This window comes from Apium graveolens, chromosome 5 (genome assembly GCF_009905375.1).
Source record: "Apium graveolens cultivar Ventura chromosome 5, ASM990537v1, whole genome shotgun sequence".
Classification (NCBI taxonomy): Eukaryota; Viridiplantae; Streptophyta; class Magnoliopsida; order Apiales; family Apiaceae; genus Apium; species Apium graveolens.
Window position 1 is genome coordinate 37,686,198 of NC_133651.1, and position 72,089 is coordinate 37,758,286.

Sequence of the window (72,089 nt, forward strand, 5' to 3'; positions counted from 1 at the left end):
TGCTTGCACCCAATCAGCATCTTGAAGAGCTTCTTCCACTTTCTTTGGCTCAGTCTGAGAGAGAAAAGAATTGTAAAGACATTCATTTGAAGTACCTGTTCTAGTTCTGACACCTGCATCAGGATTTCCAATTATCAAATCAGGTGTATGTGATTTTGTCCACTTCCTTGCAGATGGAAGGTTTTCTCTAGAACTGGATGCTCCCCCATGATCCATGCTATTTTCATTTTCATTTTCATTTTCTGATGCTCCCCCTGAAACTATGCTCTCTGAGTTGGATTCTTCAGTATTTAGATTTTCAGCACTATCAGAACTTGGCTTATCAGAACTTGACGAATCAGAACTTGAAGAGCCAGATGCATGTTCTGATGTTTCTTGAGATGTGGTAGGATCTTTAACTGTATGTATGTTAACAGATAGGCTCTGATACCAATTGTTAGCTCACACACACACTGTAGAGGGGGTGAATACAGTGTATAGTACACTCAAATCGAACTTTAAGAACTTAAGTAACAGAAAACAAACTTTATTGAAACAATAAACTCTGTTACAGTATGGAACTGTTACCTCTCAGTGATGAACAAATATCACGAGAGCTGCTAGGGTTACAATGAATAATCTTCTCTAATGATGATAACACTTATAGTGTAAACCCTATGTCTGTGTTTATATACTACACAGTTACAAGATAATCGCTAATTGATATGGAATATAATTCTGCTTCCTAAAATATATCAATCAGATATCTTTTCTTCCAAGTATTCCATTCTTTACAGAATTCCTTCTTCATGCATATCTCTTCTTATGTTTATCTTGATCTTCTTTCCTTTAATCAGCTACTGTCCTTATCTGATTGTCCTTCAGCACTTAAGTTCTGATATTTATCTTCTGATGATTATCTCCTGATAACATAAGTACTGATATCCTTAAGTCCTGACTTCCAGTATAAGTACTGATCAATAGTTAAGTACTGATTTATCCTGTTCAAGTAAGATCTGAAAGCTAAACATAAAACATATTAGCCATGACATTATCAAATATATCTAACACCCTAAGTCCTAAGCTGATGTCAGCATGACGTCAGCACTGGCTGACCGTTGACCCGAGCGCGTGTGCCCCACGCGCGCATGTCAGACGCGCGCTCTTCTCCCCTTGTTCTGACAGTTGGCGCCGCCGTTGCTTTATCTGACAATCTCTTTTCCCGTGCACCATTATAGTGCTTCTCTTTGCAAAACACAGCAGCATAAACATATATATATATATATACTATACAGATTATATATATATATATATATTTAATTACGAATTTTAATTAATACAACTTCACAAATTCATAAAAATTAATCCATACATCATAAAATTATGAAAAAAATACTCAGACGATCTACAACACTTGTAGAACCCTGATCTACAGTCAAAATAATTTTGAGAAACAATTTCTAATCAGTCATAATTAATCCATGATATAACTTGTAAAAATCATAATTAATTCATACAAGCACATAAAATTCTGAAATTTTTATCACAGATCTATGTGCATACAACCTATGCTCTGATACCATCGTAGAATTTTATCTATCACGGAAGCATGGTAAAACAATTGTACACATATAAAATCCATATAATATGCATACAGATCGTAAATAAAATCGAGGGATCGATTTCTAACCTTTAAAAGCGATCCAAGAACAACGAGCGAAGATCCTTAGCAGCTGCTCCTCAAGTGTGAAGCACTCCACCGGTATCCACCAAGAAAACGATGTAATAAAGGAGGAGGAGGTGGAGAGAATTAGGGTTTTTTTTAATCTTTGGGTTGAGGCAAAAATAGGGTTTATAATGGTATATTTATAGGCATAATTTTCAGTTGAAAATTTCTCATAAAATGTTATTATTATTAACCCTTTATTATTCTCACTAATAATTAAAACACCTTTTAATTATTAATTCTTTTTCCAAACACTTTAGAAATAATTCTCTCTCTTGATTTAATTTCCAAAAATTAAATTCTTAATTAATAATATTAAGAAATTTTCTTAATTAATTTATAATCAATTAAATCTCATTTAATCAATTATTAAATTTTCCAATTAATTATTTATTTCATAAATAAATAATTATCAGCCATTATTAATTAATTCCTCCACCATTAAATCATTCTCTTTTATGGTGTGACCCTGTAGGTTCAATATTAAGCCGGTAGTAGAAATAAATAATAATAAAACTATTTTATCATTATTTATATAAATTCTCTAATTCATTAAATATGATTAATTAATTAATCATATTTATTCTACATCGTGATGGATACTTCTCAACATATCGCGACTATCCGGATAACACGAATTCACTGCTTAGAATACCAAGAACCTATTCAGTGAGTAGTTATCGTACAATCAATTCCTTCTACCCTGCAATGTCATGATGAAATACAAGGCATGGAACTTGTGTCAAGCCTATCTTATTTAATCACTTGCTTTCCCATTCACTATACTTAGTTCTATTTAATGTAAATTAGAAACCCCTTTCTAATTTCATTCACTCTGGCCAGAGATTCCTGAACTAGCATAAGTGGATCAGTATTGAACATTATTTTCCTTCACTGGAAGGGGTAGATCCTTTATTGATCATACACTATCTTCGTGTACAAATTCCTATACCCAGTAGAGCCCTTATAATTGTCCCTGGAGACTAAGAACTAAACCAAAGCATAGTTCAGTGTACACAAGATGACTATGATGACCTCAAGTTTAAGGATACTTGTACAACTATCACTATGTGAACAACTGCTGACACGTGAGTGAACTCCATCAGTTGTTCAGCTGTGTGAGTCATGTTCAGTGAACTTATTCTATAATAAGCACCTACATACTAGCTATAGTATCACCACATAAATGTCTATGAGAACAGACATCCTTCATAATGAAGCAAGCATAGTATGTACCGATCTTTGCGGATTATTAATTACCAGTTAGTAATCATACGACCATGAACTATTTGAGTTTAGAGTTATCATTTTTTAGGTCTCATTATTATGATCTCATCACAATCCATAAAAAGCTTTACTCTAAACTGTGGTATATCTTATTTAAACACTTAAAATAGATAGAGCCCGCAATAAAAAGAAAACAAGTCTTTTATTAATATCAATGAAATCAAAACAAATTACATAAAAGTTATTCCTAAATCCTCATACATGATTGGACTTAGGACATATCTCTTTCAACTATAAACCCTATATTATCTTCATTTTAGAAACCGCTTGTCTTCTTATCATATGTATCCATTTTCCATCTCTTTTTTTCTCACTTTCTGGCTTCTCTCTCAATTAAAGGTTGTTTGACTTAATTTCTATCGATCTGCATACATGTCGAAGCCATGATTTTCTTATTAAACAAATGATGAATCGAAGATGTGGTTTGTATATATATATAGTATGAATGTTTGTATGTATATGTCTGTGCAAATTTTTGACTTTATTCCCGTCTCATATTCTTTAAGAGAGATTGTAGATTATAGATATTCTTGAAGTTTTTTCACTATGGCTTGGATTGGGTTAAAATGACCCGTTTGTAATTCGTGTCGGACCAGGTCAGAATCGGGTAAAGCATGCATTCACATGTCAGGTTCGGATTTAATTATTTCAACCCGTTTCGGGTCGTGTCGAATTCGGGTAGATCAAAAAATTAGATCGGGTACGGTCAACCCGACACGAACCCGACCCATTACCCGAAATTGCCACCTTTAGTGACAAAGTAGAAAATATTCCAGAGTCGTTAAGGTCATTAATGTCTGAATTCAAATAGCGAGATTTTGAAAAAAAAATGTGGAGGAGTTGTTGTGCAAGGGACATATCCAGGAGAGTTTGAGTCTGTGTGATGTACCTGCTTTGCGAACACCAAAGAAAGATGGAACTTGGAGGATGTGTGTGGATAGTCGTACTATCAACAAAATTATGGTGGGATATAAATTTCCAATTCCAAAGCTTGATGATATGTTTGACAGATTACATGGGTCTAAATGGTTTTAAGCTGGATTTGAAGAATGTGTACCATCAGATTCAAATCAGGTCGGGAGATGAATGATTGACTGCATTCAAAACAAAAGAAGGCTGATTTGAGTGGTTGGTATCTTGGTGATGCCTTTTGGACTTTCTAATACGCCGAGCATCTTTATGCGGCTAATGCATCAGGTACTAAAACCCTTTATTGATAAATTTATGGTTGTTTACTTTGACGAAATTTTGATCTATAGTCAGACAGAAGAGGAGCACATCTCCCATTTGCGAGAAGTTTTAACAACATTACGGGAATACAAGTTGTATGTTAATCTTAAAAAATGTAGTTTCATGACCAGCAAATTGTTTTTTGGGATATATTTTTGGTGCTGAAGGAATTTAGGTAGATGATGCCAAAATAAAAGTATTGGCCTACTCCTAGAACACTTTCAGAGATTCGTAGTTTTCATGGGCTTGAAACTTTCTATAGGTGTTATATCAAAGATTTTAGCACTATAGCGTTACCTATTACGGAATGTATGCATAAAAGAAAGTTTATTTGGCGTGATGAGGCCGATAAGAGCTTCACTATATTAAAGCAAAAATCGTGTACTACACATGTTTTAGTTTTAACCAATTTTGAAAAGGTGTTCGAGGTTGATTATGATGCTAGTGGTATGGGGATTGGTGTTGTTTTATCTCAGGAACACAAGCCAATATGTTACTTTAGTGTGAAGCTCAGTGACGCGAGGCAACATAGAGTACCTATAATAAAGAATTTTATTCAGTTGTGCGAGCTGTGAAAGTATGGGAGCATTATCTTGTGGGTAAAGAATTTATTATTTATTCTGATCACGAGGCTTTAAAGTATTTGAACAGCCAAAAACTTATTAGTAAAGATGTGCATAGGAGGTGGTGCCATTTTTTTGCAGAAATTTTCTTTCCGTCTATAACATAAGTCTGAGGTTCAAAATATTGTAGCTAATGCCCTAAGTCATCGAGCAAGTTTGTTAGTCACATTGCGACAATAAATTATTGGGTTTGAAGTTTTAAAAGATTGTTATGTTGGTGGACTTCGTAAATATTTGGGAGAGTTGTATTACTTGGCACCCTTCACATGATTTTTATGTTCATGATGGGTTTTTAATGCATGCCAATCAATTTTGTCTTTCTCGGACATCATTACGAGAAAAGTTCATTCAGGATTTGCATGGTGGAAGGCTTGCTGGCCATCTTGAAAGGGATAAAACTGTCGCGACAATTTGTGAACGTTTCTTTTGGCCACATTTACTTTAAGATATAACAAGGTATATGCAAAATTGTTATGTTTGTCAAACTTCCAAAGGGAAGTCTCAAAATACAAGACTTTATATGCCTTTACCTGTTTCTGAAAATATATGGGAGGATTTGTCTATAAATTTTGTGTTGGGTTTGCCTCTAACACAAATAGGGATGGATTCCGTATTTGTTTTCGTTGACAAGTTTTCAAAGATGGATCATTTTATACCTTGTAAAAAGACTTCTGATGCAATGGCAGTGGCTAAACTATTTTTCAAAAAAAGTGGTTCGCCTTCATGGTGTGCCTAAAACTATTACAACTGATAAGGACAGTAAATTTCTCGGACATTTTTGGCAAACATTATGAAAGTTGTTTGATTTCTCATTACAACATAGTAGCACTGCTCATCCACAAACGGATGGTCAGATAGAAATTGTCAACTGCACTTTAGGAAATTTAATATGTTGCTCACCAACTTGATCATAAATCTTTTAGCAAATTCTAGAGCACTCACGTCAGTAGGATATAACGTTGTCTCAAGCGGTGTTCTCCTATAATAATGTCGTTCATAGTGCCACGGGAAGGTCACCCTTCTCCATTGTCTACACAAAGTCTTCTAAGCATACTTTGGACTTAATACAATTGCCAAATGGGGTGTATAACAATGTAGAAGTATCTAATATGGCAAAACAGGTTGTGGAAGTTCACCAAGAGGTCATAAAAAAGTTAGAGGAAATTAATCATAAATACAAGAAGGCAGCGGACAAACATAGACGTCATCAGATTTTCTCTGAGGGTGACTTGGTTATGGTGTTTTTGAGGCGAAAGAGGTCTCCGGTAAGAGCGTACAATTACGTGCAACCAAATTCTTCTAATTAGCCAATGTGTCTGAAGTTTGAGGAAAATTTGAGGTCAAGTTCTTCGCAAGTGGAAGAGAATGATAGGTAATCTTGTAGAAAATTTCAAGGTCTTGGACCATATTACAAGGGCTTGAATTGGAGTTGTAGACTTGGAGTGGAGTTGCAGAATATTTCAAGGTCTTGAATTAGGCATGACGAAAAATTAGATTATTTATAATTATTTTGACTTTATAAGTTAGTTTTAGTTCAGTTTAAATATTTTTAAGGCTTTTAAAAGCCCACTTAAGATAATAAGGTTTGTAAAACATTTAAAAACATAATATATTGGTTTGCAATTAGGATTCATATACCTAAATTATTTGTGAACGCTTCACGCTGTGTCATTCAGATATGAAAAAGCGCATGACTTTAAAGTTTAAACATGTAAGACTTATTATCGTTTTTATTTTCTTTTGAAATTAACCTGTGAAACATATTAAAATTCGTGTGAAATATCAAAAATACCTAAAATTAATGAAGCAATTGCCCTACTGATTGGCGGGATATTCCGTCCAAAATACTTACGATACACGCATTTGAAAGATGCGTATAGTTTTTAAAAATTATTAAAGAGTACGCATGTTAAACATGCGTATGCACTTTTGTTATTAGTGGAATACGCAAGCGTATTCCAATAAAAAAAATAAAAGTGAATACGCATGGTCAACATGTATATTCTTTATTTATTTTTAAAAATCTCGAATATGCGTATTTCACTAAAAAAATAAAAGTGAATATAAATGAACATGAGTATTATTTGATAATTTTTAAAAACTCGAATACACATATCTTCAATGCATAATGTTGGCTTGATTTGACGAAGAGGAATTGCAACTGAGTTAAGAAACTCATCAAGAGAGTCACAAATTGCGTGGTGTAAGAAGTCCTTGACATACACTCCATCAAACACTTCTTTTTCCAGGTTCACAAAGGTTTTGCAAAAAAGTTTACCATACTTCTTCAAACTTCCATCTTCAAGGAGACGTATGGTTGGTTTGCTAAGCAACCCCCCGCCATCAAAAGCATAATTCTCGTAAATTTTTCTTTTTCCTTTATCAACCACTGGCACGTTGGTGATAGAAGCAGCATATGGGACAATGGTCAGAGGATTTTTCATCCTAACTTGGTTCTGCACTACTTGCAAATGTGGATCCAACTAGATAATCCCATCCATGCCAACTTCCTCATCACCCATGTCCTCTAGATCTTCATCAAACGTTTACATACCCTCTACATCAAAAATATTCATATCCTTTTCTGTACCCGTGGAGAGGGGTAGCGAAGCATCAATGACCTCCCCACTTAAGCCATTTAAAAGCTCACTTAAGATAATAGGTTTGTAAGACATATATAAACATGCCTTATCATATTATTAAAGGGATTCTGAACTTTTAAAAATATAATATATAGGTTTGCAATTAGGATTTATCTATCCTAACTTATTTTTGGACATTTCACGCTGTGTAATTCGGATATGAAAAAACGCATGACTTTAAAGTTTAAATATGTAAGACTTATTATGGTTTTTATTTTCTTTTCAAATTAATGTGTGAAACATATTAATATTTGGGTGAAAAATCCAAATACCTATAATTGAGGAAGCAAATGTCCAAACTGATTGGCGAATGTTCCCCCCAAAATATTTATGGTACCTGCATTTGAAAAATGCGTATAATTTTTAAAAATTATTAAAGAATAAGCATGTTCAATGTGTGTATTCTTAATTTATTTTAAAAAACTCGTACATGTGTATTTCACTAAAAAAATAAATAAAAGTGAATACACATGATCATGATCATGATCATGCGTATTCTATAATATTTTTAAAAACTTGAATACATATATTTTAAATGTGTACTTTATGAGTATTTCGGACAGTACTCACGCATGTGAGTATTTTGGGATGTTGAAATTTAAAAGTGATTGTATTTCAGGCATTCTTTCTTAAAATTCTACGTAAGGGCCAAAAAATATATTGCACAAAAAAATTATTTTCTGAAATTTAATCAGATTTGCTCGGTGAAGCATAAAAGTACTAAAAGCCCAATTCTTCAAACATTCTAGTTGGGCTTAGAACACAATTAATCATTATTTAAATTTTGAACTGGGATACGATTGGCCCATAATTTAATTCCAAATCCATGATCCCACAATGTAAACAAGCCCATAATAAATTTCTGCAAAATCACTCACTCGTGAGGTCTTCTTATCTTTTGTTCCAGACATCACAAATGTCATCTCTCAACCCTCCAATTAGCTGATTTAACACCAGGTATTAACTTGCTACTCTTGAATATATACACACATCTCTCTGTATCTATTTGCTTAAAAGTTCTTGATTTTGTTTAGTTTACTTGAATTTTGATGTTAGTTTATGAAAAAGTAAAGAATGGCATGTTTACCCATTGTTTTTAATGACGGGTTCTTGATTTCTCAACGAAAATCTAAAGTTGGTAGTGTAAAAATTGAATCTTTGGTTAAAAATAGAAGCGTTTCTTGTTCTTTTTCGAATTCTTGCTGTAATATCGGTTCTTTTCCTATATTGGGATTGTACAATTGTTCGAGAACAAGGCGAAAATTGGTGTCGAGTACTAGGATTAAGTCCGTTTCGAATGAGAGGGAGAATGTGAAACTGAAACCACATTTAGGAAATAGAGTTAATGGTGGGTTGAGGAGGAGATTTTCGTTAAGACTGCGTCCAAGATTGAGGTTATTGTCGAGGAGATTGAGAATGGGGACGGTTAAGTGTTTGTTGGATAGAGTTAGTATGTATGTGCGGAAGAATTTGAAAAGAGTGACGCTTTCTGTTGCGGTTACTGTTGTGTTGGGATTGTGTTTTTTGTTTCTGAAATTGACCGCGGTTCCTTCACCAAAAATGGTTCCGTATTCGGACTTGATTATGAGTTTGCGGAGTGGGTCGGTCATGGGGGTTTTATTTGAGGAGGGATCACGTCGGATATACTACAATACTGACGTGAGTGTTGAGAATACTGAACAAGTTGAAGGTGAATCGAGATTGATGAATGCCGAAGATAGTAAAGCTGATTATAGGGTTAAAGAGAGTAAAGCTGATAATGGGGTTAAGGAAAGTGATTATGTGAGCAGTAGTATAAGTAAACAGCCACATTTGTTGAAAAAGTTGACGAAGGCCAAACCTTCAGCACCAGAGTGGCAGTACTCAACTAGGAAGATAGATCATGATGAGAGCTATCTTCTTAGTTTAATGAGAGATAGTGGAACTATGTACTCGTCAGCTCCTCAGTCAGTTCTTGCATCAATACGGAGTATCCTACTCACCATTTTGACTCTTTGGATTCCTCTGACTCCTTTGATGTGGATTCTTTACCGTCAGCTTTCTGCTAGTAATAGCCCAGCAAAGAAAAAACGACCGAGCAATCAAGTGGTTAGCTTTGAGGATGTGGCGGGAGTTGATGCTGCAAAAGTAGAGCTCATGGAGGTAAGAACTATCATAACGTAACTACTGTAAGATGATTTGTTATGGCCTATGGGTTTTTTTCCCTTTAAGACTATGATCCCCTATTACTTATTTCTTTTACCTTGTTTAAAATAGTAGTAGATAGTATCATCTTTATCAAAACATAATCATCCTTTCCTGCACTTAATATTTCCTAATGCCCTAAAAAGCACAAAATGAACAAAAGAACAAGCATATATGTAATTATATATTCGTAGATCCCTGAGACATTCTTACCCCACTCCTGCAGTAGGATGATGTACTGCTACTTCATATGAAAAAAAAAGCACGAAATAGTATGCAATGCCATATAAACTCGTATCTGTTTAACTACTTGCCTATTATGGAATTTCGAGTACTGATTATTCGTAAAAAAATTTACACCTCATGACATTATTAGTGCCTGAAAAAGCATTTCCCTCTTATGGAACTTAAATGTACAAATAAGCTCTTGTAGAACTTAGAAAATACAAATCTGTCGACAAACTCCAAATAGTTTTGGAATTTAATTAGGCTTAATCTTATTGAATAATATCTTAGTTCACTAATATCTGTTTGACACTTCGGGGATTTAGTATTGGTTTTAATTTCTATTGCAATGAATGCCGTTCATTTTTTTCGGGTAATATCTAGTATATTTATAATTTATTGAATTAAAAAAACTGACGTTAAAAGTGCATTAACTCAGTATATGCTTGACGTCATATCAAACAGTCTGATGAGCTGATTTCATGGTTAAATAATACAGAATTTTTAATCATGTGGAAATGCTTTTTTTCTGAATTCTTAGTGGGTACATATTAAGAAATTATGGCAAGGAATGAATAATGAATAATATGGTTGGTAAACTGATTGATACTTACTGCTAACTGTCAAAAGATTAGCGTGGCGATCTTGAGTGGTGATGATTTTTGTGCACTTGTATCTTTTTTGCTACTTCCAAGCTATGAATGTGCTTTTTAATCTCTCTTGAAAAGGTGCTCATGCATTTTATTTTTGTAGATAGTTTTGTGTTTGCAAGGTTCTATAGACTACACCAGACTAGGAGCAAAATTACCAAGAGGAGTGCTTCTAGTGGGTCCCCCAGGAACAGGGAAAACATTATTAGCACGTGCTGTGGCAGGAGAAGCTGGAGTACCATTTTTTACTGTGTCTGCCAGTGAATTTGTCGAAATGTTTGTTGGAAGAGGAGCAGCCCGTATCAGAGACCTTTTTAGTGTTGCAAGGAAGAGTTCACCATCAATAATTTTCATTGATGAGCTTGATGCTGTTGGGGGCAGGCGTGGAAGAAGTTTTAATGATGAAAGGGACCAAACATTGAACCAAGTAACTGCACATCACAATTTCTGTATAATTTCAGAAAATTCAACATGACTGTTTGTGTGGTATCATTATATATTAAACTTGTGAAATAAACATTCTATATTAAACTCGTGAAACTAAACATGTTTCACGGAACGGGGATTGTAGAGGGCCTCTACACATGCACTTGACCCATAAATAGCTTTAGTTCTTTTTCTGTAAATTTGTTTCAACCATTAATCATGTCCAACCATCACCTCTCTTCCATCTTATGCTGCCCTTCTGTCTCTAAGGTTGAGACTGTGTAATACTGCAAACCAAGTTTTTTTGGTTTGCGAAAAGAGGACGATAACAGTTGTCGATCTTCTGACTTGACCATTCAACAGCCCTCGTCATCTGCCGGTCTCCATTCGTTCCCCCTCTCGCAATAACTACAAATTTCCATCTTTGGCGGATGCTGTTACAGGTCGTTGGCACCAACTCTTCCACAACAGCCAACTATGAGAAAAGGAAAACCATAATATCCGTGCATTCTTCTCCATAACCAATTTTTTTGTCTACTCCGGTCTCTCTCTCCTTTAACAATAATCGATGTGGTTCATAATAGAGCTGCTGATAGTTAATTAAAGGTAAAAATGATGGTGTTGGTGAATGGTGGATAAGTATGTATGTTACAGTGTTCCCTTTCAGAAGGCATATAAAATAAAACTTTAATACAACATTGTTGCATTTTTCACAGGAATGTGCAGAATGTTACTTGTATAAAAGCTGCTGTGAGATTTTTTTTAACTTATTATTTTTAAAAACTGTTAATTATGTAGTTATTCCGTTGTAGTAATTGGGATAAACTGACATTTTTTTTCTCTACAGCTGCTGACGGAAATGGATGGCTTTGATTCAGAAGTTAATGTAATTGTCATAGCAGCAACTAATAGGCCAGAAGCATTGGATCCCGCTCTTTGTCGTCCTGGGCGTTTCTCAAGGAAAGTCTTAGTAGGAGAACCAGATGAAGATGGAAGGCGCAAGATTTTGGCTGTGCATCTGAGAGGAATTCCTTTAGAGGAAGATGCTGGCCTTATCTCTGATCTGGTAGCATCAGTTACCCAGGGATTTGTAGGTGCTGATTTAGCAAACATTGTCAATGAAGCTGCTCTTTTAGCTGCTCGCAGAGGTAAGATTAATTTTAAGGGAGTAACACAAAGCTTGTGTAATGTCAATTTCACAAGATCTCAAGATCTATATATCAGAATAGCATCACATTCATGTTACGCGTTTAAAGCTGTACACACTTGTGGAAGTAAAAACCATGTTTGTATAGATTTCAGTATTCATCACCTTTTTGAAATATTTACTATAATAGTAGATTCTATTAAACTTCAACTGATTACTTTTGTCGTTTCCCCGAAATGGACCCACCAGGAACACTCTTTATTGCTTGTTAGTAGTTCCTATCGTGTCCTATTGTCATAAGTATGATTGAACTTTCAAATGTAAGAATGTAATCAATGTAGCTGTTATTTCCACTTGGTTGAATTATAAGAGTTTTTTATTCATATATTTTCTTGGTCTTCCTTGTCTTCTTATATCCGCAGGTAGTGAATGTGTGGCAAGGGAAGATATAATGGCAGCAATTGAAAGGGCCAAGTTTGGGATAAATGACAAGCAACTGACTCGTAATACGATAAGCAAGGAAATTGGAAAGCTCTTTCCTTGGATGCCTTCTTTTATGGGCAAGAATGACACTCGGCGGGATGGAATGCAAGGACCCTTAGGTTATCAAACACTAAGCTGAAGTGAGGGGTATACTCTTTTGCTTGGTGATGCTTTTCAACAGATACCAAAATGTAATTTTGTGGTGATATAGAGATGCCCAAAATTTTGATTGATTACTGGCATCCTAAACAATGGGTGGCAAATATTATTAAGTTGCCTGGAATACGCAAACTTTTGGTATAGATTCCAACTTTCCAAAGATGAGGTGGTCACAGTCGCAAGTGATTTTCCAGCAGTAATACCTATGGCTATTCTCTAATTTTACTATGGAAGTTATTTTTTCTGCATACAATATCAATGGTTGCTTTTTTCTTATTTTGTTCTAAAAAATTCGTTACTTATACCAAATTCATAGCTACAGTAGCAGCATTAGCTTCATATGAATATCAGGATCGATGTTGTCATGTCATCAACATGAGAACACGAGTTTATTCCTTATTCTTGCTAAAATTATACGGCTCTCTGTGTTTATTTAATCTCATCAATTTGTCAGTAAATTCATGTTTCATCAGTAAATTCATGTTTTCGTCGGTAAATCCATGGGCTGTTCAACATTGGCAGTGAATTCATGTTTCGTCAGTAAATTCATGTTTTCGATAATATGACTGCCGTCATCTCTGTTAATCTCCTTTTCCTGAGTGTTCCATTATTTTGGTCGGCTGCTCTTAAAGAAATAGTTCGCATCTCTGTTAATCTCCTCTCACTCAGTATTCCGCTATTTGAGTCGGATCCTTTAACTTAAAATAATAGTTTGCGTAACCATTATTTTATCTGGATAATCTTTAAAAATACTTCGTGAAAAAACCAAAATATTTATCTGATTAATCTTGCAGTCTAATTCCTGAATTAGAGAACAAAATGTGAGAATATATAAAGTTTGGCACGCAATATCCCAACAGGCACCAGTGGTCTAGTGGTAGAATAGTACCCTGCCACGGTACAGACCCGGGTTCGATTCCCGGCTGGTGCAAAGCTATGACGAATTTAGCATCAAATTGCAGTTGGATTGGGTCCGCTGCCCTTTCTGAAATTATTCAGAAAATAAATCAGTTGCTTCTGAGCTTATATAACTTTTTGGCAACATATAAAGTAACTATGTGTTGGACATACAGTGACTCTGCTTTATTTCTTTGTATCTGCCTCCGAGGCACCTGTTTGTAACCAACAGGGACGCGGTTGTCAGGAACCTGAATCTACTCATCAGATGTCGTCTCTGCCACTTTCGATGTGTTCATTACCCTATTGCCTTCTGTTGAGGTGTTGACATGTACGCAGTGTAAGGATCTTCAAATGCTTTATCATCATACCTACTAGTGTGTCAACTACTCTGGCTGCTCTATTTTGCTCAAGTTTGCCAAATCTTTGTGTTCGATATTTGCACATTATTTAATGACGACTAGACTGGAGACTAAATCAACAACAGTCACTGAGACTAAATCTCAATCTCTGTCTTTCCATTGTGAAGAGGTTTGTGATCTGTTGATCTAAACCGTAATACAAGATTGCTAAATTTTGTTTCTAGACTCTTCTTACTACACCCTAATGCTCTGTTTGACTGGAATGAGGTAAAAACAGAATGATAAGTCATATTCAAAACTAAAGGTTGAAGGGCAAAATTATTCTATGATCAGGATTGTGAGTGAAATGAATAAGAAAGGGAATGGAGCGTTCATTCTCAAATTGATGTATTTGATGATCTGTTAGAAACAAAAAGGAAGAGAAAACAGGAACTTCATATATTTTTCCACAAAACCAGTATTACAAATATTATTAATCATTTTTTGAAGAGTACATGCAAACTTTTAATCATACACTCAATTTGCAACTTGTGGAAATCTTTGCTACTGTCTTGCTGACTTTCATCTATTCCTGTCTTCATTAGCATACCAGAATATCTGATCATCAAGCACTTAACTGTCTGAACATAACTAATACTCAGTTTCATAAATTGTCTACGCAAACTTGGAAAACCTTACTTTTGTCTTGGACTGAACATATACGGGCTATATGTGTTACTGGAGGGGGGAGAATCAGCAACTTTAAGAGTGTTCTGAATGAGTTTTCGAGCTTTCCTGCTCTTAATTTCAACTCGCATGCTGTCACTCTTTTCAATCTTGTCATACTCCGAAACTCCTGCCTTGTTCTTCTTCAGGCCCTTCATTACTTTTCTCTTCAGGCTTCCAATAAGATTTTCAAGTCCCATCGCTCTAATTAGCAGTCTACCAGTTGTACCTTGATTAATATACAGCAAAACTGTTAGTCCCGAATTCACAACTAAAACAAATAAACTCAAACCAATACAATGTTATGCTACCTTTGAACTCACAATGTAAGGCTAGTTTAGTGTGTGTAAAACAAGTGCTCTTTGGTGAACAACAAGAACTATAAGATAGCACTAGCTTAGAAAATTGTCAACCTGCTCTCCAGCTCTCTTTCCATTAGATTATATTTAAATTTGTATGTGATACACATCAGCTGAAGTCATTAGTGTAAGTTCAAAACTTAAAAAGTACATTAGTTAAGTTGACAAACATAAATCCCACCATTGACATTTTGTACCTGATTTTATCTTATTTTGTAATTGTATCATCACTTATTCATGAGTTGACAAACACAATTCTAACTCTAATGCCCTTACATTGATTAGTGTTGTGTAAAGATTATTGTTGTGTATAGCTATAGTCAACTGGCCTGAGTTCTAAACAAATCTTTTGCACAAGTAAAGCTTAATTTGTTTACATTGGCATTGATTTGTCCTTATATATATGAATCTGGTTTTTAAATGAATATTTAACCATGTATACATTATCTTTGAGCGGAATTGGATAATAATAGAGGAGAGCGGAATAGGACAATAATAGAGGCGAAGCGGCACACAATACTCAATCTCTTTAATAATGAACACCGAAAAACCTTATACAAGAGATTGAACAATCCTTACTCACCACCGCAAAGCTAACTAGTACCGAAGAATAATTTTTTGGTACATTCTAAACTGTTTTACTCTTAGAAATGAAATATCACTAGCCGAAAAAAATTCACATTGTTAAACTTTGCTTATGCTTGTCCCCAGTCAAAGTCTAGCTATGCAAACTGATCGGTTTGCATAGTGATGTGTGCCATCTTAAACACTATCCCAAGTCCAAGGAACATCCATGGATTTATAAAATTTTAATAGGAAAAACTATAAGAAAAATGAGGCTAGTTTTATAGACTTTTGAATGTGGTACATTTCATGCTGCTTAAATCAGACAACTACAGGAGTGTGCATGGGCCTAAGGTTGTGTGTATTGATACTTGCCTGGCCCAACTGGAATTCGAGATTCTTTTTCTTTTCTTGCCTAAAAGGAGAAGATGTACTATGTATCACTAAATTATTATCAACTTATGTCTACATTTGCCTATAATTGATCTTTAAATTTATGATGATGAAAGATGATCTGTAGGATTCGTTGGCCTACCAACTATTTGCTATAATTTTTTGGCGAAGGACGAAAATCTTTAAAATGATTATTAAGTACGAATAAATGACGTGGACTGTTTCATTCAAAAAAATCAGCATTCAATTTATTTGAAAAAAATGATAACGGATAAATGAATAATCAAGATTTTGCTGGGGCTCTAAAAAGTTAAATGCCCCCCCCAATTTCGAAGTTTTTTCCTGTTTAATCTTGTTTTCTGTTCACTTTCCCAAATTAACCTACTTTGTTCAATTCTTCCCAAAATGACCTATTTTTTTCAACTCTTCCCAAACTAACCTACTTTTTATATTTTCTAAGTTTTAGTTATAATTATAAATTATATATTATTATTAATTTATATATATGCTGAATTAATTTTTTAATATAACATTTTCAATAATAAATAAAATTAAAATACAATAATTCATTAATACTTGGTTAAATATAATGCATATTTTAATTTTTTTCTATTTTGTTTCGCATATTTCTTGTTTGAGCAATTAAAAAAAACTTGTTTGGACAACCACACTACATTATTGATATCAGATATGATCAAATATAAAATCTGGACAACCAATAGAAATGAAGATATTGAGATAATGTTTTATCTTTAAAATTTAATAAAATATCTAAAAGTTGTAGTTGATATCAATGTAATCTTGACAACCAATCAAAACACAAAACAAAATTACTCTTATCCTATCTCTAAAATGCCTATATATACAAACCAATCTACAACAAATAAATCATAGAAAAACAAAGCAAATTAATTTGCATTTGGATAATGAGAGTTTTCTAGATATGATGGAAAGAGCAAATGCAGTATTCAATTTAAGTGAAACTGATCATTTAATCTCTTCACACGAGTCTGAAAGTGATGAAACTGATGGTGAAGATGGAGAGAATCCCAATTACGGTCCGCTCGTCATCTCCCAGTCACTTCAATGGTTGAGTACATATATTATCAGAGTGTCAAACTTGTTGCTGAAAGACGAACTCAAACACTGAACGATCTTCAAAATGGTCATGTATATTGCAAGAATTCGAGAGAGCTCTTTCAAAAGATTGAAGAAAAGGCATTGGCACATAAGATTATTCCATACAATCAAGAAAGAGGGGTATTTGAGGTGACTACTGCAAGATACAAAACAGATAAGGGATTTTGGAAAGGTGGCAACAAGCATCATATAGATCTCTCTAAAGGATATTGTTCTTGTGGAAAATGGCACAGGTATCACTCTCCTTGTTCTCATATAGTTGCTGCTTGTATGACATGTAACCTAGATTGGAAGCAATACATTGAACCATATCATACTCTACCAAAATTATATGAGATGTGGCAATATGAATTTTCCCCAATACCGCATCAATCATATTGGACATTTCCAATAGCAAATAATTGGGAGGGGTATGGAAAGCTCGTACCTAATGAGGATTGGAGGAAGAAAAAGAAGAAAAAGTACAACAAAGGTCAAAGTCAAAGAATTCGCACAGAAATGGATAACTCGCAGACTGGTAAAATTTGTGGAAAATGTGGACAACAAGGTCACACGAGACGCAGTGCACGTTGTCCTCAAAAATATCTTTAATGTAATATTTTTAATTTAATTTTAAGTTGTTAGTTTATTAAGTTGTAATATTTTCGGTTTAAATAAAAATGTTATGTCTATGTGTTTTAGTTTATTAAGTTGTTTAATTCAGCATATATATATAATTTAATAATAATGTATAATTTATAATTATAACTAAAACTTAGAAAATATAAAAAGTAGGTTAGTTTGGAAAGAGTTGAAAAAAGTAGGTCATTTTGGGAAGAATTGAACAAAGTAGGTTAGTTTGGAAAAGTGAACAGAAAATAAGGTTAAACAGGGAAATGCTTCCCCAATTTCTAAATCTGTCAAAAGTGGAGTACCTAGGAGACTGCCCTCGATCTGATCCGGAACAGATTTATACAAGTAAGACGTATAAAGACGAAAATTATGATTGAATTTGCATGTGATGAAGCATGTGCTTCATCTTATTTCTCGAAAATACTATCTTAATTTATATATGCTTATTAAACTAACTATGGAACAACGGAAAAAATTTAAAATAATGAGAATGGGTTCTTTGTCGGTAAGAGTAGGACTAATGTCATAATTTAAAATTATTTCATATTAAGATTCTGGAACCACTTTTTTCTCTATACATTATTATTAAATCAAATAAAGTAAGCACATCACTAATCACTGATTTAAGCATCATTACATTACAGGCTTGCCAGTTATCTACTAAGATTTCGATGTTACACCAACCTCCCCACTTGTTTATAGTAAAATTTCAACTCCATTATAGGTGTAATCGCATAAATCATGAAATTTCGTATGCCTGTTGAATCTATATTAATATATATATATATATATATATATATTACACCTATACTAATAATCTATAAATTAAAACATTTTTATCATTACACGTAAAACATGTACATAATGTGTAAATCAAAATCCTACTCTAAGTATTGCGAAGATTTTTCGATAGCGATACATATAACGTGACATATGTTTATTCTTCACAAGACACTTCTTAATATATAGGACAAAATTTTGTAATCTATAAACAACATTTAATATTTTTCCTATATTCACCACAGATTTATGTACAGTGTAAAGTCCCTTGTTATAAAAATTAATTAATTATATATATTCAACCTAAGTTTTCATTTTGTTTATGTTGGACTAAACTCGATACTTTCCAGAGGTTTTTCCTACCAACCAAAGCTACTTTCGTATGCTTTTTCCAATGAAATGCATGGACTTTTCTTTGCTTTGAACAATAGACATTAATCAAATGAAATTTTTCATTGAGCATATATTCTGCTATAGTTTTGTTGTCCTGGATGACCCATGCGTTTCAGTGAACAAATTATTATGCACCACACAAATGTTCATTTTCTTGTCTTTTTTGGGTTATCACTTCAAATATACGAATTTCGGTTAAAATAATGTATGCCATCTACGAAAGTTAACTCTTTAGTCTTTGGTACACTATTAATTTTTTTTAACCAAACTAAATTTTGACTAACCGAAACCTCTAAAAATAGTGTTTGATAGTTAAATTTTTGAAATAGCTATTTAGTCCTAAGACCTAAATTTAAGAAAAACTACTTCGAGAAGTTTTTTTTAAATAATTTATACATAAACTAATTGAAACAGTTATTTACCAAAAAGTTATATTCAAAATAATTAAATTCAATTAATTAGTTAAAACAACTTACTTAATCAATTAGTCAAAAATAACAAATCCAATCTCACTACATAACTGTAATTGTGTAATTGTTAAACAGAGCCATAGACTTCTTAATTTTTATATACCATGGACCATGGAGTGGTGTTTTTTTTTGGAATTTATCTTATAAATTAAAAATAATACACAACTATAAAAAAATTGTGATAAAAAGAAAATCAAATCCAGTATCCGAACAAAATGAATAAATTTCGGTCCGCATTTTTTTTAAAAGAATACTAGACCTAAAAATTTCTCAAAAGCTATCCTAATAATAATGTGTGAATCAAATACTATTTTTTCTTTTTCATAAATATAATTGTTACATTACACACTGATTATCGACAAAGTGAGTAAGAAAAAGGAATTAAAAAGTGAAAAAGGAATTGTTATATTGTGGTTTGCAGGTTATTGCGTGAGCCCGTAGGGTTTACACAGTGCGCACCCGAAGAGTAGCGGCTGCGGGTTACCTACGCTAAAAAAAGAATTAAAAGTCAACTCAGCTAAAGTATACAGACTCAAGTCTGCAATGTAGTGACACACTGTAATGACAGGCTGTACAAGTCTGTTTTATAGGTTGATTAATATATCTAGATATAGGCTTATTGTACAAGTAGTGTGAGAACATTCTCTCTTGTAATCTCTCTCTCTAAACTCTCCCTCTAAAATGTAATCTCTCTGAAATATAGATAAATTTTACAGTTAACTTTGTGACATGGTATCAGAGCATTACTAGATCCTTACGCATCTGTTTCTATTACAATTTTTTGTCTTCGTCAAACTTGATACACATCGATTTACTGACGATTCGATCTGTTTTTCATCTGAAGATCAAGTATTACTTGTTTCTTCATCGCCTCAACAAATTAATTGAGTTTTATGCATCATAAATCATACCCCGCTGTTGTTTCATCAAATCCAACGCAATTCATGATGAATCAGACTCAATCTACCACTATTGGAACTACTTTTAATACATTTGCGTCAACAACAACTACAATTGATGCTTATCATCCATATTACTTGTAAAGTTCTGATAATCCGGGTGCTGCACTGGTTACTGAGCCTTTAACTGCTCAAAATTACCTGCAATAGAGTCGATTTGTTAGATTAGCTCTCTCTGCAAAAATAAATTAGGAATGATTGACGGATCGGTAGTCAAACCTGTCGAGTTTGATCGTTTTTATGCTTTTTGGCACCGTTGTAATGATATGGTGTTGTCTTGGATGTTAAACTCAATTTCGAGTGATATAAGAGACAATGTTGTGTATTTTGGTACTGCACAAGAAATTTGGGATGATTTGTCAGTTAGATTCTCACAAGGAAATGTGCCACGGATATTTCAACTTAAAAGGGAACTAACAGCTCTTTTTCAAGGCTCAATGTCCATAACTGCTTACTTTACTAAAATGAGAACTCTTATGGATGAGTTGAATGCTCTGTCACTTATACCTAAATGCACATGTCCTCAAAGTAATTGTTCATGTGGTGTCACTGGTAAATTAGAGACATATGAGCAAATCAACAAATTGAGTCAATTCCTTATGGGACTCAATGATGTGTTCACTGGTATTAGAGGCCAACTGCTCATGATGAAGCCATTAACTACACTAAGTCAAGCATACTCACTGTTGTTACAAGAAGAAACTCAAAGAGCTACTTCAATTGGAGTCGTTACTGACAACATAGCAATGAACGTCGCGTTCTCTGGTCAAAGAAACATGCAATTCAATCCAAAGAAATATGATGACTCTTCAGCTGAGATTTGTGAATATTGTCACAATCCTGGTCACTCTCAGACCAAATGCTTCTTTCTCCATGGATATCCAGACTGGCACCGTCTTCATGGTAAACCCAAGCCCAAACTCAGAATTGGAGGAAGTTCTGTCAAAAAGGCAGCTCATGTTAATAGCTCATTGGATGTGCCAGTGAATGACAAACCCAGTGGCAGTGACATCTCTACTAAGAATATATTTTCTGATGCTCAGTATAAACATATTGCAAAGATGATTCAGAATAACGTAAAGAACATTGGCTCATCCTCTTGGAATTCAGGACACTTATCAGGTACAATTTGCAGTGTGTAATCTACTCATAATGCATATAGTGTGCAAACTAAATCTTCGTTAAATTGGATTATAGACTCGGGAGCTACTGATCATATAGTTTTCAATACATCTTATCTTCATAATGTTACACCTCTTACACCTGTTTTACACTTACCTAATGGTACTACAACTCTTATTACTCACATTGGTAATGTAGTGTCAGCTCCTCACTTAGTTCTTAATAAGGTTTTGTGTGTACCTTCCTTCCATTGCAATCTTTTATCTATTTCCAAACTGACTACTGATTCACCTGTATCTGTTTTATTTTCCAATCGAACCTGTTCTCTTCAGGACGCTTCTTTGAACCAGATGATAGAGATTGGTAAGGCAGATGTCGGTCTCTATACTCTCTCTTCTTCTTCCAGTCAAAGTCATCAATGTACCAAACCTCACATAAAATCATCTCCGGAGGCTCAAATTTGGCATACTAGACTTGGACATCATGCTACCATCATTCTTAATAAACTTTATGTTCTTCCCAATGTAAATTCTACTTCATTTGCTACTTGTGATGTATGTCTAAGAGCTAAACTTCAAAGATTACCTTTTCCTTCATCTAATAGTCACAATTATGCTCTATTTGATCGTATTCATTGTGAGATATGGGGACCTTACAAACATGTTACTCATGGAAAATATAATCAATTCCTTACAATTGTTAAAGAATATTCCAAGTGTACTTGGGTATATTTGATTTCTGATAAATCTCAAGTATCTTTACTGATTCAAAACTCTGTTGCACTCATTAAAAAAACTCAATTTAATTCCACTATCAAGACTGTGAGGTCTGATAATTGCACTGAATTTCTAAATCATAACTTACAGAATTTCCTTCATTCTCATGGCATTATACATCACACTTCATGTCCATATACACCCCAACAAAATGGGGCGGCTGAACGCAAACATAAGCACATTCTTAATATAGCAAGATCATTAATGCTTCATGCCTCTCTTCCCAAATAGTTATGGGGAGATTGCATCCTTACTGTTGTTCACCTTATTAATCTTTTACTTGTTCAACAACTTCAGTATAAGTGTCCTTATGAATTATTGTTCAAACAATCCTCTGATTACCAACAGTTAAAAGTTTTTGGATGCCTGTATTATATTGCTGATATAACTGGTCCTTGTGACAAGTTCAATCCCAGAGGTCTCAAATGTATCTTACTTGGCTATCCTTGTGGTAAAAAAGGTTACAGAGTTATGCATCTAGATACTAAAAAATGTTACAATTCCAGGAATGTTGTATTTATTGAAAATATTTTCCCATTTAACCATTCAATCGTCCACTGATCACTCTTTATTTCCCTCAGGGAATTATGAGTTGTCTGATTCTCCTTTATTCATTCAAATTGTTAATAATGACAATGTAAATTCTATACCCGAGTCTTCACTTTCCCTCTCAGTTGATGAACCAGTCTCAATTAACTGTCCTGTTGAACCTTCTCAATTACAAGTTATTTCCATTAGGCCATCTATAACTAAAGTTGTTCCACTTAAGTATAAGAATTATACTGGTTTACCCTATATTCTAGCTTCTTCCAGCAACACTGACAATTCTACTACTCATATGTGTAGCCATCCTCTCGAACAATACATTTTCTATCATATTTTCTCCTCTCCATACACTTAAGTTTCTTGCCAATATCACCAACACTCATGTTCCTTACACTTACAAACAAGCAGCTGTTCATAAATATTGGAATAAGGCTATGCTTACTGAGATTGCTGCTTTAAAATCAAATCAAACATGGGACATTGTTCCCCGACCTACAAACAAGAATATTGTAGACGGTAAATAGATTTTTAAGATTAAATACACTCCCGCTGGAAATGTTGACAAGTACAAAGCTCGTCTTGTCGCCAAGGGCTTTACCCAGACTATTGGTGTGGACTATTTTGAGACATACGCCTTAGTTGCCAAAATGACCATTGTTCGAGTTATTATGGCGCTTGCTGCAAAATTCAATTGGCATCTCCACCAAATGGATGTCAATAATGCGTTTTTACATGGGTTTTTAACTGAAGAAATCTATGTGAAGCTCTCATCTGGGTTTCAGTATTTGACTGCAACGTCTCGTTCTTTTTCCCATGTTGTCGAGTTTGTCTGCAAATTTAAGAAATCCATTTATGGTCTTAAGCAGGCTCCTCGAGTCTGAAATGATAAATTGGTTAATGTTTTGCTTCAGTTTGGTTGTACTCAACTCTCCTGTGATCACAGTCTCTTTACATTTAAAGAACAAGATGCTTTTGTGGTGAGTATTGTGTATGTTGACGATATAATGCTAACTGAGAATTCTCCTCATCTAATTACTCGAGTGAAGACATTCTTACACTGTTAGATATATTTGATAATGTCATGGCTAATATGTTTTATGTTTAGATTTCAGATCTTATTTGAACAGAACAAATCAGTACTTAACTGATCAGTACTTTTACTGGACGACAGAACTTAAGGGATATCAGTACTTATGTCATCAGTAGATAGATATCAGAACTTAAGTGCTGAAGGACGATCAGATAAGGACAGTAGCTGATTAAAGTTAAGAAGATCAAGATAAACATAAGAAGAGATATGCATGAAGAAGGAATTCCGTGAAGAATGGAATACTTGGAATAGAAGATATCTGATTGATATATTTTAGGAAGCAGAATTATATTCCATATCAATTAGCGATTATCTTGTAACTGTGTAGTATATAAACACAGACATAGGGTTTACACTATAAGTGTTATCATTATCGAGAATATTATTTACTATAACCCTAGCAGCTCTCGTGATATTTTGTTCATCACTGAGAGATAACAGTTCCAGATTGTAACAGAGTTTATTGGTTAAATAAAGTTTGTTTTCTGTTACATAAGTTCTTGAAGTTTGATTTGATTGTAATAAACACTGTATTCACCCCCTCTACAGTGAAAGTGTGACCTAACAAGTGGTATCAGAGCCTTCTGTTAACACACATACAGTTAAAGATCCAAACACAATCATGTCTGACACAGAAACTCCAACTAAGCCTACCAAAACTGAGGAATCATCAAAGACATCAACTCAGAGTCGATATGAGACTATCAGAGTTCCCATATTGAGACCATCTGAATATCCCATATGGAAGGTAAGGATGACCATGTTTCTGGAAGCAACAGATCCAGAATACCTTGATAGAATCAAGGAAGGGCCTCACAAACCTACCAAGCTCGCTGTTGTAGTTGCAGGTGAAGCAGCAATGACCGTACCAAAGGAAAAGAGTGATTACACTGCTGAAGATATAGCATCTATTGCTAAGGATGCCAAGGTACGACACTTATTGCATAGTGCCATTGATAATGTAATGTCAAACAGGGTAATCAACTGCAAGACTGCTAAGGAGATATGGGATGCACTGGAGACAAGGTGTCAAGGAACTGAAACAGTTAAGAAGAACATGAAGACAATACTCACTCAAGAGTATGAACACTTTGACTCTAGGACTAATGAGTCATTGACTGATGTATATGATAGATTTGTCAAACTCTTGAATGACTTGTCATTAGTAAATAAGGAGTATGATCTTGAAGATACAAACCTTAAATTCCTGTTAGCTCTTCCTGAATGTTGGGATTTGAAGGCAACAACAATAAGAGACAACTACAATCTTGATGAAACAACTCTTGATGAAATCTATGGAATGCTCAAGACTCATGAACTTGAGATGGAACAAAGAAGCAAGAGGAAAGGAGGAAAGTCAAGGACAGTTGCTCTCAAGGCTGAAGAGGAATCCCCCAAACCACCTTCCTCAAAGAAAGACAAGGGTAAAGCTCTTATCATAAAGTCTGATACTGAGTCATCAAGTTCTGAGAGTGATGATGACTCAGATTCTGAAAGCTTGCCTGAAACTGATGCTGATGAGGAGATGATGAAGTTGTGTGCTCTTATGGTGAAAGGAATCACAAAAATTGCATACAGGAAGTTCAGGAAGGGAAAGAAGTTTTCCAGGAAAGGCATAAGTTCTGATAAGAAGAATTTCAGAAGATCTGCAGGAAGAGGAGGAAAGTCTGACAGAGGAGATTACGCTAATGTTAAATGTTATAATTGTGGTGAGAAAGGCCACATATCTCCTGATTGCAAGAAGACCAAGAATGACAAAGGCAAAGCTCTTGTCACAAAGCAGAAAAGCTGGACAGACACCTCAGACTCTGAAAGTGAGGAGAACTATGCATTGATGGCAAATGCTGATAAATCAAGTTCTGAGAGCAGTTCTGAAGCTGCTGAAACAAAGGTACCTCAGACTACTTATGCTTTTCATACTGATGATATTAATGAGTTGAGAAGATATCTTAAAACCATGTTTGTTAGTTATAGAGATCAAACTTTAACATGTGAAAGATTAACTTCTGAAAATCTTGCTTTTAGGAAAAGAAATGATTTCTTAGAAAAAGAGTTAGTCATGTTCCATCAAACTCAGCAGGATAGAGATGATGCTTTTTATGTTAGGGATTAAGTGCTAAAAATGAATGAATCTCTAAAAACTGAGTTAGAAAAGGAGAGAGAAATTATCAGAACTTGGACTAACTCTGGCAAAACAACTCAAAATTTGCTAAGCAGTGGAAACTGGAAAGAGGGCTTAGGCTATGGAGAAAATAAAAATGAAAAAGGAACTGTAGAAATTAAGCCTGTTGATAAGCAAAAGCCGAAGTTAAAACCTGTTAAGTTTGTAACTGAAAAATCTGAAAATGAGAAATCAGAAGTTAAAAAGGAATTAACTTCTGACAAACTAAAACAGGAAAAGACAGCTGAAGTTAACATAGGCTTAATGACAAAGAAGCAGCTTAAGCATAAGCTGAAAGATGTTAAGAATGCAAACAAGGTAAAATCACCTAGGAAAAACAGGAATGGAAAGGAAGGTGTGAATAAAATCAATAATTATAAATCTGTTCCTGATGCTCCTAGGAAAGCGTGTCATAACTGTGGAAGTTCTAACCATCTGGCTTCTTTTTGCAGGAAGAATAAGAATATTAACTCCTTATCTATAAAATCAGGAGTTAAGAGTCAGTCTGTTAGATACAAACCACAAGATCCTTGTTTTCATTGTGGTAGTTTATGGCATTCCATTTATACTTGTAAGGAATATCATAGTTTGTACTATGATTATTATCAAATAAAACCTTCTTTAAAGAAAGTTTCTGTTGTTCCTTCTAGTGTAAGTTCTGATTCAAAGTCTGGTAGTATAAGTTCTGATAAGAAAACTGTTAACATAAAATCTGATGCTAAATCCGCTGCAAATGTTAACAAACCTAAAAAGGCCAAAGGATCCAAGCAAGTCTGGGTCCTTAAAACTAATAATTAGTGGTCTTTTTGATTGCAGGGCAACAGGAAAAATATTTTAGTTCTGGACAGTGGATGTTCAGGACATATGACTGGAAATAAGGCCCTGCTATCAGACTTTGTGGAGAAAGCTGGCCCAAGTGTTTCTTATGGAGATGGCAACATTGGAAAAACTTTGGGATATGGCAATATCAATCTTGGGAATGTCATCATTAAAGATGTAGCTCTGGTCTCAGGACTTAAACACAACTTACTGAGTATAAGTCAAATCTGTGACAGAGGTTATCATGTTGATTTCTTTGCAGAACATTGTGAAATAGTTAGTAAATCCAAAGAAAAAATTGTTCTGAAGGGATTCAGGCGTGGTAACATTTATGAAGCTAAGCTTTCAACAAGTTCTGATGGTTCTGCAATCTGTTTAGTAAGTAGAGCCTCAACTGAAGAAAGCTGGAATTGGCACAAGAAACTCTCTCATTTAAACTTCAACAAGATAAATGAACTGATCAAGAAAGATCTTGTGAGAGGACTGCCAAAATCAGTGTTTGTTCCTGATGGTCTTTGTGACTCATGTCAGAAGGCTAAACAAAGAAAATCTTCGTTCAAGAGCAAGACTGAATCATCAATTCTTGAGCCTTATTATCTGCTTCATGTTGATCTATTTGGTCCAGTGAATGTCATGTCTATTGCAAAGAAGAAATATGCGTTGGTCATAGTAGATGAGTTCACCAGATACACATGGGTGTATTTCTTACACACAAAAAGTGAAACTGCATCTATCCTGATTGATCATGTCAAACATCTGGATAAATTGATCAAAGATTCTGTGAAAATTTTGAGGAGTGATAATGGCACTGAATTCAAGAATCTGATAATGGAAGAGTTCTGCAAAAATCATGGAATAAAGCAGGAATTTTCTGCTCCTGGAACTCCACAGCAAAATGGAGTTGTTGAAAGGAAGAATAGAACTCTCATTGAAGCTGCACGAACAATGCTTGAAGAAGCAAAGCTTCCAACCTATTTCTGGGCTGAAGCTGTGCAGACTGCTTGTTTTACTCAAAATGCAACACTCATTAACAAGCATGGAAAAACACCATATGAGATGGTGAAGAACAAGAAGCCAAATCTCAAATACTTTCATGTATTTGGATGTAAGTGTTTTGTTCTCAAGACTCATCCTGAACAGCTATCCAAGTTTGATCTAAAAGCTGATGAGGGAATCTTTGTGGGATATCCACTTTCTACAAAAGCCTTCAGAGTCTATATTTTGAGAACAAAAGTGGTCATGGAATCTATCAATGTCTCTTTTGATGACAAGAAGATCACTGGACTTGAAGATTGCATTGATCATGATCAGCTGAGATTTGAAAATGAAGATTCATATTCTGATACCTCAAGTCCTGACAGTCTAAGTCCTGATACTGTAAATTCTGATGGATTAAACTCTGATGTTATTGAAACTGTGGTGACTACGTCAAAGGAAGATGCACCAATGCAGGGGGAGCATACTCAAGATATTATCACATCTCAAGAAGCATCAGAACATACATCTGGCTCTTCAAATTCTGATTCGTCAAGTTCTGATAAGCCAAGTACTGACAGTACTGAAAATCTAAATACTGAAGGATCCAACTCAGAGAGCATAGTTTCAGGGGGAGCATCAGAAAATGAAACCGAAGACAGCATGAATCATGGGGGAGCATCCAGTTCTAGAGAAAATCTTCCATCTGCAAGGAAGTGGACAAAATCACATACACCTGATTTGATAATTGGAAATCCTGAGGCAGGTGTCAGAACTAGAACAGGTACTTCGAATGAATGTCTTTACAATTCTTTTCTCTCTCAGTCTGAGCCAAAGAAAGTGGAAGAAGCTCTTCAAGATGCTGATTGGGTGCAAGCAATGCAGGAAGAGTTGAATGAATTTGAAAGAAACAAAGTCTGGACCTTAGTGCCAAGACCTAAGAACAGATCGGTTGTTGGTACAAAGTGGGTATTCAGAAACAAAACTGACAGTGATGGCATAATTGTAAGGAACAAGGCAAGGCTGGTTGCAAAAGGATATTCTCAACAGGAGGGAATTGACTATGATGAAACATTTGCGCCAGTTGCTAGGTTAGAAGCCATAAGGATATTCATGGCTTATGCTGCTCACAAAAAGTTTACTGTCTTTTGGAAGAGGAAGTATATGTTGAACAACCTCCAGGCTTTGTAGATTCCAAACATCCAGATTATGTCTACAGGCTTGATAAAGCACTTTATGGACTTAAGCAAGCTCCTAGAGCATGGTATGAGACTTTAGCTCAGTTTCTTCTGGAAAGTGGATTCAACAGAGGAACTATTGACAAAACACTGTTCTATCTCAACCATGGCAAGGACTTACTTTTGATCCAGATTTATGTTGATGATATTATTTTTGGGTCTCCAAATGATAAACTTTGCAAAAAGTTTGCCAAACTAATGCAGTCAAGATATCAGATGAGTATGATGGGAGAACTCAGTTATTTTCTGGGCCTTCAAGTCAAGCAGAGTGAAGAAGGAACTTTTATTTGTCAATCTAAGTACACCAGAAACTTGCTGAAGAAATTTGGAATGCAAGACTGTTCAAGTGCATCCACTCCCATGGCCACTGCAACAAAACTGGATAAGGATACTGGTAATTCAGTAGATATTACTGATTACAGAGGTTGCAAAATTGACAGGAAAAGCACAAGTGGTAGCTGCCAATTTCTTGGAGGCAGGTTGGTTTCTTGGTATAGCAAGAAACAAAAGTCAATTTCCACATCAACTGCAGAAGCAGAGTATATTGCTGCAGGAAGCTGCTGTGCACAGATTCTCTGGATGAAGAATCAGTTACTGGATTATGGGTTAACATATTTCAAAATCCCTATTTACTGTGATAATCAAAGTGCTATTGCTATGACAGGTAATCCAGTTCAACACTCTATGACAAAGCACATCAGCATCAGGTACCATTTCATCAGGGAACATGTGGATGAAGGTACAGTGGAATTGCATTTTGTTCCCACAGATCAACAAGTAGCAGATATCTTCACAAAACCACTGTGTGAAGCTACCTTTTCAAAATTGGTAAATGAACTTGGAATGATTTCAGGTTCTTTCTCTAAATCTGCTTAAACTTGTTCTATGTTATCAGACTTTATGATCAGTATTTACAGAATTAATCTCTTTGTATATTCTGTGCATTAATTGATAAATGTCTTTAAGTACTGACTGTTGTCTGATATATGTTTCTAAACTCTGATAAGTGATATGTCTGTTTCAGTAACTATTCAATCCTATGAGGATAATTGTGCTAGATACTGACCTACTAGTCTTCAATAAACAAATGATCCCATGAAAGAAGTAATTATTTCTGTGGAAATCTTATGACACAAGCAAATTCTGATACTTGAGCTTAGTTTAGTTTACTTTATTCATCTTACTACTAAGTCCCAAATTAGAATAATGCTACTCATCTGTTTAAGTTCTGATTCTAGTAAAACTGCTGAATGTACTAAGTGCTGATAAACCTCACTTATCAAAAGAAGAAGAACAAGAATCAAAGAATAATATCAGGTACTCCTTTGAGATCTAGAGTAAAAATGTGAATGGGACGACCCAAGTGCATTGCTGGTATTAAGTAAATATGCATTAGAAAAGCAAAATATTTTCTTGGTGACTTTTCACACTCTATGATTACTGGAGAAATACTCTGATAATAGCATAAATTCTGATAAGCAGTCGTGACTCACTTACACTGAGAAGCAACTGTAAAAGAGAATTTTAAAGATGCATAAAATTAGCACAAAACCAGTTGAGGTGGACTCATGCATGAACTCATTTATCAGTAGGTTTCAGGATAATGACAGCTCTTTAGCAAAATTTTAATTATGACTTATTTCTAAGATGTACTGAAGTAGATCAGACTTTACTCTTTATTAGTTATTTAGCTTAATGCACACACACATCACTCCATATGAATGATGAAATTTCTGTGGTGGTCTATGTTATTTTAGATAAACAGTCATTGTGTCATTTTTGCACAAATTCTGAGGACACGTTCTAGTTATATGGTCTGATGATTAAGTCCTGAAGACTATACCTCAGAACTTGTATGAAAACTTACTAGATAGATATTCCTTGTTCGAGTTAAGATATTATGTTCTGATGACTGTTAAGTTCTGGTATAGGTCTAAGTTCTGATTTTTCAGTCTAACCCTTTACTTGACTTATCTGTGAGTAAAATTTGGTAACAGTCTCAGATTAATTTCGAAATGTTGAAGTGGAAGATTAATAGTCTATGGTTAAAACATAATGGCACTCGTCCTTGAACAGTTCACTCTTGTTACATGTGCACATTCTCTTTCCAATGACTGTTATTCTTTTTCAAAGTCTAGGGAGACGAGGTAGAATTAATTCTACCTGTCAGCATTAAATATCTTTGCGTCTCTAGGCATTCTCTTGCCTATATACACAGCCACTTCACATTAGTCTTCTCATCACACTTGTATCACAAATTCAGTCTTGTTTTTCATTTACTATCACAAATGGCTGAATTTGGCTGGTTCTACAATTACGGTGATGAGACTGTGCATGTCTTTTTGAATGGAATTCCAACTCCCTACCCTATCACCAACATCCCTCACAATCTCTGGATTCAATTTCCAGAGGTTATCAAACGTGATCTGGTGGCCGTTCGAAGAGACCTTCACTTTCGTCGTATCCGTCAGCAAGAGCGAATCATTCGACTCGCTATCTTGTTTGTCGAAGATAGGAAGAGGAAGATGACTTAATCTCGTCTTCTTCCTGTTCTTCTTCATCCTCAGCTTTGTCAGGCTTCTTAGCTAGGACTAAAGCTGTTGACGTTAGGATTAGAAGCTTAGGGAAAATCTTGTATTGATGTAATTTCTATTTCATATATGTATTGACTTGATATATTAATGAAAACTGTTTTTACTTCAAGATTTTGTCTCTGAGTTATTTTATCTTGTGTTGTTAAATCCTGCTTGATATTCTGATGACCATTTAAATTTTGTCTTTATTTAAGTTCTGATTCTTTGTCAGCACTTATTCATCGAAATTATCTCGGTCATTTTTCACATGATTCTTTTTCAGAATATTAATGTTGCAGTGAAAAATAATTCAATCAGTGCTAACGGTTTCAATTTTGAATTAAAACTGTGTCTCTTGATAACTGAAATGGTTTTTCCTTGAAACAAGGCAACTGGGTAAGTAATCATTCCTGTTTTCTCGAGCCCAGTAACTATCCGTTATTACTGCATGTCTGACAGGTGTCCAACGGTAACATTTTTTTTCAGAGTATAAGAACAACAGAGAGACGATTTCTTTAATCTTTTATTTTCTTTATACTTTATCTCTCTTCTTACTTTTACTCTCTTTCTCATTCTTTCTCACGTTGGTTTCTCATACAGACATTATCTCAAACACCTAACAGGCATACTTGAATTTCAATATTTTTTTTCACATGGCACCAAAGGATTTAATCATTGATGGAGCAAAGTTTGTTCCAAACAACTATGCTGCAATTCTTGATCATGCTGAAGCTTTATCTGAATTGCATTTTGTGCAAGATCTTCTTGCACATAGTGAGGTTGGGTATGCCTTAACTCAGCCTGAATTATTTTCAAGTCAACAAGTTCTGCGGTTCCAAACAACAAGTCAACAAGGCTTTTGGCAACAAGTGTTCAAATTTTAATGCCATCCCAATTCTGAGTCAGCACATCGGGTATGCTATTATCCATCAAACTCATTTTGATTTTGCAACTGGAATAATTGGTTTTATTGGGGATAGGATGACAGAGGATCGAGATGTTGTTTATTTTGCTAGATTCTGTCAACTTATTTATACGTATTGTACTGCTGAACCCCAGTTAGTCAGCACTCAAACCCCACCTTTTAAGGTTGCAAAAAGGTACTTTAACGACCTGATAAATGCTGACACAAAGAAATCAATGGTGAGACAATTACAAATTCCTCAGTCTGTGAAACAGATTCTGGTAAATGCTGATCCTGCTAGTTACAAATCTGTTTACTCAAATGTTCAACCAACTCACCATAACCAAAATCCATCAACCTCAGTTCCTACCTCTCATTCTACTCAACCTACCCTCAGAACTTATCTCAAATCCTATCTCTCCACTTCACAGACTGCTCAACCTTCTTCTTCAGCACCTACTGTGAAGCCTACATCCTCTAAGCCAAAGAGAACAAAGACTGTTCCTCAAACATCTCAGAAGCAGAGGAGAATTACTTTGATAGATGAATCAGATTCTGAGGATCAGATTCCCTCTTCAGAACCTGTGGTAAATGAAGCTGAGAAGGCAACTTCTCAGAAGGATTCTGCAATTGGGGGTTCTAGGCTTCTCAAGAGGCTTAGACGTATGACGGTTCCTGAAACTTACAAGGAATCCAAATCAACAAGGAAGTACAAGAAACAGAGGGCACAGAGGCCAGTTTCAGATGATGAGGAGGAAGCAGCTAAAGAAGGGGATCAGGAATCTCTGATCTCACAAGACAAGGAATTTGCTCCAGTCACTTCTTCTCCATCAACTCCATCTCAGTAACCTGTATCTGACAAGGCTAATTCACCTTCTATGTCTCTTGTTGATCCAGGCACAAGTGCTGAAATTGATATTCAGAACCTGGTTGTGCCTGAAATACTTTTCTTAGAAGCTCCAACAGCAAATAATCCTTCCACAACACCTGTTACTGATGCTGTTCAAACTCCTGAGTTATCACTAACACCTTCTCTGCATCAAGATGCTGATGATCAGATTTTAGGTGAGCATCAGGATATGGCTGTTGATCAGAACTTAGTATCAGATCAGCAATTAGAGGATGTTGAAGCCTCCATTGCTACTCACACAGTTGTCTTATCAGAAGATACTGATTCTCTAAGTTCTGATGCTGCAAATGTTGGAGATACTGGTGAAGCTGCTACAACTGTAGATGCTGATGAAGCAGGTCCTTCAGGACATACTCCTCCACTGACTCTTCCTAAGTCTGAACTGGTAAAGGAGTTTGTTATCAGGGATGCACCAGTACCTTGGAGTGAAACTCCTGCAGGTCAGTAGTGGACTAAGGAATGGAACTCAGTTTCATGTGTTCCAAATGCTTTACATCTTGCTGAGCACTTGACTAAAGCTGATGACATGTTACATTCTGATGATTTTAAAACCCAGCTTAGAGTCACTGCATTGAGTACTAAACATCTACAAGGTCTTCATTCCAACACTCATGCAGAGCTACACAAGATTCAGGAGAACTTTATCAAACAGGAACAAGTTTGGAAAATTGATAAGAAAAAGTTCTTCCAACCTACCATTGACAGGGTTGCTTATATTGAGAAAACTCAAGAGAAGCAACAAGCTCAGATTGATCAAATTCTGACAAATCAAGCTTCTCAGCAATCGCAACTTACTGAAATCCAGACCTCAGTGGAACTACTTATCTCTCTTTTATTACCTGCTGATGCCAAAAAGGGGGAGAAGGTAATTAAGTCCAAATGCAAAACCAACAAGTCACTGCAAGGAAAGGATGATGGAAAAGATGACCAAGGAAACTCTGGAATGGGTAGTGGTCATAGTCAAGGTAGAAGGTTTACATCAAGACAAGCTAGTCACAGAACAAGTTCTGATACTGGGAAAAGAATAAGTTCTGCTGCTGGTAAAAGGATAAGTTCTGATGAACTTCTAGATCTTGATGAGGAAATGTCAAGACAGTTATTTCTTCAAGAAAATCCAGGGATGGACTTGGAAAGTTTAAAGGAAGAAGAAGCCAAACTTAAATCAGAGAAAGTCACATCTAAATCTGAAGCTTCTGGTAAAAAGTTACTTCCAAAACCTAAAGGCATTGTGATCAAAGAAAGGATACATACTGAAGAAACTTTGGCTAGATCACAACCACAGATAGATCCAAGATCCAAGGGTAAAGAAAAGGTTGGTGAACCTATCAAGCCTTATGTACCTCCTGAGGAAGAAGAAATTACTGATGGAAAAGATAATCTTGCTCTGACTTCAAGAAAAGTTCTTAAAACAACCTCTGACATGGCTCAAGTTGTTCAGAGTCAAGAAATTGTAAGTTCTGATATTCAGAAGAAGCAAGTAACCTCTGACAGTGCTCAAGTTAACTTGATATCAGAAAATAAATCTAAAACACTCCTACCAGGATTCACTAAAGCAAAACAGACTCAATCTTTGAAGACTACTCCAAGTGGTTTTGAAGCAAGAGTAGTTACTGGAAAGGAAGCTAGAGATAAAACTGGATTGGGAAGTGCTGATGAAAGAAGAGTACACAACACTACCAATGATCCAACTTCCTTGAGTGAACCAGGTATTGGAGCAACTCCTGAGAGATTGAATCAACTAGAATCTGTACAGATGGTTTACCATACCTACTTGAAAGAATACATCATGTTGTATTTCATGACAGATGGTAGGGTTTATCATATAAGACAAAATGCCATTCCTTTGAAGTATTTTGAAGAATTGGAGCATGTACTTTTCTTACTTCAAGTGGATGACAGAATAACAGAGACTGCTACAAACTACTTAAAGGAATAGATTCAGAGACAGAAAAGGCTTTATTCTGTTAAGTCTGACAGCAGATATGTTCCAAAGTACAGAAGTCACAATGGTGATATTGTTGATATGAAGCCTAATACTGCACAGATCAGAACATATCTTGGTATTAAGGGGCTTGAATTCAATCTAGAGTCTAACAAAGCTTATGTCATAAGACTAGATCGGGAGTTGAGAAAAGCAAAGATTAATGATCTCAGAGCTGCAATATTTCAAACTGGTGAAGATACTGCAGAGCTTAAAGATGTCAAACGGAGAATGATTGATGAACTCAGATATGCTGAGAAATGTTTGTTGAAGAATTATCTCAGAACAACTCCTGACATCAGAGAGATCAGAAAATGATGAAGCCAAGTCAAAGATCTACAACTACTTAAAATTCTGATGTGTATACAGACCAAAGTTGTTATCAGAAGTTAAATTGGTAAAAGCTTTAAGGACTGTAAGTTGTAGTTATCTTGTCTATTTCTCATGCATTTGTACTTAATGTTTTTGACATCATCAAATATCTGTTAAACTTGTATATTTTGTTAATTTACAAGTTGGGGGAGATTGTTAGATATATTTGATAATGTCATGGCTAATATGTTTTATGTTTAGATTTCAGATCTTATTTGAACAGAACAAATCAGTACTTAACTGATCAGTACTTTTACTGGACGACAGAACTTAAGGGATATCAGTACTTATGTCATCAGTAGATAGATATCAGAACTTAAGTGCTGAAGGACGATCAGATAAGGACAATAGCTGATTAAAGTTAAGAAGATCAAGATAAACATAAGAAGAGATATGCATGAAGAAGGAATTCCGTGAAGAATGGAATACTTGGAATAGAAGATATCTGATTGATATATTTTAGGAAGCAGAATTATATTCCATATCAATTAGCGATTATCTTGTAACTGTGTAGTATATAAACACAGACATAGGGTTTACACTATAAGTGTTATCATTATCGAGAATATTATTTACTATAACCCTAGCAGCTCTCGTGATATTTTGTTCATCACTGAGAGATAACAGTTCCAGATTGTAACAGAGTTTATTGGTTAAATAAAGTTTGTTTTCTGTTACATAAGTTCTTGAAGTTTGATTTGATTGTAATAAACACTGTATTCACCCCCTCTACAGTGAAAGTGTGACCTAACATACACTCTCAGTTTAAAATCAAGGACCTTGGTCCTATGAGGTATTTTCTTGGACTCGAAATAGCTCGTTCTACTTCGGGCATTTTTTGTTAACCAGAGGAAATATGCTCTTGACATCTTAGCTGACACAGGTTTCTCTGTTGTCAAGCCGTCTGCTGTTCCAATGGAGCAAAAACACAAAATCATTGATAATAAATCCCCTCTTCTTCTTGACCCTGAGGTTACTACCTATCGACGCTTAGTTGGTCGTCTTTTATATTTGACCATCACTCGGTATGATTTATCTTATGGTCTTCAAGTGTTGTCTCAGTTTATTTCTTGTCCCCGTAATGATCACTTGCTTGCAGCTTTCAAAATGGTCAAGTATATTAAGGGTTCTCCTGGCCAAGGCTTGTTTTTTGTTGCTGATTCCTCTCTACAACTTCAAGCATTCTCTGATTCTGATCGGGGGGTTGTCCTGAATCCCGTCTTTCTCTTACTGGTTATTGTGTTCTTCTGGGCAAGTCCTTCATTTCCCGAAAATGTAAGAAGCAATAATCTGTTTTACGCTCTTCTGTCGAAGCTGAATACCGCTCTATGGCCGACACTTGCTGTGAGGTGACTTGGCTAGTTCAGTTGTTGCAATCTCTTTATTCTCCTAGTCCTCTACCAATTCCTTTTTACTGTGATAACAATTCTGTTATCCACATTGCAACTAATCCTGTGTTTCATGAACGTACGAAACACATTGAGATTGATTGTCACCTGGTTCGTGACAAGGTCAAGGATGGTCTTATCTCTCCTTCTCATGTTCGTACTCATCTCCAGCCTACTGATATATTTACAAAAACTTTGCCATCTTATCAGCTGTCTTTACTTCAGTCCAAGTTAGGTGTTGCAAATCTCTTTACCCCTTCTAACTTGAGAGGAGATGCTACATTAATCAGTGATAATCAACAAAGTGAGAAAGAAAAAAGGAATTAAAAATCAACTCAACTGAAGTATACAGACTCAAGTCTGTAATGTGGTGACAGGCTATAATGACAGGCTGTACAAGTCTGTCACATTTGTGTTTCATTGGCGGATTAATATATCTAGATATAGGTTTATTGTACAAGTAGTGTGAAAACATTCTCTCTTGTAATCCCTCTCTCTAAACCCTCCCTCTGAAATGTAATCTCTCTGAAATATAGATCAGTTTTACAGTTAACTTTGTGACAAAAATGGATCATGTGTATATTAAAATGAGCATCGTCATCCCTGAGTAAAAACATGTTATATAGTTAGAAAATATGTTTTGTAGTGTAGTGGGTTGATATTGAGATTTTAGATAACCTTCCGAAAGTCCTAGTTCATTTAAGATAAATACTTAGGATTTAAGTAGGAATCATGTTGGTCAAATGATGTTCACGAGGATTAGTTGAACATGTAGTACATGCTTCGAGTTATTATCCAAATACGTATAAAGTGGCGTAAAATGACTCGAACATAAGAAATGTTTTTGAGATTCATTTTAAGGTCTTAACATTAATGTTATATATTATATATTAAGTTTGTAGTATATTTTGACAATTTCACAAATTTATATGTGACACACAATCAAAATTTGGGGTCAGTGAAGTGTGATAACATGAACCACAAAAATAAATAATGTGCACCGGAATGTAACACAACCTAACGTGCGAGGTCTCTTTCTACTTATATTTTATGAACACATATAAATTTCTCACATTTCCACATCTCCCTTCATCTCTCCCACTCTAAAAATGTCCATCTTCACTACCTAAGAAAAGAAACACTTATTCATCTTCAATGAAGTCACATGCTATTCATACAAATCACTCGAACAAAATCTCGAAAATCATCCCTTTTCTTGGCATAACCCTACTTCTTTTCACCATAATCCCATTCTACTACCCTTTTCAAAAATCCACCATTGTTAAATCCACATTGCCAGAATCCTCTGATACTCCGGTGACAATTATCGAGCATTCGGACGTAAATTTAATCGAGATTAACGAGCATGAAGATTGCGATTTATTTACCGGAGAATGGGTGCCGAACCCTGAGGCGCCATACTACACGAATAGGACGTGTTGGGCTATTCATGAACATCAGAATTGTGTGAAATATGGAAGGCCTGATTTGGATTTCATGAAGTGGAGGTGGAAGCCTGATGGCTGTGAGCTTCCTTTGTTTAATCCTTATCAGTTTCTTGAACTTGTTAGAGATAAATCTTTGGCTTTTGTTGGTGATTCTATTGGAAGAAATCAAATGCAATCTTTGATCTGCATGTTATCACGGGTACGTCTTTCGTTCTACCAACAGTTTTAGCGTGAAAACACCTGAGATTTTTTTTTTTTTTTATTGTGTATAATTTTTCAAAAAATTTAGTAGGACTATAGAATAATTGTTCTTGATGTTCTCCGTTCTCTCCCGAGCTCGACCTTAATTGTATAGTATATGTGTTGTGTCCGAGATTTCGGAGGAAGATTTTGTAGGATACGAGAATTAATGTAAGGGAGATGATTCAGAACATATAATTTTTATGATATGTTATAACAATAGTTTATCCTTGACCTGACCCATATATTGTAATCATATTAGGCTAACACCACTTGCACTTAGATAGTTACACCACCGATGATAAAGTCGGGGATGTAGTTGAAGACTTAAGGGGAAATTAGGTAAATTTAGACAATGACATTGGTTACGAATTTCCATAGTTATTATAAGAATGAGGAAAAAAGCAGTACACATATTTCAGTGCTAAACGAACATATGCACGTGAATACTTGGATGCGTCAATAGTTGGCTAATTTTGAAAACGAGGCTCTCCTTAAAATATTCTTGAATGTAAAGTAGCAGTGGTGGTGCCGCTATTCGGTGACCTGCGTCTAGCACCTGTGACACTGAACGATTCAAAATTTTCGAGTTGGTTTATATATTAGTACGTATATTGTGCAGTAGATAAATACATTATTGTCTCGAATACTATTTTTAACTAAGGTCACCTAAATTTCAAAGCTTGTTGTGTTTGTACGTGACAATCACAAATCTCGACCGTTTTAGATCTGAGCCACTTTACAGGACTAAAATCTGAGCAATATTTTAAAGTTAGTGAGTGCCATTGAGCTACAGAAACAGGTCCGTGTTATGTTACTACTGTTTTGGGCAATCCTATCTAGGTAACTAAGTTTTGGTTCTTCAATCATCTACATGTAGTCATTTCTTTAACGATGAATGCCACATAAGTTTTTCTTAAAGAGTCCGGTCGCGGGCAAGATCAAAGTTTTTGTGATACCTGTATAGTGCGTTTTGGTGTGCATACGAGAACCCATTTTAATATGTGGCGCGAATCGAGACATCGCTTGCACTTGATCATTTTCCTTTATTTTTAATCTCTTCATCTTCATTCATGATCTATTCATACCATTCTTTTCTATTAAACAAGATCTTACGAATTAGAAACTTAGCAAAAAGTGAAATATTCTGCACGGACTAATTTCTTGAAAGAAAGGTGTATGAAATTTAGATTATAACTTCTGAATACAGTAAAATAAATGTCAAAATGTGTTAAACATGAAAACAGGGGCACAATACTGCAATATATGGATCTATTTGTGAATGTACAAGAAATAGTGGGGTGTCTGGGACTCATATGTACACATATGAGTGGGTTGGAACCTGGAACTTTGGTTATATTATTTAAAAAAATAAAAAAACTAGAAATAATTGATGATAGATAGGTCCTTCATTATTTTATTGACTTTTGTCTTCTTACCTGTGGTTTCTTATTAATATTTCTTTTTCATCCTCTTCTGCTGAAAGCAATTGCTAGTTGTCATTAGCTTTTGTGCAATAATATTAGGCTGTTCACAGTGGATTTGCTTAATTGTCACACCTAAGGGTCTTACTATTCGTGTTATTTCAACCCGGTTAACGAAATCGGATCAGTTTTAATATGTTCCTATTAACATTGTTTGTAATTGCTAATTAGATATAGGGCTATAAAAATTATAAAAAGAGAAGTCCATATGGACACTGTTCAGATACAGGATGCAAGAGCTGTGGAGAGATGTATCTATGTATATACTTTTGTAGTAATTTGATGACAATTGACAAAGGACAGGGAATCAAAGCCCTGGCAAATCTGGCTGCTTACCTTATGCCAAAAAACAACTGTCTCTTTTCACAATTTTGTTGTTAATAATGTTCTAGTGTGACCATACATGTCTTTCTCATATTTAGGTAAATCTGTGACTGATGTAACATGTCCCTTGACAACAACTATTAGTCATTTTGGATTATATTCCCAGAATAAAATTTCTAGATTTTTGGTAGATGAATTTTCATAGATTGTTTTTTTTTGCGAAATACACCAAGAATCTTGTTTCCGCTTCATTTCCAGGTAGAATTCCCGGTGGAAAATTCATATACATCGGATCAGAATTTTATACGGTGGAAATACCTGGGTTACAATTTTACATTATCAACGTTTTGGACACCTTTTTTGGTCAAAGCCGAAGAAGCAGACCCTAATGGTCCAACTAAGACAGGCCTCTTCAACCTTTACCTTGACGAATTTGATCCCAAGTGGACGTCCCAGATTGAGGATTTCGACTATGTGGTTATCAATGCTGGTCACTGGTTTAGTCGTCCTGGTTTTTACTACGAAAAGGGTCAGATAGTTGGTTGCAGATTCTGTCAGGTGGAGAATATAACTGATTATCCAATGACCTACGGATACAGAAAAGCGTTCAGAACTGCTTTTAGAGCTATTAACAGCTTAAAGAATTTTAAGGGAGTGACATATTTAAAGACATATTCGCCAATGCATTTTGAAAATGGGAACTGGAACGATGGTGGAGATTGTGTACGAACAAAGCCCTTTAAGAGCAATGAGGCAACTTTGGAAGGGATGAATTTAGAATTGTACATGACACAAATAGAGGAATTCAAGGTTGCTGAACAAGAAGCGAAGAGAAGAGGAAAGAGGTTCAGGTTAATGGATTTAACACAAGCAATGTTGTTAAGACCAGATGGTCATCCTAGTAAATATGGTCACTGGCCACACGAAAATGTGACATTGTATAATGATTGTGTACATTGGTGTTTACCGGGAGCAATCGATACTTGGAGTGATTTCCTGCTTCAGATGATGAAGACAGAAGGTCGTAGATCGTACGAGCAGAGATTACAGTCGAAACACAAGAAAGTTGGATCAAGTAAATTCATGTTCCATTGATGATTTTGTTTAAAGGTAGAATGTAGAGCGAAAGGGAAAAAAACATGATTATTCAACTGGTTTGCTTACAATTCTTTCTTCTTGTCATTGGTTGATTTGTAGAGCCTTTTAAATCGTGTTCTAATTTGTCATAAATGTAAAATTGTTCCCTGTAAGCTGCGTTTGTTCTGAGCACTATATACTGTATTATAGAGTTTTCATCACGTATGTATATTGGTGGATTTATCGAAAAATGATATTCTATGTCGATAAAATCCTAATCTTGTGTACAATAGATCACATATTTGTAATTTATACCGCCTTCCGGAGCTGTGACTCATTGGGGATAAAAAGGAAATAGGTTTTTATTCAGTACACAGCTGGGAAAAAGTTGATGGTCCTGCACTTCATTCTTTTTCTCTACTCAATCTCATATGTTGGTCCCATTATTTGTAAAGATTGATAGTGGATTAGTGGGGCTGATTTTCAGTATATAGACTGACAACATTATTTATAACATGCATAAATATCTCTCTCCAGAAGTTGACTTTCATATTTTTAAAATTCAAGAAACAACTTGGTAAACAAAGTCGAGATGGCCGAGTTGGTCTAAGGCGCCAGATTAAGGTTCTGGTCCGAAAGGGCGTGGGTTCAAATCCCACTCTCGACAATTTTTTTATTTAAATAATTTTAAAACGAAAAAGTAGTTCTGCAATGGTACAAGTTAGAACATCTACACTACACCTGGTCCTGCATACTTGCTTTACCAAAGCAAACAGGTAGCATGAAAGCCACATAATAAAAAAAGTGAATGCTAAAGGCGTCTCAAAACTTCTCTATAAAACAAGTTCAAATAGCATTACAAGAAGTTTTGAGGATCAACAACGTAATATGAAATATAAATGAGTGAAATCTGTGACTCTGAGTGTTCAATATAAGCAGGTTGTCACTTCTTGTGAATACAATCTGCGATTAATACATATAAATCAAATAAGTGTGTGCGTGAGTAAACGAAATCAAACAGAGAAAGAAAGGATATAACCAAATGGAGATTTTCGAGTCCAGTTGAAACTATCTCCTTAAAGTTATTTCGCCTCTCACTGTATGTGCGAGTCGATAGCCTCCCAGGATAAAACGAGATACCGGTATAATTGATAGATCGAATATACTATCAGCGAACTTGAACTAAGTCCGAGAACTATCACCGGAATATTGGAAAAAATTTAAGACTAAAGAGACCGAGAATGAAAGAGATGACTCTTATTTCCTTGACTTAATAAAACTGATGCCCTAAGACTCTATTTATAAATAGAGGCTTGAAAAGACTTGTTTTTCTTTTCGATGTGGTACATGATATTTATAAGAAAAACTAAGGAATAGGTTTGTGCTACTCTCGATGTGGTACAAAACCACTTTTCATATTAAAAGGTAAGACTTTGGAACATCAGTTCTCATTCACCTTTTACTCATTTTGAGCGTGTAAATATGCGTTGGAATCCTCTCGAAGAGGAGAATACATTCCAATAAATACACACCACTAATACATAATGTGTATAACTCATATAGAGTCTCAAAATGATTCACAACTTAGTCTAAAATACTAAGTTTGTCCAACAATCCCCCACAAATGAGATTGATGGTCCAGTAGCACGCACCACATAGACAGACAGACGCGGAGCTTGACTTGGTGATAGTTCCGGCGGTCAGATATAACATACGATAGGTAGAGAATGCTCATTGAACCTGCGCTCGAATAAGTATATCGACTTTACTGGTAGACAGTATGACGCGATGTCCTTGAACTGTTTGACCGTTTGTGTAAACGATAACATACTCATCACTATATATTTCCTGACTCATTCAGTTCTCATGATTATGTCCATTTTGGCCATGGAACATCGTCCTGGTTCTGCAGGAGTTTTTAAAGAATTGTGCCTCACAATTCTCCTTTGAAGCGGCCCCACTTCTCTCCCACATAGGTGATCTTTATCTTATAGAGTAACCCGCGTTTACTCAACTGAATTCCATGCGTTCACTCCTGAACTCCATGTATTCATCAAAGATCATTAAAAGCTCAAAGCTTAACCTCGTACCTTACGGGTCTCACTGTTTCCTCATCATAGGAACAGGCCAGGGGTTACCCCCACAGTGATTTGGTCATCATGATTTAGTTGTCCCATTGAACCAAGTTCGTGGGATCTCCAGTCAGCAATGGTTGGGTGTCCACCATGATGCCGTTAAGCAATAGGCTTAAGGCCCATCCCTCTCGATGATTTCTCAACCACTTCTTTTAATAACCCTTTGGTTAGTGGATCCGCGATATTATCTTTTGACGGTATATAGTCAATAGTGATAATTCCGGTTGAGATCAATTGTCTAATGGAACTGTGTCGTCGTCGTATATGACGAGACTTTCCATTATACATCGTGCTCTGTGCTCTGCCAATAGCGGATTGACTATCACAGTGAATCCCTATTGCAGTTACAGGCTTTGGCCATCTCGGAATATCCTCCAGAAACTGACGTAGATATTCAGCCTCTTCGGCGCATTTATCTAGTGCCACAAACTCAGCTTCCATCGTGGAATGAGTTATCACCGTTTGTTTTGAGGATTTCCATGATATTACCGCTCCAGCTAATGTAAACACATAGCCGCTCGTAGACTTAAGTGCTTTCTTGCTAGATATCCAATTTGCGTCAATATATCCTTCTCATACCGCTGGGTATCTGCCATAGTACAGTCCATAGTCTCGAGTTCCCCTCAAGTACCTTAGTATTCTTATGATCGCTTTCCAGTGATCAGCTCCCGGATTACTCGTAAACCTACTCAACTTGCTAATTGAGTATGCAATGTCTGGTCTTGTACAACTCATGAGGTACATCAGACTACCAATTATCCTCGAGTATTCCAATTGGGAAACCGCTACACCTTTGTTCTTGGATAGGTGCAAAGTCATATCCACAAGTGTCCTAGCTTTCTCAAAGTCATCCTTAAGAAACTTCTCAAGGATCTTGTCAACATAATGTGGTTGACTTAATGCGAGACCCTCTGATGTTCTAGAAATTTGAATTCCCAGAATTACATTTGCTAGTCCCATATCTTTCATGTCGAATCTTGATTTCAACATGTCCTTGGTAGATTTGATCACTTTATCATTACTTCCGGCAATAAGTAGATCATCTACATATAGCGTCATCATGACATAGCCACTCTCGTTATCCTTGTAATAGCCAAATCTATCACATTCATTGATTTTGAAACCATTAGTCAGCACGACCTCGTCAAATTTTTATGCCATTTCATAGGCGCTTGCTTCAAACCATACAATGATTACACCAATCTACAAACTTTCCTTTCTTGTCCTGGGACAACAAACCCTTCGGGTTGTTCCATATAGATTTCCTCATCTATGTCCCCATTTAGGAAGGCTGTTTTCACATCCATTTGATGTACAGTTAGATTACGCATTGCAGCAATAGCAAACATCATCCTTATGGACGTTATTCTCGTTACAGGAGAATATGTATCAAAATAATCAAGGCCTTTTTGTTGCTTGTATCCTTTAATCACAAGTCTGGCCTTATACTTATCAATAGTGCCATCAGTTTTCAAATTCTTCTTGAAAACCCACTTGCTACCTAATGGTTTGCAACCAGTTGGCAAGTCCACTAGTTCCCAAGTATGATTCTGCATAATTGAATCAACTTCATTCTTGATGGCCTCTTTCCACATAGGTCCATCAGGTGAGGTAACCGCCTCCTTATAGGTTTTTGGGTCACCTTCTTCGAGCAAATAGGTCATAAAATCAGACCCGTAGGATTTCTCTGTTCGTTGTCTTTTGCTCCTTCTCACTACCCCCACATTTTCGTCTTCACTTTCGTCACTCTCATTATCGTCATCTACAGACTCATGAGATCATTTAGACGTCGTAGGTTGTTGGTTTCCTGGATTACAGGGAAACATCGTCTCAAAGAATGAGGCATTCCTTGATTTCATAATGGTATTCTTTTGAATATCAGGAATCTTGGATTCATGAACAAGAAACCGATATGCAGTACTGTGTGGAGGATATCCGATGAAGATACAGTCCACAGTCTTAGGACCTATCTTCACCTTCTTCGGTGTAGGGATCAGTACCTTTGCAAGGCACCCCCACACTTTCAGGTGTTGGTAACTTGGTTTCTTTTTCTTCCACATTTCATAAGGACTTACATCCTTATTCTTGCGCATCGTAATATTTAAAATATTATTTGCGCTTAAGATGGCTTCTCCCCACATCGATTGTGGAAGCCCAGAGCTTAACAACATCGCATTCATCATTTCTTTCAGAGTGCGATTCTTCCTTTCAGCCACACCATTTGACTGAGGGGAGTATGGTGCATTGACCTCATGGATTATACCATGTTATGAACAGAATTCTCCAAATGGTTCAATATATTCACCTCCACGATCACTTCGTATCGTTTTGATTTTCTCAGTCTGTTGTGTCTCAACTTCTTCCTTATAGATTTTAAATTTATCTATAGCTTCGTCTTTGCTTTTCAACAAATATACATAGCAGTATTTTGTACAATCATCAATGAATGTAATAAAATACTTGTTTCCTCCTCTTGTTGAAGCGAATTTTAAATCACATATGTCGCTATGTATTAGGTCTAGCACTTTGGTGTTCCTTTTCACACGTTTAAATGATGATCTCGTTAATTTTGCCTCAACACAAGTCTCACACTTATGTTTTGAATCGATAGTAAGTTTAAGTATGTATTCTTTTGCACTTAAACGTCGTAAAGTGTCATAATTTACATGTCCTAATCTAGCATGCCATAAATTAGGAGACTCAAGCAAGTAAGCAGAAGAATTCTTCATTTCATTGTCGTCCTTAACGGACATTACATTGAGCTTAAAAAGCCCATCTATTAAATAACCCTTGCCTACAAACATACCACTCTTAGACAAAATAACTTTATCTGACTCTATTACAATGCGAAAGCCATGCTTATTCAACAGAGAACCAGACACAAGGTTCTTGCGAATATCAGGCACATAAAGTACATTCTTCAAAGTCAGATTCTTCCCAGAGGTCATCTTCAGGATCACCGTGCCTTCACCCTCAATGGTAGAAGTTGCTGAATTCCCCATGTAGAGCTTCTCACCGGCATCGAAAGCTTTGAGGCTAGAGAAAATCGCCTTGTCTAAGCAAACATGCCTAGTAGCACCAGTATCAATCCACCATTCACGTGGATTAGAACCGACCAGGTTCACTTCAGAAACCGTAGCACAGAGGTCTATATCACCCATCTCCTTGGAGATATTCTCTACCATGTTTGCTTCTTTCTTCTTGTTGGGCTTCTTGGGCTTCTTGTAGTCAGAAGACCTATGACCAACTTTATCACAGTTGTAGCACTTCCCCTGAAATTTTGACTTCGAAATCCCTCCTTTGGGTGCCAGCTTTGCCCCTTTACTAGAATTAGTCTTCTTGGGCTTGGAGCTTTGAGCATGCTCCACCATGTTTGCCTTCTCAGTGGCAACATTAACTTTCTTCTCGGACCCTCTGTTGTCTTCTTCAATACGAAGTCTAACAATAAGATCCTCCATAGACATCTCCTTTCGCTTATGCTTAAGGTAGTACTTCAAATCTTTCCATCCAGGTGGAAGCTTTTTAATAACAACAGCAACTTGGAAAGACTCACTTATGACCATTCCCTCAGCATGAATGTCATGAATGATCACCTGCAGTTCCTGCACCTGACTGACCACAGTCTTAGAGTCTGCCATCTTATAATCAAGAAAGCGACCAACAATCCACTTCTTTGCCCCAGCGTCCTCGGTTTTATACTTATGGTCAAGTAACTCCCATAAGACCTTAGTTGTTGGCTTCGCACTGTATACGTTATGCAACGAGTCAGACAAACAATTTAACACATAGTTCCGACAGATGTAGTCGGAGTGCTTCCAAGCATCAGCAGCATACACAGTCTGCATGTTACTCTCAGCAGTGAGAAACTGTGGTTCTTCCTTAAGGAAGCGATCCATATGCAACATGGTCAGATAAAAGTGCATCTTTTGTTGCCAACATTTGAAGTTCGTTCCGTTGAACTTCTCAGGTTTTTCAACATGTGCAACAGGCACAGTTGGCATAACAGGTGCAGCAGACACCACAGGTGGAACAGATGGTACGTGCATCTATACTACAGGTGTATGCACACCAGTATGCACCGCAGGTATGATCAGAGGAGTGAATCCTGCCGATATCTGTCCAAGAGGAACACTAAACTGTCCAATGACAGTGTGTCCCACATGCACATGTCCCGAAGGCACATGTCCAACAGGCGTTTGACCCCCATCAGATCGTACGATCCGTGCGTTAGGGTTAATCGGCTGCTGGTGAACCCCATCAGATCCAGTGATCTGTGCGTTGGGATCAGCCATCACGTTCATCGGATCGTTCACAGTTTGGTTCTCCAACGATCTGTTACTAAACAAAACAAGCAGTTACAGATGTATCAGTCACAGATGTATAAAATAAAATAGCTTTAAGATTGTGAATACAATCTGCGATTAATACATATAAATCAAATAAGTGTGTGTGTGTGAGTAAACGAAATCAAACAGAGAAAGAAAGGATATAACCAAATGGAGATCCTCGAGTCCAGTTGAAACTGTCTCCTTAAAGCTATTTCGCCTCTCACCGTATGTGCGAGTCGATAGCCTCCCAGGATAAAATGAGATACCATTATAATCGATAGATCGAATATACTCTCAGCGAACTTGAACTAAACCCGAGAACTATCACCGGAATATTGGAAAAAATTTAAGACTAAAGAGACTGAGAATGAAAGAGATGACTCTTATTCCCTTGACTTAATAAAACTGATGCCCTAAGACTCTATTTATAAAAAGAGGCTTGAAAGGACTTGTTTTTCTTTTCAATGTGGTACATGGTATTTATAAGAAAAACTAAGGAATAGGTTTGTGCTACTCTCGATGTGGTACAAAACCACTTTTCATATTAAAAGGTAAAACTTTGGAACATCAGTTCTCATTCACCTTTTACTCATTTTGAGCGTGTAAATATGCGTTGGAATCCCCTCGAAGAGGAAAATACGTTCCAATAAATACACACCACTAACACATAATGTGTCTCACTCATATAGAGTCTCAAAATGATTCACAACTTAGTCTAAAATACTAAGTTTGTCCAACACTTCTAAGAGATTTTTCCTTCTTTAATCAATTATGCCAATTATCCTGCACAATTTGGTATTTCTACTTTAATCTCCTTCACATAAATACGATTGATCAGTTTTTCTGCTCGGGCCTGACATGGAGGACAAAAAAACCCATCTAACAATTTTTATTATACCGCAGCACAAAAGCTGACCTCTTGCCTCTGCAGGGAATCAAATTGGATGATTCTGTAAGGAGGCTTATAGTGCGATCGTGCGAATCAATGATATACTCTGAAGTGAGAGGTCCCATTTGAAAGATCTTCAATCATTCATTCACCACTGCAGCAATTCTGTCAATCTCCTGCACAACCCAGTTTAGTATTTGTAGTTGTATCTATTCTTAGTGGCGGACGCAGGAATTATTTTCAGGGGGTCCAATTTTTTTTACTAATATAAACATCTTTTCCGGGAATAAAATCCACTAATTTTAACCGAAATTTATAATAAAATCTAGATATTTTTGATCATATTCGACCTCTCGCAAGAAACATTCAAACACCAAACTCTATACTAGTACACAAACACCTAACTCTATATTAGTACACAAATAAAATGCATACATGTCCACTTTGACTAGAATTGAAGTGGGATACATTTGCAAAGGGGGTGTAACTAAAATAATGGAGTCACTAAAAAGTAAGAAAAAATGCAATACAGGGGACTCGAACTCTGCTCTTGGTCATAAAATGTAACAACACAAACCACGTGAACTGTAGCATCAATATGTAAGGATCATATCCTAGTTATTATATCTTCAAATTTCAGGGGGGGCCAAGGACCCCTCTGGACCCCCCTGGATCCGCCTCCCGCCTCTGTCTATTCTTAACCAGCCCCCGGATCCGCCTCTGTCTATTCTTGACCAGTATTTCTGCTTGTGCCTCCTAACATAAAGGATAAGAAAACCATTTGAAAATTTTGTAAGCAAATTGATTTATTTTAATACAATTAACAACTATGATATTCAAAAAATTCGAGATGGCCAAGTTGGTCCAAGACGCTCGATTCAAGTTCGGGTCCGCAATGGCGTGGGTATCCCACTCTCTGGGTTTATTACAAACATGTCATCGTACTATATCCATTCTCGATACCTATTTAAAATTTTCTCATGTATCTCGTATTGTATATTGTTTAACAAAACGAACATAGGTTGCAATATATATATCTACTTGATAATTATTCATAAAAATATCAGGCTTGTGTTGACGAAAACTACTTGTTTAGATGTAACACTAAAATAAACAGCATCATCCTCCTAAAGACATAGTTATATATGAATGTATGTCACAAGATTTATATGAAAACATAGTAGGAAGATGTCTAACTATATACATGACATGAGCACGTCTGCAACACTGTCATTTATTCTGCACCATCACCATCACATGAACACCATGAAGAATATTTCTGCGCGAGCCAGAAATGAAGGACAGGAAAACCACTACACGAGCAAGGCATGAAGGGCAGGAAAACCATTTAACAATTTTAAAAGCTGAATCATTTTTTTCAGAAATTAAAAATTATATTATTCAATGAAGTCGAGCTGGCAGAGTTGATTCAAGGCGCTTGATATAAGACCAGGTCTGAAGGGGGTGGATCAATACCCACTGGAACAAGTTTACTTTGCAAGTGTGTAACAATGGGCTCTTATATCCTGGTCAACAAAAGCCACAATGGGCCTACGTCTCTTTGGACAAAGTCTATATTGTATTTATAGATTTGGGACTGAAATTTTCAAAGACATAAATGTATGAAACAAAGACCATGTAAGATGAAGTAATGCGATATTGCACACATGTAATCACCCTATTTTCTTTCCCATTACCTATCCCAATTTTTAACATCACAAGAACGAAAAGAGATTGTACATAAAAATATATGTGATAATTATTCGGAAATATATCTAATGCTTGTTCTATTAAAAAAGATCATGATGAATATCACAGCATAAAAGCTGACCTATGTAGCAGTTGCCTCTGTAGGGAATCAGATCGGCTAATTTTATAAGGAGGCTTGTAATGCAAATCAACGATGTAATTTCAAGCAAGAGGTCCCCTCCGAAAGAACTTCAATCATTCATTCATTCATCACTGCAACAATTCTGTCAATCTCAAGCACAACTAGTCCAATATTTCTAGTTGTAGTATCTCCTTCACAGGAATAGCACTTGTTACAGCCAAAATTTGGTACAAAAAATATCCGGGTCAACATAATTCAATTTGGGTGAACGCCAAGAAAATGAGTTTTTGTGGACGACCAAGGAAGGACGGCCAAGAAAAAGAGTTTTCGTGGCCGGGTTGGCACGATCCAAAACCCTTGGACAGCTTGGCACGCGGAAAAATCCTTGGACAACTTGGCACACGCCAAAACCCTTGGACAGGTCAGGGCAAGCGCTTACTTTTGCACATATTAGGGCGAGCCCTAAAAGATTCCTCAGACAGATTCCTTGGACGGATTCCTCGGACATGATTAATTTGACAAATTCATACCTTGGCTTTACTTGGACAGAGTTAAGGCGAGCCCTAACGTTGAATAATTTAGGGAAAGCCCTATAATATGAAATGATAAAAGAAGATATCAAAGGCTGATGACACAGGGCGGCGCCAACGTACAGAAATGTTTGGGCGCGCCCTTAGCTTCTACTTGGCATAAAATGTAACTTTGACATGCTACTTGGACAGACTCTTTGGATGATTCAAGGAAGAAGGAGATTATTATTACTAACCTATTTGATGCAGGTACTCTATTGAAGAACTCCTTCCTGTAGCATATCGACAGGAAAGGCGGTGTACGTGGTCAGAGACCTCTAGGGGTATGCCTGGACTGAAGGCCTTCTCTTGTAGTCAATGGGTGTCCTCATTGGGGATGTGGGGTGAAATATAGTGTGTGCTTTGGGAGCTCTGTCTCTTTGATCAACGGGTGTCCTCGTTGGGAGACTTTGGAGTATCCTGCACTTTGCACCCAAAAGCTTGGGATCACTTGTCCTGCAATCTGGTAGGGGCTCCTTATCGGTGGACAAGGATGCGTCCAACATTTGGGGTGAACCACGGCTATACCTGCATCCGCGAACTAGAGAAACAGCTGGTAGCGGAGGGTTATCCTTGGCCAGGGAGATGCATTATCCGTGAAGTCTCGAAGCCGCGGACGAGCCTTGGGCCTTTGTAGTTGGGCCTCATCGACGGACATTCCTAAAGCTAGTAGAAGACGGTTTCCAGTTGGTTTCCTACTGGGCCTCGAGATAAGAAATCTAAGCCCATTAGGTTTTTTGTTCCCCAAGAACTACGTGGGCTTAATCCCCTATAAATAGTGGTAAGTAGGCAAATTGCAATGGGGTCGGAAGCGAGAGCCTTAAGGAGCCACCACCTACCCTAAGCAATCTCAGCCACACCACCACCAAACACTGTTCATGTTTCCCGACGAACACTGTTCATAAAATCCGACGAGTACTGTTCACATTTTCCGACGAAAAACCACCATCACAGATCATGATTCCGGCTACGAATCTCAAATTTTGTTGTTATCAAATTTCTCTGTCAACAGCACTGACCAGTTTTTTCTCGAGCCTGACATGAAGGACAAGAAAACCATTTAATAATTATATATGCTAATTGAACTTTTTTATATATAATTAAAATTATGATATTCAACAAAGTTGAGATGGTCGAGTGGTCTAAGGCGCATTATTCAAGACCAGGTCCGCAAGGGCGTGGGTTTAAATCCAACCCTGACCAATTTTTATTATTTTATATATCCAGGAAATGAAAATTACCAAAAGAGGATCAATTTTCTAATCAGTCATCTCAATTTTGTATACTAAATGACCATTTAGATCCACCTCGACAAGATAAACTACAGAGGGCCCGGATCCCTTGGACAAACCGAGTATTTGTTTTAGCTATTATGCATGAAATCATGACTATTTTAAGATGAAGCAAAGTGTGTATTACATACATGCCTTAGTACTATAATCATCCTCAAAACAAATTTTTATTTTTCTTGTGAATCTCTTACTTTATAGCTTTAAGCCTTCAACAAAATGAACAAAGGTTGCTATTTATGTTGCTACTTGATAATTATTCATTATAAAGTTGGTGCCTGTGTTGAAAAAGTTACATGTTTCCATCTAACACTGAAATAAACAGCATCATCCCACTAAATACGTTGTTATATACGTATGACTGTCATGGGATTAATATGGAAAAAAGCGGAAGATGTCTAACTATACACGTTAAAACGTCTACATCTAGTTCTTGCTTCTTCTTTTTTTCTAAATTAGTTCTTGCATATTTTCTTTAACTAATTCACTAAGCTAACAAAAAAATTTCGCCTTGGCTAGTTTCATTACAGTATACAGAGGTTTGTCACTTGGATCAAAAATCCGAAGAGAGGTCCCTTATTTAAGATCTTTCATTCATTTGCCAATTATTCTGCACAACCTATTTAATATTTCTAGTTTTTTTTCTTCAAAGAAATACCATTGCAAAAGCTGATTTAAATTCTTTAAGAAATTAAAAATTAAATTATTCAATAAAGTCGAGATGGCCGAGTTGGTCTAAGGCGCCTGATTTAAGACCAGGTCCGCAAGGGCGTGGGTTCGAATCCCACTCTCGACAATTTTTATTATTTTATTTATTCAGGAAAATATTACTGAAGGAGGAACAAGTTCACTATGCAAGTTGTATTGCAATTCACAATGGACTTATATATCCTCTTGGACAACAAAAAACTGCAACGGGCCTACATCTCTCTGGACAAACATTATTTTGTGTTTTTAGAACTGCACCCGAATGATCAAAGGACATAATTGTACCTAAGCAAGATTTTTTTATGATAAAGTTGTACGGATATTGTACACATTTATCACACTAATTCCATTTTCGTTACCTATTTTAATTTTTCACATCAAGCTCTAATTTAATACATTTAACAAGAACGAACAAAGGTTGCTACGTATTAAGCTATGTGATAATTAGTTAGAAATCAACTTAATGCTTGTATCGAGTAGAAAAAGGGATCATGATGAATATCACAGAACAAAAGCTGACCTCTGTAGCAGTTTCCTATGCAGGGAATCAGATCGGCTAATTTTGTAAGGAGGCTTGCAGTGTGAATCAACTATGTAATTTCAAGCAAGAGGTCCCCTTTGAAAGAACTTTAATCATTGATTCATTCATCACTGCAACAATTCTGTTAATCTCCAGCACAACCGGTCCAGTATTCTAGTTATAGTATCTCATTCAAATGAATAGCATTGACCAGTTTTTCTTCTCGAGCCAGACATAAGGACAAGAAAACAATCTAACAATAATATAAGCTAATTGATTTTTCTTAATAAAATTAAAACTTATAATATTCAACAATGTCGAGATGGCCAAGTGGTCCAAGGCGCCTGATTCAAGACCAGGACCGCAAGGGCGTGTGTTCAAAACCCACTCTCGACATTTATTATTATTGTATTTATCATGCAAAGAAAATTACCATTAGAGGATCAGTTTTCTATCCAGTCATCTCAATTAGGACTGTAAAAAAAATCGAAAAATCCGATATCCGTTCGAAAAATTCGCATTCGTATCCGAGAAAAACGGATATTATCCGTATTCGAAATAAAGCGGATATTATCCGTATGCGAATTCGGGATATTCGAATCCGAAATCAAATACATTTATGATATTTAAATTATATAAATATATAATTATATATAATTTAATATTAATTCTATTAGTTTATAGTGTATGCATTAAATAATACATTTATACAAATTTTACATGATTGTACACATACTTTATACATATATAAATATATCAAGTGAGTTGAATTGTAAAAAATATTCAAAAATCATCATCAAAAAGGTAGGGTCATCAAAAATTTCAAAAAATCCGATATCCGTTCGAAATATCCGCATTCGTATCCGAGAAAAAACGGATAATATCCGTATTCGAAAAAAAGCGAATATTATCCATATTCAAATCAGACGATTGCGGATGCGGATACGGACATGCCTATCCGAATTATCCGTTTGATAGCCCTAATCTCAATTTTGTATAGTAAATGTCCTTTTAGTTCCACCTCGACACAATAAACTACAAAGGGTCTGGATCCCTTTGGACAAACCAAGTATTTGTTTTAGCCATATGCATGAAATCATGACTGTCTTAAGATGAAGCAATGTGTGTATTACATACATGCCATAGTACTACAATATTTCTCAATAACTATTTTAATTTTTCCTCTGGATCTCTTATTTTATATCTTTAAGCCTTTAAAAAATCGAATAGAGGTTCCTATTTATGTTGCTACTTGATAATCATTCATTAAAAAGTTGGTGCTTGTGTTGACAAAATTACACGTTTCCATCGAACACTGAAATAAACAGCATCATCCCAGTAAATACGTATTAATATATGTAGGTGTGTCACAACTCACAAGATTAATATAAAAAAAGCAGAAGATGTCAAACTATACACCTTAGAACGTCTACATCTACTTCTTGCATATTTTCTTCATCAGCTATTTCACTAATCCAGCAAAAACAACTTATAGACTTGACTAGTTCCATTACAGTATTAAGAGGTTTGTCACTCGGACAAAAAATGTCAGCCGAACAGAGGTCCCTTTGTTAAGATCTTTCATTCATTTTCCAATGCAACAACTCTGTCAACTAGTTTTATCTTCTCCACATGAATACCATCTCAAAAGCTGATTTAAATTTTTTAAGAAATTAAAAATTAAATTATTCAATAAAGTTGAGATGGCCGAGTTGGTCCAAGGCGCCTGATTTAAGAACAGGACCGCAAGGGTGTGGGTTCGAATCCCACTCTCGACAATTTTTATTATTTTATTTATCCAGGAAAATATTACTGAAGGAGGAACAAGTTTACAATGCAAGTTGTATTGCAATTTGCAATGGACTTATATATCCTCTTGCTCAACAAAAACTACAACGAGCCTACATCTCTTTGGACAAACATAATATTGTGTTTTAAGAACTGGGACTGGAATGATCAAAGGACAAAACTGTACCACAACAAGATTTTTTTTATGTTAAAGTTGTGCAGATATTGCACACATGTATCACACTAATTCCATTTTCGTTACCAATTCCAGTTTTTCACATCAACCTCTGATTTAATACAGTTAACAAGAAAGGACAAAGGTTGCTACGTATTAAACTATGTGATAATTATTCAGAAATCAACTTAATGTTTGTATCGAGTAGAAAAAGGGATCATTATAAATACCACAGCACAAAAGCTGACCTCTGTTACAGTTGCCTCTGCAGGGAATCAGATCGGCTAATTTTGTAAGGAGGCTTGTAGTGCGAATCAACTATGTAATTTCACGCAACGCAAGAGTTCCCCTTTGAAAGAACTTCAATCACTGATTCATTCATCACTGCAACAATTCTGTTAATCTCCAGCACAACCGGTTTAGTATTTCTAGTTGTAGTATCTCCTTCACAGGAATAGCGTTGGCCAGTTTTTCTTCTCGAGCCTGACATGAGGACAAGAAAACCATTTAACAATTATACAAGCTAATTGATTTTTTTAATACAATTAAAATTTATAATATTCAACAGAGTTGAGATGGCCGAGTGGTCCAAGGTTCCTGATTCAAGACCAGGACCGCACGGGCGTGGGTTCGAATCCCACTCTCGATAATTTTTTATTATTTTATTTATCCAGGAAAATATTACTGAAGGAACAAGTTCACTATGCAAGTTGTATTACAATTTGCAATGTACTTACTTATATATCCTCTTGCTCAACAAAAACTGCAACGGCCTACATCTCTTTGGACAAACATGATATTGTGTTTTTAGAATTGAGACTGGAATGATCAAAGGACATAAATGTACCAAAGCAAGATTTTATTATGTTGACGTTGTGTGGATGTATCACACTAATTCCATTTTCGTAACCTATTCCAATTTTTCACATCAACCAGAACGGACAAAGGTTGCTACATTTTAAGCTATGTGATAATTATGCAGAAATCAACTTAATGCTTGTATTGAGTAGAAAAAGGGATCACAATAAATACCACAGCACAAAAGCTGATGTGACGGCCTCAACCCAGGGGTCAGGAGTTGACGTCATCAATAACAACCATGAGATAAATAATTCAGTGATAAAATATAACTACGACCCCTTTTACCAAGATCTTTTCCAGGTTTAAGTATGATTTAGGTTACATCTATTATAAAACCAACTTACTACAAGTTATCCTTATGCCATTAACCTAATACAACAACTCAACAGACCATCTTTGGTCCAGCACAACTACCTCAGAGGAGCCTGATACCACAAGGAACTGGAACTCTGCCCTGACTACCGCGGAAGAATCTCCTAAACATCTGTAACACATATATAAAATATTCTGCAAGGGTGAGCAATCAATTGCTCAGCAGTACCACTATATGAATAACAAGTAAAATAATTTATGATAAAAACATTGATAGGAACAGGAATTATAGCTCGTATACAAAAGCAGAGTAGATAAATAAAAAAAAGAAGCAGAGATATAGAGATATGACAGGAAATAAACGAGAGACGAGAGGAGAGATCGAGTGCTGCGAGAGAAGATAGAGGAATTTGAGAGTGAATCGGAAGTGGAGAGACTGAGGTCGAGATGCAGGGGCTGTATTTGTGTTATTTTATTTTGTTAACTGAGCAGCTGACACGTATCCTGCAATTAACAAGGGAGATACACGTGTATAATTAACACCCGACAACCTAATTTTGTACCGCATTCCGCAATTTATCGAACTAAAGTGTGCATAAAGCAAATTCATAAAGTTACGAAAACAGTCTTAAAATTTTCTAAAAACCCCGAAACTAATGAAATAAAATTTTTATAATTTTTAAAGTATTTTTGAAATGCAACTCGTACCCGTATTTCACAATTAACGAACCGAGCTGCACTTAAAACAAATTCAGAAAATTACGAAAATAGTCTTAAAATATTACAAATATCCCGAAATTTATAAAAACATAAATTTTGTAATTTTAAAATAATTTATAAAACGTAATTTATACCCGCTTTTATCAATTAAACGAATCGACGCGCGGGTGGAATTAATCCCTAAAATTACCAAAATAGTTTTAAGATTCTCGGAATATTCCAAACTTAAATAAATATGAATTTCATAATATTTGAAGAATTCTAGAATTAATTACGGATTTTACAAATAATTGCACTCAGAAAATCATACAGGGCTAAATAATTAATGAAATATTGATTTTTACATTTTATAAAATCCCAAAAATAAATATTGTCATTATAAAAACATAAAAACAATTTTAAAGATAGTCCCAGTATTTATGCAAATAAATTTACAATAAATCCACTTTTAAAAGTGAAAACAATTCAGTACTACTCAACCAATAATTACACGAACGACCCTATACATCATAAATTACACATAAACAATAATAGAGTAACACATAGCAGTCAAAACCAATACACATATTTATTTAATTAAATATTTGATAATAACACCTTTAAATAATATAAAAGTATACGAGTCGTTACATCCTTTCCCCCTTAAAAAGATTCTGTCCTCAGAATCTGATCTAACTAAACAAGTGAGGATATTTGTCAAGCATATCTGACTCTAACTCTTAAATAAGCTCTTCTATTCAAGGATCTATTCATATCCTTTTGATGCAATTCCATTTTCTCTCTTTGTATCTCCCGAGTTATTTCAACTCTTTCCCGAGTACACTACCACCTCCTTGATGTACTAAATTAATTCAGGACTTAACAATATCTCTACTCTTACTTTCTCTCGATAGAGGGAGGACTCACGCTTATGTCCACCCAACACTTCGCAAAGTAGTATTCTCTTACTAACAGGGTAACTATTATCATAGAAGACTCAATCCATGGTAAGTGATTATTGCAGTTCACTTTTTAAACCCATCATATATATACTCTCCACATATCTTATGTTGTCCGAGTCATCTTCTCACTTTGATTCTCTATCTAAGGATGATTAGTAATACTGATTTTCAATTTAATTTCTAACATTCGAACACTCTTTACTCATTTTCATCAATTTAAGCTGGAAAGTAACCTCATATCTTCACTTCTTCTCACTTTCAGGTATTTGAACTTCACATTCCACTCTTTCCCATTCTTTTATTAATTCCTCGGTAATCTTAACCATATTCATTTCTTCCTTCCTATTTTAGACATCGGTCCTTGAATGGACCTTGTTTAGTTGGTAATTACTCAAACAACCGGGCTCCTGACCAGAACTTCATACTCTTAAGGTTTAATATACAATTGCTACTGTTCAACCCCTTTACGGCATTTCTTTAGGTTTTCAACTTGGCCTTCCTTAGCCCTTAGATGAGCAAGGATGTTATCAATAAATACGATTATACCATGCAAGTACTCATGATGCACCATATTCCTTAATTCCTCATAGACAACTGATACACTCGTTACACTGCCTATTATCACCAAAACTTACAGCGCTCATAACTCATTCTAATCGCAACCTTTGGTATGTCCTCAGGCTTACCTTTAGCTGACAGTAGTCTGATCTTAGATCTTCCTCCAAGAACCAACACGTTCCTTTCACAAATAATCAATTCTATGCAGGGTTACTTATTCCTATTCGTCAACCTTTCCAACTTCTGATAATCATCACATAACTTCATACATCCATTCTTCTTTCCTATGAATCACATTAGTGCACAACACGGAATGCACCTTGTCTCATTATTCTTTCATCCCACAATCCTGAAGTTTCCTTCTTAATATCCCTTATATTCGCTAATTATGCCTTATCTTCTTGCTTATGTCCTTGAATACTTATCATAATATTAGCTTCCGTAGAGATTATCGTTTGCTTCTTCCGGTAATCAATTATTTCCCTGGTTCCTTATTAGGGTCCCGATCAGCTAAAATTTTAATCACATTACAAGTCTTAGCCTTGGCTGTACTGGATGTCAAACCTTTTGATGCACTACCTCCAAGGCTATCTCGGGAAGTACTTCTACAATTCTTGGCAACATGCCCTACCTTGCCACAGTTGTAACAGACGACTCTTGGATTTTCCACCTTACATTCTGACGCATAATGTCCCTTCTGACTACATCTAAAACATTCAGTATTTGCCTTACACCTTCCATCATGCCTCTTACCGCATTGCTTACACTCCAATATAGGCGACTTAACCGAATTGGCCTGATTAGAGCTGGCTGAGGTGTTACTAATTCTATTTAAAGAAATAATTTTCTCTCTAAATTCTTTATTCTTACTCCTTCCGACCTTTTTATGAGTCTTCTGACTGGATCCTTCTTAACCTGATGCTTCTTCCATATCATCAATATTTCGCTTCTTATCTTCTTTTTCTCTAGCGGCTAACTTCTGATCAAATTCAATTACTAAGGCGGCCTGAACTATGGAAGGATACGTCTTGAGTTGCAATGCCACTACTCCACTACGAATTTCAGGCTTCAATCCTTGTTGAAACATCCTTGCCTTCTGAGCCTCAAAGCACACATAATCTGGTACAAACCTAGCCAACTCTGTGAATTTAGCCTCATATTCAACTACACTCCTGTCACCTTGCTTCAGTTCTAGAAACTCAATCTCCATTTGATTCCTCACATAGTCAGGAAAATACTTTTCCAAGAATAACTCAGTAAACCTAGCCCATGAAACAGGGCCTTCTCCTTCTAACGCCCTGATCGACTCCCACCAATAATTCGCTTCATTTTTCAAGAAATAGCTTGCACAATCAGTCTTAAGATTCTCACTTAAACAAGATTGAAAGCTTTCTCCATCTCTTTTAACCATGCTCCAGTAGCTACTGGATTAGGTTCACCTTTAAATTCAGGAGGGTTAACATTCTGAAAAGATTTGAAACTAGCACTTTGATTCCCTCCTTGCTGTTGCTGCTGCAACAGTAGTTGCTGTTGCTGAACCTGTTGGATTAACTGCAACTGTTGTTGCTGCTGCTGGCGCAACAAATCTAGAATTTCATTTATAGTTGGATCCTCCGCAACACTACTACTTTCTTTAGACTGGGTAGCTTTCTTGGGTGACATTTTCCTGAAATATATAAATGAGTTTATTCAAAACATAACAAAATTATTTGACAAAAGGTATCACCGTTTAAATGGTGCATCTGTATTAGGAAAATGCTGCCCAATCACAGTACCCATGTCTTTAATATCGGGTTCCATTTACAAAAGAAATTTAGATTAGCAGCATTAGCAACAATAGCAACAATGACAGTAGCATAATCGACAACAGTATAAAAAAATGAAAATATAAAGAAACTAATCACCGTAGCATGGCTCCTTAAGACAACAGCAACTGACTAACTTTCCGTCATTGCTCCATTACCACATCAACACTAATCTGCTACACTACGAAACTTGGCTGGTTATATCAACCACCAATTGCATAGATCAACTGGTATATCAGGTCGGCTTAAGGAACACTGCACTCTTCTAGGTACCATAGTCCAATTCCAATCAATCATTCTTCTAAGAAGGATTTCTTCTTACCTACAAATAATTCCCTCCACCACTAATTTACTCTCCCAAGGCTATAACTCCATCATTAAGTCCTAAACTCTCGCAGTTAACATTCTTTTAAATAATATTCAGATATAGGACTCTCGTTCTTCTCAACAATCGCTCTTACTGGCTTTCAATAACGAGGACATCTAATCGCAGAAATTCATTACCATAGAAAATCCAATGAAATTTCCGGCTCGAGGGAATCGAATAAGAAGAAACAGTGAGGAAGATGTAGGTATGACTGGGAGCAACCATACAAGTACATAAGATGGCCAGTCTTAGTACCATACGGTCACAACACATAACTCGGTGGCGTCCCACCAGACCCTTTTGCCACACAGACAAATGGTCAATTCATATGCATTGTTTGCCCCAATCAACCAATAAAATTTCCGAGAGAAGAAACAAGGTTCGAAAGGAAATTCACAAATAGGAAGGGGGTGAATCTGATTTGTAATGAGATCAACAAAACACTAAGTAGCTTACTTCGGGTTCACAACTTTCTCACAGGAAAATAAGTAACTTATGGAATAGGAAACAATTACTCTGGAAACAAAATAGGTCTAAAGAAAGAAGTATAAGGAATCAAAATATACATCACCGTAATGATCCACCTTCACTTTGAGACTTGACTGTTATAGCAGCCGCTAACGATTGTCATTCCATCCAACTTACCGAGGTCACACCATCGGCCAATAACATTCCTTGACATAGAAAAGGCAATATTTAGAAATAACGCTGGCGTCTTCTCAACTGACACAACAAGGGCCCGCTCAACGCTGAATCCTCGAAATCAGACTCGAATTCTCGAGAGGGAACTAGAAATCTTTATCGAACATTACTAATAATATATATACGAAGGAGACGTACTCTAAACTAGGGCAGTGTTCCAGTCAATCCTCAACTAACGTCAGGGTTACGTTTCCGAAACCCTTGACTAAACCCATAGACTCGCTCCTCTGATTGAGTTGTTGACTCACATCTACACATAAACCTTCTTGCACTCTTTTGACTCTACCCATAACCTAAATCAGGGACTCAAACCTGTAGCTCTGATACCAACTGTGACGGCCTCAACCCCGGGGTCAGGATTTGATGTCATCAATAACAACCATAAGATAAACAATTCAGTGATAAAATATAACTACGACCCCTTTTACCAAGATCTTTTTCAGGTTTAAGTATGATTTAGGTTACATCTATTATAAAACCAACTTACTACAAGTTATCCTGATGTCATTAACCTAATACAACAACTCAACAGATCATCTTTGGTCCAGCACAACTACCTCAGAGGAGCCTGATACCACAAGGAACTGGAACTCTGCCCTAACTACCGCGGAAGAATCTCCTAAACATCTGCAACACATATATAAAACATTCTGCAAGGGTGAGCAATCAATTGCTCAGCAGTACCACTATATGAATAACAAGTAAAATAATTTATGATAAAAACATTGATAGGAACAGGAATTATAGCTCGTATACAAAAGCAGAGTACACATTCATAAATTGGATATTCAAATCTAGCATGCTCCAAAAAATAACAATATCAGTCGTGTGCTGTATATAAATACCAAGGTTCAATTCTTTTAGCATGCTATTCTCATTTTCAAACAGTCCGTTCCATTACAGGAACCATAAAACCATTTGTCCCGTTACGGGGACCCAAAATTATTTGTTCCGTTACTAGAACCACCAAATTATCTGTCTCAAACAGGTTGATTGTTAAACAATTTTCAAAACTGAATCAATCAAATCTATTGGACGTTTAACGGGTGAAGATAGTTGATCAGTCTACCTTCACCGGACATCGACTAGTGGTCATCCAGAAATAGAATGTGCTCCGGAACTTGGGAAAAGACTAGCTAGGTCTTTCCCCCACGCTGGACTAATCGGTTAAACATGATACACAACCCAATTAGCCATTTACGCAACCACATGCTGGGCCGTTACCGAATAACGGGCCTCTTACGCCACTCTAATAGATCAACTAAATTCCCATTTTTTGCCTCTTTCCAAATTTCCACGACATAGGTGGATCAAAACCTTCCACGACATAGGTGGATTAAAATAGTCTCTTTATCCAGTTTCCAAAATCACTGTCACCTATCTCTTTTTAAAACCATTATGTCTTTCCAAATCACAGCACACTATTCAAAACTCTTTTCATTTAAATCACGTTTAGAGATAGGTGTTTTCAGAAGTTACTTTTCCCCAAAACAGATTAAAAACAGTGATTTATAAATATGGGGATACGCAACTTAAAACATTTTTGTTCCATTACGAAAGTAAAATATTTAGCTATTCACATATACCGAACCATAAAAGAATGGTCAGGGGTACTTACCTTGCAGAGCGTTACAACTATCTCTGATTGGCCTTGAACCGATTCGAGACACTCGGCTTTATCGCTTTACTATTTGACTATCCTGAGTCCGACTTCAACGCTCAGGTCTTTCACTTAGGAACCTCGCTGCGCTTGCCGACTGATCACTAGGTTATCTTAGTTCGATCTAACTTCTGAAGTCCTTCGACTATAACCAGAAATAACAGGGAACGGCGGAGGGCAACAGGGGAATAGATAAATAAAAAAAAGAAGCAGAGATATAGAGATATGACAGGAAATAAATGAGAGACGAGAGGAGAGATCGAGTGCTGCGAGAGAAGATAGAGGAATTTGAGAGTGAATCGGAAGTGAAGGAGAGAATGAGGTCGAGATGCAGGGGCTGTATTTATGTTTTTTTATTTTGTTAACTGAGCAGCTGACACGTATCCTGCAATTAACAAGGGAGAGACACGTGTACAATTAACACCCGACAACCTAATTTTGTACCGCATTCCGCAATTTATCGAACTAAAGTGTGCATAAAGCAAATTCATAAAGTTACGGAAACAGTCTTAAAATTTTCTAAAAACCCCGAAACTAATGAAATAAAATTTTCATAATTTTTAAAGTATTTTTGAAACACAACTCGTACCCGCATTTCACAATTAACGAACCGAGCTGCACTTAAAACAAATTCAGAAATTACGAAAATAGTCTTAAAATATTACAAATATCCCGAAATTTATAAAAATATAAATTTTGTAATTTTAAAATATTTTCTAAAACGCAATTTATACCCGCTTTTATCAATTAAACGAATCGACGCGTGGGTGGAATTAATCCCTAAAATTACCAAAATAGTTTTAAGATTCTCGGAATATTCCAAATTTAAATAAATATAAATTTCATAATTTTTGAAGAATTCTAGAATTAAATACGGATTTTACAAATAATTGCACTCAGAAAATCATACAGGGCTAAATAATTAATGAAATATTGATTTTTAAATTTTATAAAATCCCAAAAATAAATATTGTCATTATAAAATCATAAAAACAATTTTAAAGATAGTCTTAGTATTTATGCAAATAAATTTGCAATAAATCCACTTTTAAAAGTGAAAACAATTCAGTACTACTCAACCAATAATTACACGAACGACCCTATGCATCATAAATTACACATAAACAATAATAGAGTAACACATAGCAGTCAAAATCAATACACATATTTATTTAATTAAATCTTTGATAATAACACCTTTAAATAATATAAAAGTATACGAGTCGTTATAGCTGACCTTTGTAGCACTTGCCTGTGCAGGGAATCAGATCGGAAAATTTTGTAAGGAGCCTTGTAGCGCGAATCAACGATGTAATCTCAAGCAAGAGGTCCCCTTTGAAAGATCTTCAATCATTCATTCATTCAACTATCAGTGCAGCAATTCTGTCAATCTCTAGCACAACCGGTTCAGTATTTCTAGTTGTAGTATCTTCTTCACAGGTATAGCATTAACCAGTTTTCCTTCTCGAGCCTGACATGAAAGACAAGAAAACAATTTAATAATTATATAAACTAATTGAAATATTTTAATACTAAAAAATTATAATATTCAACAAAGTTGAGATGGCCGAGTGGTCTAAGGCGCCTGATGCAAGTCCAGGTCCGCAAGGGTGTGGGTTCAAATCATACTCTTAAAATTGTTTGATTATTTTTATCCACGAAAATACTACTAAAAGAGATCAAGTTCACTATGCAACTTGTCTTGCAATTCGAAATGACCTTTTATATCCTCTTGGTCAACAAAAACTACAACGAGACTACATCTCTTTGGACTTTAGACAAACATGAATTTGTGTTTTTAGAACTGGGACTGGAATGATTGAAGGACATAATTATAGGAAAGCAAAACCATTTATGATAAAGTTATGCGGATATTGCACATTTAAAAGCATACTATTTTCATTTTCATTACCTATTGCAATTACCAAGGTATTGCATAGCAGGTTTTAACAGGTGATGCAGCTACACATAAATTACATTAGACTAACAGGCACATAAAGTTAGACGCAAGATACAATATTAAAACTAGTAGTTGTGTTATAAAATGTATAACCGCAAAGATACACGTACACTACACCATTGTTCCCCAAGAATGAGCAACAACCAATGTAGACAACTCCCCATATTTATCTACATGCTCCTCACCATCCATAAACCTATTATAATCATACAAATAAGACAGTACGAAACTAACCAAAGTTCAAAGTAATTACATTCCACAATTTGGTTTTGAGTCCTTATAAACCACTAATCAACTACTTTATAACTAAATTGTACTACCACAAAATATCAACTACATGAAATTGGTCCCAGAAACGAGCATAATCTTATATAATTCAAACAACTAAATTCTCTTTAAAAATCGCATTGGAATTACATGCACATTGAGGAACAAAAATTTTAATTATAGGCTCGACGTAAAATGTGAGACATGACAATATATACAATACATACAAGGTGTAATAACTGATAATAAAGCACAGACCTTTAACTCTTTCTCTTAGTTGTGCCTGTAAAAACATGAACTTTAGTCAATTTTCACAAATTATATTAAATAAAGAAAACACCCCCTTCAATTCCTCTCTCTCTCTATATAAGTCTCCCTATCCCTCCTCCCTCCCTCTCTCTCTCTCTATTAGTCTCCCTATCCCTCCTCCCTTCATCTCTCTCTCTCCCCCCTCTCCCTCTCCTTCTCTGAGACACACACACATCCTCTCTCTCTCTCTCTCTCTCTCTCCCCCCCCCTCTCTGAGACACACACATCCTCTCTCTCCCCCTCTCTGAGATACACACCTAAACATTATATGTAATATGTATAAAAGAAGGAGAGAAATGTGGTAGAAGATGTTGCACTTTACTCCACTACAGCTACTGCTGCTATCAACCTAGTTACCCCAGCTTCCAGTACCAGTTTAGTTCGGGTCATTACCCGGATCCGACCAACTAATAATATCAACTTTGTAATGGAAAAAATGAAAAGATTAATTTTATGTATTAAGCGGAAATTGAAGATACACCCAAATCTTTCTAAATTAATTAATCGACTTAAAATATTATTATTATTCTATAGGTTATGTTTTAAATATCTATATATTTAACTATGTAACTAATTTACCCATTTTCAGAATCATTGTAATTGAATGATTGTAACTTGGTACAGATGTATGTAATTGAAATTGAAATTATTGTACCAAGTTACTGAAATTGAACCCAAAATTTACCCATTTGCAATTGAATGATTTGTTACTCAGATTGTAACTGGGTAAATTTTATGTAATTGAAATTGAATTATTGTACCAAGTTACTGAAATTGAACCCAAAATTTACCCATTTGCATCTGAGTCTCTATATCTATATATTCTTAATGACTACTCATTAATTTACCCATTTTCCAAATGGGTACCCATAACCCATATTAAGTATAAAATCACTAGATCCATGGATATATCCACAAAATTTATCCAATGGGTAAATAAATTTACCCATGACCCATATTAAGTATAAAATCTATATATCCATGGATATATCCATATAAGTTTACCCATTTTTTTACCCATCAAAACACTAAACATGGAAAAAATTTGAATTTTAAAATTTAAACATCTTATCTAAGAAAAGATTTGCATGATTTTCTTATATCTGTTACAACACTAATTCAATGATAATTATTGATTTCCTTATTCTCTCTCATTCTTTGCAAGCATGACCTAATTTTTTCATCTCCTACTTCAGTTTCATCGCGTAATTTTTGAGGATAATAGCTCAAGATTTTTGACCTAATTTTTTCATAAAATTCTTCATACAGATTTGATGTGTATCATATTCGTCATAAAAGCTTACAGAATACGTTGTTCATCTGTTAAAACCAGCTTCATGATTTACTGAATATATCTGGATGGATTGTCGAGGAACCAGTACATCAGGTATTCATCTCCTTTGTCAGTTTACTTATAATAACATCGTTTTGTAGATATTTGATTTGATCATGCTTTTCTTATAGGTTCAAAATGACGTGTTCGTGGACGAAATGTTGAAAATTTGTTTAAAAATCCATCAGAACCAGAGAATCAAGGTAGTGTACACTTTAATTCCATTTCTGATTCGTTTATTGAAAGTTATAATAATGTTCATGTATTATTTCAGTTGTCAACCGTCGTACACGTGGGAAGAATGTGGACAAGAATCTCACAAATTCAGCAAACATATATGATACACATAAGCTTTCTCTAAAGAATTTCAGATTGGTTAATGTGTATATATGTTTGACAGACGATGTTATGTAACATACCATGTATCTTCTCCGACCAAGCATATGAGTAATGATAATGTACATTGTTATACATATATTTGATGTGCTTATGTTAATAAAACAGGTCATTCTGTAATAACTCCGTTATCAATTATTGATTAAAGCGTGACACCAGAACAGGGTATTGGTCTCATTATTTATCCGCCTGATTGTTTATCCGCCTGATTGTTTTTATACATGGATTGATAAATGTGTCCTGAAGTTTCTATTAACATTCAGGAATAAGACAACTTTCAAAAGGTGTGTTTCAGAACGGAGTTGCTGCAAATCTGGAAAGTAAAAAAATGACATCAGATTACATCAATGGTATCATTCTTCATCCATTGTGATTGTTATTATACAGATTTTGTAATAATTACTTAAATTTGCATATATGTGTCGTGTTGCTGTTAATAATAAAATAGGTCATTTAGTAACAACTCCGCAATCAATGATTTATCAAAGCATTACACCAGAACAAGGTATTTGTATCATTGTTTATCCGTCTGATTGTTTTAATATAAGCATTTATAATTGTGGCTTGAATTTTCAATTAAATCAGGAATTAGACAGTTTTCGAAAGGTGTTTTGCATAGCGGACTTGCAGCAAATCTGCAGAGCAATATAATGACATCAGAGTATAATAATGGTATCATTCTTTATCCATTCTGATTGGTATCCAACATTTTTTCCAATTTTGTCTTCGATCATTTATTAGATATGTTGTGTTGCTGTTAATATTTTAAGCATAACATATTGTTAAGATTATCAATATGTAAGATACAGATTTATTTTACCCATTACTACTGATTAACAACTTCATGCAGGTACTGTTTCATCTCAGTTTAAAAGGTTAAAGCAGCAGCCGCAAAGTATTCTAAAGAGTCCTCTTTCAATATCTGATGAAAATATATCTCCTAATATTTCAGCAACCTCAAAACCAGGTTAATTTTAAAAGAGTTTGATGAACATCTTATTCCAGCCTATTAGGAGATGTTGGTCATGTTTCATGTTTCCATTTATTTCCCATCTTCTATGTAGTGCGGAAAGTAAGAATTCGTTCAAAAAATTTGAACAAACAAGATCTCGGTATTTTTCGTAACACCTTAGCAGATGGAGAAAGCAATAGAATAACACCAAAGCACAATAATGGTATCATTCTTACTCCATTCCGAGATGTATCATACCTTTTTATAATTCTGCCATCAATTTTCCTATATTTGTTGTGTTGCAGTTAATAATATAGGCCATCCAATGACAACTCCTATATCAAGATCTGATGAACGTGTGCCGCCTAATATATCGTTAAGATCGTCGAGAGGTAAAATTTAGTTGGATTTATTTCATGAAAACTATTTTTAACACATATTAGGCCACAATTTATAGCTGAGACATGTTTAAGGTAGTATTTCATATCCGAATTCCCGGTTAACACAGCAGATGCAAATTATTCTGCAAACTTCTCTTGCAGAAAATCTTGAAAGCCACATAATTTGTTCAGAAGAACCTAATGGTATACTTCTTGATATTTCTCATTTTTCTGATACATCTATAATTAAATTGCTTTTGAAATTGTGGATTTTGTGGGAATATTTGCAGTAATGAACAATAGATCTATGATTCAGCCTGTTGCGGTAAAAAAATCACAATCGTGTCTGCCGAGTCCGCTATCAAGATTTGATCAAAATATATCTCCTAATATTCCATCAAATTCAAAATCATGTTAATTTTCATTACTTTTATGAACTTCTTATTTCAGTTTGGTGAATGAGTGTTTATCAGTGCATATGCTAAAATATGTTTACCATCTTCTATGTCGTGCATAAAGTTAGGATTCGTCCAAAGAATTTCAACAAAAAAAATCTCGGTGTATTTCGTAGCACCTTACCAGATTTGAGAAAAATATCCGGACAATGTACTTCATCGCCTAATATTCAGTTTTCTTCTGCAACTAATCCATAGTTATCAGGTAATTTTTTAAAAAATAAAATGCAATTCCGGATGTATCAGTTGATTACGAAATTATGTCAAATTCTAGAAATTTCTGTATTCTGTACAATATTTTTTTCAGGGATGTATTCCTCTTCTCAGACTGGTGAACAAAGTATAAATCAATTTGTTTGCATAATATCGTCAAACGTTCCTGTCAAAGGTATAAAATTTTGCGGCTTATTCCTTAATTACACAACTTTGAAGGATTATTTAAACAATGTGTCATGTTTAATACTCTGCATCTACTAATGTATATTATGCGGAACATAATTGTAAAAATGCAAAATTTCAGAGTATTAAAAACACTGGAGACAGTTCTCTCATATTCTCAATTCCTGAATCCAGTGTGACAACTGTTCACAAACAAAAAGGTGTAAAAAATAAAATTATTGCTGACAGTAAAGAAGAACAGAATCCTTCAAAAAAGTTTTGTGGAAAACTATCACCAGGTCCTTCGTCGTTCAATACAGCAAATGTAAATAGTACATTTGAAAAAGGTGAAAGTTCTAGGAAAAAAAATTAATGAATGAGTTCAACGATGTTGATGACAATATTACAATCGATAGTGATACAACATGTGGAGGTATAAATTATTAGTTTTCGAATAATGTGTTTAATTCTGCTGGACATTAATAATTATTTTACTGTCTGAAGCATCACCTACTTTTACTCAATGATGATTTTTATAAATTTCCATTTTTTTCGACAGACATGGCTAGTGATATTGAGGATATTGATGAAGAATATTTGAGCAATAATCAATCTATGTGGGACGGATACTTGGATCTTGGAGCCCCTGATAAAATATGTTCGAAGTGTGATGCTGTCATGTGGACTCATAAAAGAAACAATAAGAGTTCTCCTAATAAGCCGCCAACATTTTATCTTTGTTGTAAAAATGGTCAACTCGTACTGGATAAGGAGAAACAGCCTCCCGAACCTCTGGCTACTCTCCTTACTGGGGGTGTTCATTTTAAGCATTTCAAACAAAACATAAGGTTTTACAATTGCATGTTTGCCATGAGTTCTACTGGAGGAAAGATTGACCATTCAATAAACAGAGGTGGTGCACCATATTGCTTCAAGGTCCAAGGTGTTAATTACCACAATATAGGAAGTCTGGTCCCAACTGATGATAACACTCCAAAGTTTTGTCAGCTTTATATCTATGACACAGAGGACGAAATCAACAACATGATGAATGCAGTTAATGGTTGTAGGGATGTTGTTAATGAAGAAATTGTACAATCTTTGTTGCACATGTTGTATGAGCATAACAGGTTGGTTAAAGGTTTTCGTATGGCTCGCGAAAGGGTTAGGCAAAATGCAGTAGATGAGTTTAAATTGGTTCTGATTTCATCCAGTTCAGCAAGTGGCCGACCAAATCTCATTGCTCCATCAAATGAGGTAGCAGGATTGATTGTTACTTCTCCTTATGCAAAAGGCTGTCGAGATACTGTCATTGATTCTAGAGTTGACGGATTATAGAGGATTTTTGAGACCGATCCACGTTTCATGCAACTTCAATATCCATTACTTTTCCCTCACGGAGATATTGGATATTATCATGAGATCCCATTAAATAGACCTGTGAAGCATTCTAAAAGAGCCATAGAAGTTACCGAATCTGAAGATTCTGACGAAAAAGGTGCTAGAAAGTATATTAAAATGAGAGAGTTTTATAATTATAAACTAATGATACGTCTTTCAGAAGGTACAAATATGCTATTTAACGAAAGTATAATTTGTCATTTAGCTGTTGAACTTTGTGATGATTAGTTTATATTCGATGAATTTATACCTTCTACTGTAACAGGTTTGACACCAC

At 35.5% G+C, this 72,089-nt stretch overlaps 3 protein-coding genes and 5 non-coding genes across 8 annotated transcripts; all 8 read left to right on the top strand.

The window, feature by feature from the left end:
• The first annotated feature begins 8,450 nt into the window (after positions 1-8,450).
• Positions 8,451-13,037, top strand: LOC141723854 (putative inactive ATP-dependent zinc metalloprotease FTSHI 3, chloroplastic). Its single transcript, XM_074525785.1, has 4 exons — positions 8,451-9,629; positions 10,650-10,973; positions 11,820-12,120; positions 12,542-13,037. Exons 1-4 carry the CDS (start codon positions 8,562-8,564, stop codon positions 12,739-12,741), a joined length of 1,893 nt encoding a protein of 630 aa, XP_074381886.1. The 5' UTR covers positions 8,451-8,561; the 3' UTR covers positions 12,742-13,037.
• A 584-nt stretch (positions 13,038-13,621) lies between these two features.
• Positions 13,622-13,692, top strand: TRNAG-GCC (transfer RNA glycine (anticodon GCC)). The gene has a single exon. It is a non-coding gene; the product is annotated as a tRNA-Gly (tRNA).
• A 6,745-nt stretch (positions 13,693-20,437) lies between these two features.
• On the top strand, positions 20,438-22,201 carry LOC141661419 (uncharacterized). Its single transcript, XM_074468426.1, has 2 exons — positions 20,438-21,517; positions 21,850-22,201. Exons 1-2 carry the CDS (start codon positions 20,590-20,592, stop codon positions 21,882-21,884), a joined length of 963 nt encoding a protein of 320 aa, XP_074324527.1. The 5' UTR covers positions 20,438-20,589; the 3' UTR covers positions 21,885-22,201.
• Positions 22,202-38,292: 16,091 nt separating this feature from the next.
• Positions 38,293-42,095, top strand: LOC141723855 (protein trichome birefringence-like 19). Its single transcript, XM_074525786.1, has 2 exons — positions 38,293-38,897; positions 41,005-42,095. Exons 1-2 carry the CDS (start codon positions 38,406-38,408, stop codon positions 41,839-41,841), a joined length of 1,329 nt encoding a protein of 442 aa, XP_074381887.1. The 5' UTR covers positions 38,293-38,405; the 3' UTR covers positions 41,842-42,095.
• A 314-nt stretch (positions 42,096-42,409) lies between these two features.
• Positions 42,410-42,490, top strand: TRNAL-AAG (transfer RNA leucine (anticodon AAG)). Its single transcript has one exon. It is a non-coding gene; the product is annotated as a tRNA-Leu (tRNA).
• An 11,089-nt stretch (positions 42,491-53,579) lies between these two features.
• Positions 53,580-53,660, top strand: TRNAL-UAA (transfer RNA leucine (anticodon UAA)). The gene has a single exon. It is a non-coding gene; the product is annotated as a tRNA-Leu (tRNA).
• A 2,129-nt stretch (positions 53,661-55,789) lies between these two features.
• TRNAL-UAA (transfer RNA leucine (anticodon UAA)) lies at positions 55,790-55,870 on the top strand. Its single transcript has one exon. It is a non-coding gene; the product is annotated as a tRNA-Leu (tRNA).
• Positions 55,871-56,624: 754 nt separating this feature from the next.
• TRNAL-CAA (transfer RNA leucine (anticodon CAA)) lies at positions 56,625-56,704 on the top strand. The gene has a single exon. It is a non-coding gene; the product is annotated as a tRNA-Leu (tRNA).
• Positions 56,705-72,089: the final 15,385 nt, after the last annotated feature.

Excerpts from the sequence above, each read along its gene's own strand:
- LOC141661419 (XM_074468426.1), top strand. The coding sequence starts at position 20,590 with ATGATTGACGGATCGGTAGTCAAACCTGTCGAGTTTGATCGTTTTTAT. Across the intron at positions 21,518-21,849 it reads GAATTCAGGACACTTATCAG|GACGCTTCTTTGAACCAGAT; the intron begins GTACAATTTGCA and ends TGTTCTCTTCAG.
- LOC141723855 (XM_074525786.1), top strand. The coding sequence starts at position 38,406 with ATGAAGTCACATGCTATTCATACAAATCACTCGAACAAAATCTCGAAA. Across the intron at positions 38,898-41,004 it reads TGATCTGCATGTTATCACGG|GTAGAATTCCCGGTGGAAAA; the intron begins GTACGTCTTTCG and ends CTTCATTTCCAG.
- LOC141723854 (XM_074525785.1), top strand. The coding sequence starts at position 8,562 with ATGGCATGTTTACCCATTGTTTTTAATGACGGGTTCTTGATTTCTCAA. Across the intron at positions 9,630-10,649 it reads CAAAAGTAGAGCTCATGGAG|ATAGTTTTGTGTTTGCAAGG; the intron begins GTAAGAACTATC and ends TTATTTTTGTAG. Across the intron at positions 10,974-11,819 it reads GGGACCAAACATTGAACCAA|CTGCTGACGGAAATGGATGG; the intron begins GTAACTGCACAT and ends TTTTCTCTACAG.